Genomic DNA, 72089 nt, shown 5'->3' with positions numbered 1-72089 from the left:
GGGGTCTTCCCTGCTTCCATTTTTGTAGATTGGAACTATGTTAGCCTTTTTCCACATATCAGCTACAACTCCTGTAAACAGGGATGCCTGAAAAATCAGTTGAAGTGGAATGCTGAGCTCAGGTGCACATTCTCTCAGAACCCATGGTGAAACTCCATCTGGACCAACTGCTTTGTTCTTATTTAGCTCCTTGAGCATTTTTTCCACTTCATCTCTAGACACCTCTATGTGCTCTATGTTGTGCTCTGGAATTCTTATTGTATCTGGTTCCCTGAAGATTTAATTTTGTACAAACACACTTTGGAACTTTTCGTTTAATGTTTCACACATTTCCTTTTCATTTTCTGTGAATCTATTTCCCATTTTCAACCTTTGTATATCATCCTTTACCTGCAATTTCTTGTTTATGAATTTATTGAATAGACCTGGTTCTGTTTTGCATTTGTCTGCAATCCCTTTTTCAAAATTTCTTTCTGCCTCTCTCCTCACTGCCGTGTAGTTGTTTCTCGCATCTTTGTATCGCTGGTATGTTTGGGGTTTGGCCTCTTTCTGTATTGATTCCATTTTTGTGTCTTTTTGTCTCTGGCCCTCTCACACTTTCTGCTGAACCAATCCTGTTTCCTAGTTCTGCTTCTCTGTTTTGGTATAATTTTTTTTGTTCCTTTATCATATATTTCACAAAACTTGACATACATCTCGTTCACTTCCTTACCTAGCAACAAGTCTGTCCAATTATACCCACTAAAAAAATTTCTAAGGTTGCCATAATGTCCTCTCCTAAAGTCAGGTTTTTCAATTTCACCAACCTTCATATTTTCTTCCAGATTATAACGCATTGCATACTTTATTCCCAAAAAGACATGGTCACTTTTACCCAAGGGAGGAAGGTATTGAATGTCAAATATTTCTTCCTCCTTCCTGGTAAATATCAAATCTTGCATGGAGGGAACGTCCCCTTCCCTCATCCTCGTAGCTTGTTTAACATGTTGATACAAGAATGTTTCCAGGATGAGGTCTACAAATTTACAGGTCCAGAAATCTTCTGTTTTAGCTTCATATGCTTCCCAGTCTATGGCTTTCAAGTTGAAGTCGCCGACTATCAACAGTCGTGAACTATCGTTATCCGCTCTCGCTATGATCTCTCTCATTATTGTTATAAGACCTTCTCGTTTACTATCTAGCTCCTCCTTTGACTATGTGCTGCTTGGTGGTGGACTATATGCATTTATGATCATTAGTTTATCATCCTCATGGCAGATCTCTAGTGCTCTTATATCAACTTCTTGTGGATTGGCAGTTATTATTTCCTTCACCTTTAGGTGTTCTTTCACCAGCACAGCAACGCCACCGCCTTTCCTAATTTTTCTGTCCCGTCTCCAAATTGAGTAGCCCCTTGGGAATATGACCTCATTTAAAATAACATCTTCAAGTTTTGTCTCCGTGAGTGCAACAATGTCTGGTGTCTGGAGCTGTATTACATCACTTAACTCCAGTATCTTCGATCTTACTCCATCTATGTTGGGTTATGCAATCTTCAGGAACTTGTTCTCCCTATTCTTATTTATTCTTATTAGTGTGTGTGTGTGTGTGTGTGTGTGTGTGTGTGTGTGTGTGTGTGTGTACTCACCTATTTGTACTCACCTATTTGTGCTTGCGGGGGTTTAGCTTTGGCTCTTTGGTCCCGCCTCTCAACTGTCAATCAACTGGTGTATAGATTCCTGAGCCTACTGGGCTCTATCATATCTACATTTGAAACACTGTATGAAGTCAGCCTCCACTACATCACTCTGTGTGTGTGTGTGTGTGTGTGTGTGTGTGTGTGTGTGTGTGTGTGTGTGTGTGTGTGTGTGTGTGTGTGTGTGTGTGTGTGTGTGTGTGTGTGTGTGTGTGTGTGTGTGTGTGTGTGTGTGTGTTTGTGTGTGTGTGTGTGTTTGTGCGTGTGTGTGTATGTGTGTGTGTACTCACCTAGTTGTACGCACCTAGTTGTGCTTGCAGGGGTTGAGCTCTGGCTCTTTGGTCCCGCCTCTCAACCGTCAATCAACTGGTGTACAGATTCCTGAGCCTACTGGGCTCTATCATATGAAACTGTGTATGGAGTCAGCCTCCAGCCTGGAGTCATATCACTGCCTAATGCATTCCTCGGGTTAACTACTCTGACACTGAAAAAGTTCTTTCTAACGTCCCTGTGGCTCATTTGGGTACTCAGTCTCCACCTGTGTCCCCTTGTTCGCGTACCTCACGTGTTAAACAATTTATCCTTTTCTACCCTGTCAATTCCTCTGAGAATTTTGTAGGTTGTGATCATGTCTCCCCTTACTCTTCTGTCTTCTAGTGTCGTGAGATGCATTTCACGCAGCCTTTCCTTACAACTCATGCCTCTTAGTTCAGGGACTAGCCTAGTGGCATACCTCTGAACTTTTTCCAGCTTGTCTTGTGCTTGACGGGCTCCATGCTGGGGCCGCATACTTCAGGATTGGTCTGACATATGTGGTATACAATGTTCTGAATGATTCCTTACTCAGGTTCCTGATGACTTGTTTTGATGCTAGCCAGCCTCGCGTATGCCACAGATGTTATTATTCCTATGTGGGCTTCAGGAGACAGGTTTGGTGTGATATCAACTCCTAGATCTTTCTCTCTGTTCGTTTCATGAAGTGCTTCATCTCCCATTCTGTATCATCTGTCAGGGCTCCTGTTTCCACCGCCTAGTTTTATTTTCTTACATTTACTCTGGTTTAACTTTAGTAGCCATTTGTTGTGCCATTCATTCAGTTTGTCTAGGTCATCTTGTAGCCTCATACTATCTTATTCTGTTGTAATCCTCATATTTTTGGCATCGTCAGCAAACATTGAGATAAATGATTCTGTATCCTCTGGGAGATCATTTACATATATCAAAACAGTATAGGTCCAAGGACTGACCCCTGCAGCACTCCACTGGTGACGCCTCTCCAATCTGAGACCTCACCCCTCACAGTGACTCGCTGTCTTCTGGTGCTTAGGTACTCCCTTATCCAATGGAGTACCTTCCCTTTCACTCCTGTCTACATCTCCAGCTTTTGCACCAGCCTCTTATGTTGCACTGTGTCAAAGGCTTTCTGGCCATCCAAAAATATGCAGTCTGCCCACCCCTCTCTTTCTTGCCTGTTTTTTTTTTTTTTGCCTTTCGTAGGATTCAATTAATCCTGTGAGGCAGGACTTGCCATCCCTGAACCCATGTTGATGCTGTGTTACAAAGTTCTTTATCTTCAGATGATCCACTAGCTTTTTACGCACAAGCTTCTCCAACAGCTTGCATGGTATGCAAGTTAGAGACATTGGCCTGTAATTCAGTTCCTCCTGTCTTTCCCCTCTGTATATCGGGACTACAATATCCGTCTTCCAAATTGTTGGCAATTCCCCTGTTACCAGTGATTTGTTATACATTAGGAAGAGTGGAAGGCACCATACTTCTGCTCCTTCCTTTAGTATCAAAGGGGAGATTCCCTCTGAGCATATAGCCTTTGTCACAACCAACTCTAGTAAAAGCTTCCTTCCATCCCCACTGGTACTCTCACACTCTTCTAGTTGTGCCTGGTTAACTATTTCCTCTCCTATCTCTGGTACTTCTCCTTGCTCTAATGTGATGACCTTTTTGAATTTGAATTTCCTATTCAGTTTCTTGCACACTTCCTTGTCACTTGTAGTGAATCTGTCTGCCCTTATCCTCATTTTCATTACCTGTTCCTTTACTGCTCTTTTCTCCAGATGTGGCTGTGCAGTAATTTAGGTTGAGTCTTTGCCTTGCTTGTGATGTCATTTTCGTATAGCCCTTCTGCCTCTCTTCTCAACCTGACATATTCATTCCTGGCACTCTGGTATCTTTCTCTGCTCTCCAGTGTCCGGTTATTTTCTGTAGTTTCTCTACGCCCTTTTACTTTGCTGCTTAGCTATCCTGCATCTCTGATTAAATCATGGGTTTCTCATCTGTATTTCATTCTTATCCTTTTGAACCGGGACAAACTTGTCTGCTGTCTCCTTACACTTCTGCGTGATGTATTCCATCATGTCTTGGGCCGTGTTTCCCCTGAGCACTGTTTCCCATGTAACATCTGTTTGGAATTTTCTTATCTCCTCACAGTTTCCTTTTCGGAATGCCAGCCATGAATAATTTGTTTCAGTTCCCCTCCTCGAGTTCATTAACCCTTCTTCAACCAGATACTCAATCGTCAGTACACTGTGGTCGCTCATTCCTACTGGGGCCTCAAAACCGATTTCTCTTATGTCGGAGTCGTTCAGAGTGAAGACTAGTTCGAGTCTCGCTTGTTCATCGATTCCTTTCACGCTTGTGGATTCCCTGACATGCTGCCTTAAAAAGTTTGTTGTCGCTACCTGTGTTTCTTGTGTATGTACTTACCTAGTTGTGCTTGCAGGGGTTGAGCTCAGGCTTTTTGGTCCCCGCCTTTCAACTGGTGAACAGGTTCCTTAGCCTAGTCGCTCAATCATATCTACTCTTGGAACTGTGCATGCAGTATGCCTCCACCACATCACTTCTGTCACGGACCTTGGCGCCATCTACGATCCAGTGGCCGAACTACAGCAGTTGACCCTTTGTCGTGACGCTGAACCCCGGTTCATTCCGAACACAGCGATTACACAACACATAACACCTTGCCTCAGCAACCGTTACTACCACCTATACTCCTACACACACCAGACCCTTGAGGCGTACCACTCGGTTTGTACTGGAACACAATGAATGAACATATGGAAGGTATTTAAAGGCCGTCGGGTTTTGTCATTTAATTACAAAGAATAGACTCTGACAAATAATATTATATTAATTAACATGCTCTATTAGGTCAATACACTTCCAATCCCCATAGACCACTTGACCTCCGCGATCACCACCCACACTCGTAACTTCCGCCTAAGTCCCTAATACGGAATGATTACTACAACGCTCCACACCCGGTTAGTCTTTCATTCAATACTCACATACTGCAGACTTAACTTGGTCACTAAGATCACAACAGGTTTTCGCATAGCTGTCTGCTACACTTCGCTGCTGCCGCAAACGGAGATCCAGAGGACTTCTCGGTTCAACTCCCACAATCAGACTGACTCCAGTCAGCCATCTATCTCAACCATTTCACCCCGCCTCTCAAGGAAGGTATAATCCGATTAACCTTATCCCTAGAGAGGTAACCTTGATCCTAGAAGCCTGACGAAGAATAATTCCTCTTTCCAGGAATTAGTAATTTGGCTAAACAGCTTCGGTCTTAATCCATTGACCTTTCTTAGATATGTGATCCATAGTCTGTCTACTTACATGTACTTCCAATCATCATTCGTTAAGTGTTGTAGTAATGGCTAATAATTCCTACTAACTTGTGGATTACAACACCACTCCCCTCCTTAAACACGCATATGTCCCCATATGCATCATTGCAATGGTTTCATTAGTGCAAGGACCTGGAGGATGCACCCACCATATGTGTACAACTAAAAAATCATCCAAATAGTTCATCATACACACGATGAAATAAATTAAAATTTTCCCCGACATGGCTCACAACACTTCTCCAAGATATACATTATATTCACATCATAGCGTAGGTAAAATAGTCTGTAATAATTTTTCCCATCTCCAACAATGCACATATACCTAAACTGCTGACATATAATTACATACAAACATAAACATAAAATTACATTGGCCAGAATGCTGGCACTTTAACAGAAATGACACTAGTCATTAATATATACACAACACATATATATCTAAGGTTCTTCATCCTTAGTAATAAGTTAATTATAATTTAACATCTTGTCCTGTACTGTTGACATAAGGCTTACAATGATCACACAATGTTTCACTGGCCTCCTCCACAATTGGCAGCATCACCTCTCTTGTCTTCGTGTCCCATGGTTGCTAGGTCATTGATCCTCCATGACCCAGACAAAACCCAGGCTGTCCAGCATGGTGAATGTTGTCAATGTCCCATCGTTGCTCTGAGCTAACGTGATCCTGGCCTCCAGAGCAACGGAGATTCCTACCCCAGGGTCATGTTCCCTTGGGTCTGTGCTGACGTCTCGTTCCAGGGCACCACCCCAGAACGCTGTAGATCCCTCACAGCTCTCTGGTCTAGGCCCATCCGCCCAGAGTGTGTCCACCTGTATTCACACCTTCCCGACCGCTGTACCAGCAAAATATTCCCTCGGAGCCCCCTGGCTCGATCCCATTATTACATGACCCCCTCGGCTCCTTACTCTCTCCCCGTATATAGCCTGAGCGCAGCTGCAAAACCATTGCAGCTGGCCCTTATCCCTGCTTTGATGTCAGGGGGCGAATTTCGCCTATAACGTCACGTTGGCTTCACTTCCTCCCGCCTTTTTTTCTAGAAGTACTGAGTGTAGCCTCATAGCTTCTCTTCTACTCTACCTGAAGCTCTGTGACATGGTCCCGGGGGACCTTCTCAAGCCTAACACTCAGTAATGGTGCCGATGAGGTAATATACAATATATACATACACATATATTATCACAATAATTACCTCATTAACATAATTTCCAACTTATGTCACTAAAACATCATACTGCCACTGGCTCGCCTCTAGCGAGATTCCTGTAACAACTTTATAAGAAATTAGTATCTCTACTTCGCTCGCCCACTGCAACCACCCACACCTGAAATTTTGAAATTCTACCTTGTAATCTTATCCATATGTCTTACCCACTCAGACATAATTAATGAAAATTTTAATGAGAATAATGAATTTTTATTAGTCTTTTATGAGTTTTGCTAGATATATCGACTTGGCTCGCCTACTGCAGCCAGCAACTCCTGCAATTATCCACATTTCATCTTATCCATAAGACTTACCCATTCCGACACACCATTACCTCTGGTCATCCCAACCACTGATGACCTCAACATAACGCACACATCCCTACAACCACTTCCTGCGTCCTAACGCACCGATCTTGCTACGCCAATACTCACCTTACCGACCACTACCTGGCGCCCCTGCGCCACCATATACTCCACAACACCACACTCCATACCAGGCGTCCAAACGCCACTACACTATACCACCCAATGGCGTCCCCAACGCCCTCAACACAACACCCGGCGTCCCCAACGTCCTGAACACAACACACGGCGTCCCCAACGCCCTCAACACAACACACGGCGTCCCCAACGCCCTCAACACAACACACGGCGTCCCCAACGCTCTCAACACAACACACGGCGTCCCCAACGCCCTCAACACAACACACGGCGTCCCCAACGCCATCAACACAACACCCGGCGTCCCCAACGCCCTCAACACAACACACGGCGTCCCCAACGCCCTCAACACAACACACGGCGTCCCCAACGCCCTCAACACAACACACGGCGTCCCCAACGCCCTCAACACAACACACAGCGTCCCCAACGCCATCAACACAACACCCAGCGTCCCCAACGCCATCAACACAACACACGGCGTCCCCAACGCCATCAACACAACACCCGGCGTCCCCAACGCCATCAACACAACACCCGGCGTCCCCAACGCCATCAACACAACACACGGCGTCCCCAACGCCATCAACACAACACACGGCGTCCCCAACGCCATCAACACAACACACGGCGTCCCCAACGCCATCAACACAACACACGGCGTCCCCAACGCCATCAACACAACACACGGCGTTAAAATTACCAGTAATGCTACACATGCTACACCTAATCGCTACAATGCCAACAATGTCATGCACTATACTACATCCATAATATCAACAGTCAAAACATGCACAATTCACTACAGTAAATACTATGCAATATGCTGATAAGCCACTACACGTGCACTACACTACACAACCCGGCATACAAATGCCAATACACAATCATGCACTTCACTTGGCGTCCAAACGCCAATACACACTGCGTCGCCACCTCTGGACGCCACACACCCCCACCGACGGGACACGCTCCTCGTGTCCCAGGTAACACTCTCCATAATGCTACCTGCACCCACAAAAAATCTCCATGGCCCTCTCCAGGGTACACGAGACATCGAACCCCAGACGTCAAATTACGCGTCGCTCGCTATGCCTAGGAGTTCACAATTCACTTCGCCTATTTTCTGTATCGATGTAACGCCTGAAATCGCTCGAATCTTTACGTAATATTTAATTATCCTTAAAATATTCGATTTACACGTTACATGAAATTTAATTAACTTTAAATCACGTAGTTTTCACACTTAATTTCACCTTAGCAACTGTTTCTCACTATTGCCACCATACCGACGATATAAAACAAGCTCCAAGGTGCGGCTCGCTTGGCCCACCCATCGCTTGGCCCGCGCCGGCCCACATTCACCCACGCTAGTTTACCTCGCCACTCTGTATACTCCGCACTACGAACATTGTATAATCCGCACTACGAACACTGCACTTGTTTTGGATCACGATGCTTCAGTGGTCCAGACTTGCATCTTAGCCGTCTCTCGTTGCAGGAATTTGGAAAGAAAGAAATAAACCCCACATGTGCCCCACAATGGCCTAGTCCCTTTAATTAACTAACACCTCTGACCTGGTCTCACCTGACCCTTCTTTCCTCCGTCTAGTAACCACCATTCTCACCACAACCCGACGTCTACCATTTCCCGAACACTCCCTCACCAACTAAACCAGAACCACACTTCCTTCATCTCGCACCGTGTTCCAAAACCTGTTTGCGCTGCCACCAAATATGTCGTCTACCAATTCCCTAACATTCCCTCACCAACCGAACCAGGAACACTATGAGGGGACAGATGGAAGGTATTTAAAGGCCGTCGGGTTTTGTCATTTAATTACAAAGAATAGACTCTGACAAATAATACTATATTAATTAACATACTCCATTAGGTCAATACACTTCCAATACCCATAGACCACTTGACCTCCGCGATCACCACCCACACTCGTAACTTCCGCCTAAGTCCCTAATACGGAATGATTACTACAACGCTCCACACCCGGTTAGTCTTTCATTCAATACTCACATACTGCAGACTTAACTTGGTCACTAAGATCACAACAGGTTTTCGCATAGCTGTCTGCTACACTTCGCTGCTGCCGCAAACGGAGATCCAGAGGACTTCTCGGTTCAACTCCCACAATCAGACTGACTCCAGTCAGCCATCTATCTCAACCATTTCACCCCGCCTCTCAAGGAAGGTATAATCCGATTAACCTTATCCCTAGAGAGGTAACCTTGATCCTAGAAGCCTGACGAAGAATAATTCCTCTTTCCAGGAATTAGTAATTTGGCTAAACAGCTTCGGTCTTAATCCATTGACCTTTCTTAGACATGTGATCCATAGTCTGTCTACTTACATGTACTTCCAATCATCATTCGTTAAGTGTTGTAGTAATGATCCTCTAGCTAATAATTCCTACTAACTTGTGGATTACAACACCTTCCATTAATCAGTTTCCCATCTTGTAGTCGGCCAGGCTGAAAGATGACGAGTAACACGGACGAGGGATGGGAGTCAGTGAAGTCGGGACAGTGGAAGACTTGGGTCGACCTGAAGGTGCTAGCTAAGTGGGCTAGTTGAGCGTTGCTGTTGAGTGTTATAGACTTCTCTCCTGGAGGTGCTAGCCAGTGAGGCTAGGTGAGCACTGTGGTTGGGCGCTGTAGACTTCGATTCTGGAAGGTACTAGCCAGTGGGGCTAGGTGAGCACTGTGGATGGGCGCCGTAGACTTCGATTCTGGAAGGTACTAGGCAAGTGGGCTAGTTGAGCACTGTGGTTGGGCGCTGTAGACTTCGATTCTGGAAGGTACTAGCCAAGTGGGCTAGTTGAGCACTGTGGTTGGGCGCTGTAGACTTCGATTCTGGAAGGTACTAGCCAAGTGGGCTAGTTGAGCACTGTGGTTGGGCGCTGTAGACTTCGATTCTGGAAGGTACTAGCCAAGTGGGGCTAGTTGAGCGTAACTGATTTTACTGATTGAGCGTCCCAGCGAGTGTGCAACGGACGTGGAGCATCGAAGACTTCATCAGAGACACATTGTGTCCGTCATCCGTGAAGCAGGCGAGCGTAAGGGCTAGCAACGTCGCTCCGGTTGACCTTGCATAGACTTGTATATTATAATGGTGATGGGAAATAATAATGGGTTATTTTAAGTCTAATTCTTTTCATTTTACCTTTAAACATTACACTATTTTTCCCACCAAGATTAGGGTTCTCTGAACTAGAATCGGATCATAGTTTAAAAAGAACCCAGTTACGAAGGGTTCGTAACAACTTCCTAATGCATTCTCTTTGTCTACTACTCTGACACTGACAAAATTCTTTCTAATGTCTCTATTGCTCATCTGGGCACTCAATTTCCAGCTCCCCTAGTGCAAGTGCCCTTTGTGTTAAATAGTCTGTCTTTATCTACCCCTGTCAATTCCATGGAGAATCTTGTATGTGGTGATCATGTCCCCCATAACTCTTCTGTTTCTCAGTAACGTGAGGTTTAATTCCCGTAGTCCATCCTCGTAGCTCATACCCCTCAGTTCGGGTATTAGTCTGGTGGCAAACCTTCGTACCTTTTCCAGTTTAGTGTTTTGCTTGACTAAATATGGACTCCATGCTGGGACCGCATACTCCAGGATTGGTCTGACGCATGTGGTATGCAAAGCTCTGAATGATTCTTTACACGTGTTTCTAATGGCTGTTCTTATGTTAACCAACCTGGCATATGCTACTGATTTTTTCATGAGGTGGGCTTCAGGGGACAGGTCTGGCGTGATATCAACCCCCAGGTCTTCCTCTCTCTCTCTCTCTCTCTCTCTCTCTGACTCTTGAAGTATTTCATCTCCCACATGATACCGTGTATCTGGTCTCCTGCTTCCTTCACCTATCTTCAATACATTATATTTGCTTTGGTTAAACTCTAACAAACATATGTTCGACCATTCCTACAGCTTGTCCAGGTCTTCTTGAAGCCTCAAGCTTTCCTCCTCTGTCTTAATCCTTCTCATAATTTTGGCTTCGTCAGCAAACATTGAGAGGAATGAGTCTATATCCTCTGGGAGATCATTTACGTAAATCAGAAACAAGATAGGTCCAAGTACAGAGCCCTGCGTGACTCCACTGGTGACTTCACGCCACTCTGAGGTCTCGCCCCTCATTAACTCTGCTTCCTATTGCTTAGGTACTCCTTTATCCACTGGAGCACCATACCAGTTACTCTTGCCTAGTTTCACCAGCTTATGCATCAGCCTCATATAGGGTACTGTATCAGGTTTTCCGATAATCCAAGAAAATGCAGTCCGCCAATTCGTCTGTTGCTTAATCTTTGTCACCTGATCGTTGAATTCTATTAAGCCTGTAAGGCAAGATTTACCCTCCTTGAACCGATGTTGATTAGTTGTCACGATGTCCCTTATCTCCAGATGTGTTACTAGGTTTTTTCTCGCGATCTGGTCCATCACCTTGCATGGTATAAAAGTTAAGGACACTGGCCTGTAGTTCAGTGCCTCTTGTCTGTCACCCTTTTTGTATATTGGGACTACTTTAGCCGTCTTCCATATATCTGGTAGGTCTCCCATCTCCAGTGACCTACTATACACTATGGAGAGTGGCAAGCAAAGTGCTTCTGCACACTCTTTCAGTACCTATGGTAAGATTCCGTCTGGGCCAACAGCCTTTCTCACGTTCAGATCCAAAAGATGCCTCTTGACCTCATCTCTTGTGATTTCGAACCCTTCTATGGCCGCCTAGTTTACCTCTCCTAGTGCTGTGATCTCACCTCGTTCTATTGTGAAGACCTCTTGGAGCCTCTTTTTGACTTCTTCACACACATCTTTGTCATTCTCTGTGTACCTGTCCTCGCCTGTTCTAAGTTTCTTCACCTGTTCCTTCACTGTTTTCCTTCTGATATGACTGTGCAGTAGTTTTGGCTCGTTCTTGGGTTTATTAACTATATCATTTTCATACCTTTTCTCAGCTGCTCTTCTCACTTACATACTCCTACCTGGTTCTTTGGTATCTCTCTCTACTTTCTGGTGTTCTATTATTTCAGAAGTTCCTCCTCAACCTTTTGTTCAGTTCCATTGCTTCCATACATGCCCTATTAAACCAACGATTCTTCTTTTGCTATTCGGTTTATTCCTGTCGGGCCGGGATAAACCTGTTTACTACCTCCTGACACTTTTAGGTGACATTGTCCATCATATCTTGTACGAACTTAGTTCTCAGTTCTGTGTCCCAATGTATATCCCATAGAAATTTTCTCATTTCCTCATAATTTACCTTTCGGTACGCCAGCCCTTTGTTTCCCAGTTCTTATTTTGGGGAGATAAATCCTAGCTCTACCAGGTAATCAAAGATCAGTACACTGTGATCAGTGATTCATAAGGGGGCTTCTAACATAAGTTCCCTTATATGCGACTCATTTACAGTAAATATTAGATCAGGTATAGCTGGTTCGTCCTCTCCTCTAATTTTTGTCGGTCCCTTGATGTGTTGGCTTAGAAAGTTTCTTGTTGCCACGTCCAGCTGCTTAGCTCTCCAAGTGTCTGGTCCTCCATGTGGGTCTCTGTTCTCCCACTCTATATTCCCGTGGTTGAAGTCTTCCATGATTAGTAGTCTGGATCCGTTCCTGCTAGCGATAGAAGCTACTCTCTCTCTATTATATTAATGGTGGCAATGTTGTTTCCATCTTCTGTCGTTTGGTGGGGGTTATATTTGACTACTACTATAATCTTGTCCTCCAATTGCTGTGTGTGTGTGTGTGTGTGTGTGTGTGTGTGTGTGTGTGTGTGTGTGTGTGTGTGTGTGTGTGTGTGTGTGTGTGTAAATTTGTTCGGTATCAATAAAATCTAACTCTTACGGACAATAGTATGCTGGAGTTTAATTTCTCCATAAAAATGAAAGTGCAACAAGGACCATAATAACCTACAACTTGAACATCCTTGTTGTTCTAGTTGCAGGTTGGTATAGTCATATAGTGACGTGTGTTGTATAGATAATGTACATGTAGATGTCATGAATAACTGTAAATAGTAAAAACCATCATGCTTTGTCTCAATCCATTATAGTCAGCTAATAATTGTGGGATTCAAGAACTATAATGATGTTTTAATGACATAATTAACACATGTTTGCTTCAGTCTTAAGAAGATTTGTTCAGATAACGACTGGTAGGATGCATAATATCTTTATTAGTAATATTGTTTAACTAACATTGTCAACTCCTTGTTTTCACACAGAAAGTCAGAAACAAAAACACAGCTCGAGACAGACAGAGCGAGGAAGAGACAAAGATAGAGGAAGAGAATGAGGCAGACAGTAGATAAAGGGATGGATGGATAGACAAATGAATAAACAGATAATCCGTAGGAGCTGTGATGCGGGTTTGAACCTATGTGCTGGGTGTTCCCAGGCACACGCTCTCTTTGTATTGAAGGCGGAGCGTCAGAGGTAGAACATTTCGAGATGACAGAGCCAGAGTGCATGGGGGGGGATTGTGCGAAACTCTGGTTCGTGGTTCAGTGGAAGCCTCAGAAGTCCTAGAAGTCCTCATGCAGTAGTACCTCAGCTTGTAATCCTTTTTGACCTTGTCGTCGCTTACTCTTCTAGAGAGTGTGCCTGGGAACACCTAGCGCATAGGTTCGAACCTATGTCACGGCTCCTACGGATTTTCTCATTGATGCATCACGCGAGTGTGATTACTCACTGTGTAATGAATAGGTAGATGCATGTATGGATACATAGGTAGACATTTGAGTGGTTAGATGGAGGGATAAATGGATGAATAGATAGACAGATGAGTAGATGAGTGGACAGGTAAATGGAAGGACAGATAGATGAATATATGGATGGACGTATAGGTAGCAAGATGGATATGGATTGAAGATTAATTACATGGGATAGATAAATAGAGATAATTGAGTGGATGAATGGATAGAACGATCAGTAGGTGCATGGATTGATAGATGGATAGATAGATAGAACAATAGATGAATAGAAAGAACCTGATGGATATGAACGAAGGATAGAAGGCTGTACAGATGGACGGAGAGAAAGAAAGGTGGATATATATATATATATATATATATATATATATATATATATATATATATATATATATATATATATATATATATATATATATATATATATATATATATATATATATATATTATTAAATATGACCGAAAAAGTAAGATTAATAATTCTAACACGAATTTTCTCAATCTTTCGTACATTGCGCTTCACTGTTGGAGGTAAATCAAAAATCACTTCTCCAAAATTCATCTTTATTTCTAGTCTGACGCGACACGGGCGCGTTTCGTAAAACTTATTACATTTTCAAAGACTTCACAAATACACAACTGATTAGAACTTACGTCTCTCTGATATTATATCTACATTTGAGTGAGGTGGGAAGGGTGATGTGGCATTAACACAAGACAGAACAGGAGGGGATATTAATAGGGTATTAAAAGTATCAACACAAGACAGAACAGAAACAATGGGTATTGAATAGAAGTGTTTGTAGAAAGCCTATTGGTCCATATTTCTTGATGCTTCTATATTGGAGCGGAATCTTGAGGTGGGTAGAATATAGTTGTGCAATAATTGGCTGTTGATTGCTGGTGTTGACTTCTTGATGTGTAGTGCCTCGCAAACGTCAAGCCGCCTGCCATCGCTGTATCTATCGATGATTTCTGTGTTGTTTACTAGGATTTCTCTGGCGATGGTTTGGTTATGGGAAGAGATTATATGTTCCTTAATGGAGCCCTGTTGCTTATGCATCGTTAAACGCCTAGAAAGAGATGTTGTTGTCTTGCCTATATACTGGGTTTTTTGGAGCTTACCCCCACACATTATTATTGTTATGCGAATGTTCTTCACACTCGACTAATAAAATTGAGACTAATTTTCTGAGCTTTGGACCAAATATACGGCACCACACAACAATAAATTATTGTTGTGAGAGCCCGTGACCTACTCGTTAGATTCGCTTCGGCGATTGGCTAAGGTCAGCGGCCTAGTGGGGGGGATTTCAATTTTCATTGGGGTCTCGGCGTTTGCTCGCGCCTAGTCAATTGTTCATACATGGTCCCAAAGTGAGGAATGAGCTGGTTACAACACTGGTGTGTTAGCTAAGCAAGTCCTTCCTCAGGCGACCTAGTTGAATATCACGACAGGAATAAAGGTTAAAGAATAAAGAAAGTTCTTAGAAATTTTCCGAGCTAAAATTGCTTATACCAATTTCAATTTATTCCAAAACTTCTCACAAGTTTACAAACTCAAACTCTCACACCTGGCCTACTGTGTTGGTGAGAGGGTCAGTGTTGTCTCCCTGGCCTACTGTGTTGGTGAGAGGGTGAGTGTTGCCTCCCTGGCCTACTGTGTTGGTGAGAGGGTGAGTGTTGCCTCCCTGGTCTACTGTGTTGGTGAGAGGGTGAGTGTTGCCTCCCTGGTCTAATGTGTTGGTGAGAGGGTCAGTGTTGTCTCCCTGGCCTACTGTGTTGGTGAGAGGGTCAGTGTTGTCTCCCTGGCCTACTGTGTTGGTGAGAGGGTCAGTGTTGTCTCCCTGGCCTACTGTGTTGGTGAGAGGGTCAGTGTTGTCTCCCTGGCCTACTGTGTTGGTGAGAAGGTCAGTGTTGTCTCCCTGGCCTACTGTGTTGGTGAGAGGGTCAGTGTTGTCTCCCTGGCCTACTGTGTTGGTGAGAGGGTCAGTGTTGTCTCCCTGGCCTACTGTGTTGGTGAGAGGGTCAGTGTTGCCTCCCTGGCCTACTGTGTTGGTGAGAGGGTCAGTGTTGTCTCCCTGGCCTACTGTGTTGGTGAGAGGGTCAGTGTTGTCTCCCTGGCCTACTGTGTTGGTGAGAGGGTCAGTGTTGTCTCCCTGGCCTACTGTGTTGGTGAGAGGGTCAGTGTTGTCTCCCTGGCCTACTGTGTTGGTGAGAGGGTCAGTGTTGTCTCCCTGGCCTACTGTGTTGGTGAGAGGGTGAGTGTTGTCTCCCTGGCCTACTGTGTTGTCTCCCTGGCCTACTGTGTTGTCTCCCTGGCCTACTGTGTTGTCTCCCTGGCCTACTGTGTTGGTGAGAGGGTGAGTGTTGTCTCCCTGGCCTACTGTGTTGGTGAGAGGGTGAGTGTTGTCTCCCTGGTCTACTGTGTTGGTGAGAGGGTGAGTGTTGCCTCCCTGGTCTAATGTGTTGGTGAGAGGGTCAGTGTTGCCTCCCTGGCCTACTGTGTTGGTGAGAGGGTGAGTGTTGTCTCCCTGGCCTACTGTGTTGGTGAGAGGGTCAGTGTTGCCTCCCTGGCCTACTGTGTTGGTGAGAGGGTCAGTGTTGTCTCCCTGGACTACTGTGTTGGTGAGAGGGTCAGTGTTGTCTCCCTGGCCTACTGTGTTGGTGAGAGGGTGAGTGTTGTCTCCCTGGCCTACTGTGTTGGTGAGAGGGTGAGTGTTGCCTCCCTGGCCTACTGTGTTGGTGAGAGGGTCAGTGTTGTCTCCCTGGCCTACTGTGTTGGTGAGAGGGTGAGTGTTGTCTCCCTGGCCTACTGTGTTGGTGAGAGGGTCAGTGTTGTCTCCCTGGCCTACTGTGTTGGTGAGAGGGTGAGTGTTGTCTCCCTGGCCTACTGTGTTGGTGAGAGGGTGAGTGTTGTCTCCCTGGCCTACTGTATTGGTGAGAGGGTCAGTGTTGTCTCCCTGGTCTACTGTGTTGGTGAGAGGGTCAGTGTTGTCTCCCTGGCCTACTGTGTTGGTGAGAGGGTCAGTGTTGTCTCCCTGGCCTACTGTGTTGGTGAGAGGGTGAGTGTTGCCTCCCTGGTCTACTGTGTTGGTGAGAGGGTGAGTATTTCCTTCCTGGCCTACTGTACTCGCCTATTTGTGCTTGCGGGAGTTGAGCTTTTTCTCTTTGGTCCCGCCTCTCAACTGCCAATCAACTGGTGTACAGGTTCCTGAGCCTACTGGGCTCTATCTTATCTACATTTGAAACTGTGTATGGAGTCAGCCTCCACCACATCACTTATTAGTGCATTCCGTTTACCAACTTCTTTGACCCTGAAAAAGTTCTTTGTAATGTCCCTGCTGCTCATTTGGGTACTCAGCTTCCACCTGTATCCCCTTGTGCGTGTACCACCCGTGTTAAATAATCAATCCATGTCTAATCTGTCAATTTCCCTTAGAATTTTGTATGTGGTGATCATGTCTCCCCCTAGCTCTTCAATCTACCAGCGACGTGAGCTGCAGTTCACTCAACTGTCCTCATACCTCATATCTCTTAGTTCTGGGACTAGCTTAGTGGCATACCTCTGAACATTTTCCAGCTTTGTCTTGTGCTTGACTAGGTATGGGCTCCTTGCTGGGGCCGTATACTACAGGATTGGCCATACATATGTGGTATACAAGGTTCTGAAGGATTCCTTACACAGGTTTCTGAAAGCAGTTCTGATGGTAGCCAGCCTCGCATAGGCCGCTGATGTTATTCTTTTGATGTGGGCTTCAGGAGACAGGTTTAGCGTGATATCAATTCCTAGATCTTTTTCTCTGTCCATTTCGTGAAGAACTTCATCTCCCATTCGGTATCCAGTGACTGGCCTCCTAATTCATCCTCTAGTTTCATTGCCTTACATTTACTTGCGCTGAACTTTAGTAGCCATTTGTCGGACCATTCCTTCAGTTTGTCTAGGTCATATTATCATCCTCGCCTCATATTTTCTTCCTTGGTCTTGATCTTCCTCATAATTTCTGCATCATTAGCAAACATTGAGAGAAACGAGTCAATTCCTTCTGGGAGATCATTTACGTATATCAGAAAGAGTATAGGTCGAAGGACTGATCCCTGTGGGACTCCACTGGTGACTACCCGCCACTCTGAGACCTAATCCCTCACAGTGACTCGCCGTGTCCTGTTGCTTAGGTACTCCCTTATCCAGTGGAGTACTTTACCTTTCACTCATGCCTGCATCTCCAGTTTGTGCACTAGAGTCTTATGTGGTACTGTGTCACAGGCTTTCTGGCAATCCAAAAAAATTGCAGTCTGCCCACCCCTCTCTCTTTCTTACCTGATTTTTGCCTCGTCGAAGAACTCAATTAATCCTGTGAGGCAGGACTTGCCATCCCAGAACCCATGTTGATGCTGTGTTACAAAGTTCTTTCGCTCCAGATGTTCTTCTAGTTTTTTTCGCACAATCTTCTCCGTCATCTTTCATGATATGCAAGTTAGGGATACTGACCTGTAGTTAAGTGCCTCCTGCCTATAACCCTTCTTGTATATTGGAACTACATTGGCTGTCTTCCAAATTTTTGGCAGTTCACCTGTTACCAGTGATTTCTTGCACACCATGGAGAGTGGCAGGCACAGATCTTCTGCTCCTTCCTTTAGACTCCATGGTGATATTCCATCCGGGCCAAAAGCCTTTGTCACATACAAATCTAGCAGATGCTTCCTCATCTCCCCACTGGTAATCACAAACTCCTCTATTGGTGTCTGGTTTGATGTTCCCTCTCTTATCTCTGGGACTTCTCCTTGCTCTGTGGTGAAGACCTCCTGGAATTTCTTATTAAATTCTTTGCACACTTCTTTCTGGTTTGCAGTGAATCTTTCTTCCCCTATCCTCAGTTTCATTATCTGTTCCTTCACTGATTTTTTCCTCCTGATGTGGCTATGCAGCAGTTTGGGTTGTCTTTGCCTTGCTCGCTAAGTCATTTTATATTACCTCTCTACCTCTCTTCTGACCCTGGCATATTCATTCCTGGCGCTCTGGTATCATTCTCTGCACACTAGTGTTCTGTTGATTTTATAGTTTCTCCATGCCATTTTACTCAGTTGTTTTGCAAGCTTACATCTCTGATTAAACCATGTGTTTCTCATCTGCATATATATTTTTTCCTTTTGGACTGGGACGAACTTGTCTGCTGCCTCCTTACACTTCTGTGAGATGTAGTCCATCATGTCATGAACTGTGTTGAAATTGAAATTGAAATTGAAATTGAAATAAGTTTATTGAGGTAAAATACACACAAAGGGATGAGGTAGCTCAAGCTATTCTCACCCCATTCAGTACAACGTGTTAATACATACATAGACACACATCACAAATAAACATATTACCAAACATTCTGAGAGGTAAACATATACATTTCCTCCTTCACAAGTAGTATGTTATCAGACGTACACACAAATACTTTTATGACCTAGGTATACTGTATAGACAATTTGCAAGAGACATGCAGATAATTCAACAAAATATTACAGTCTTGGTGCAAAATTCTTATATCTCTCAAGAATATCATCAACCTTTCCGTTGTGACACATCCAGGCTATTTGTTCAGGAACAGTCCTTATCTCAGTGTTTCTATATACATTAATCAACGGACAATCAAGAACATAATGGGCCAGGGTGTGAGACCTTAACATACCACATAGTTTACACCTCGTGTCATTATCATGAACACCTATCCCATATTTCCAGTAATATTTGTACCCAAGCCTGAGTCGTGTGTTTGTGAGGGGGTGAGTGTTGTCACCCTGGCCTACTGTGTTGGTGAGAGGGTGAGTGTTGCCTCCCTGGCCTACTGTGTTGGTGAGAGGGTGAGTGTTGCCTCCCTGGCCTACTGTGTTGGTGAGAGGGTGAGTGTTGCCTCCCTGGCCTACTGTGTTGGTGAGAGGGTGAGTGTTGCCTCCCTGGCCTACTGTGTTGGTGAAAGGGTCAGTGTTGCTTCCTTGGTCTATCCTACTTGTCCACCACAACACTACCCTCCTCTTCCTTCTCCAAAACACTCCCCTCCTCATCCTCCTAGAACACAGTACCCTCCTCTTCCTTCCACAACACTACCCTCCTCTTCCTTCTCCACCACACTTCCCTCCTCTTGCTTCTCCACAACACTACCCTCCTCCTCATTAACAACACTACCCTCCACTTCCTCCACAACACTCCCCTCCTCCTCTTCCTCATCCACATCACTACCCTCCTCTTCCTTCTCCACAACACTACCCTCCTCATCCTTCTCCACAGCACTACTCTCTTCTTCCTCCTCCACAACACTACCCTCCTCTTCCGCCTCCCCAACATCCAACTACCCTCCTCCTCCCCCGAGAGTGTGAACCTAACTGACATCCGAGGAGATGCGTCAGGAGTCCGCCAAGCCATTGAGTACCCTGTCTCGGTAGTGATGAAGGCAGAGGTGGCCGACAAGGAAGACGCTGGAGAAGATGAGACAGTGTCGATTAAACCGGTAGAAGATATCGATGTAGATATAGCATGGCTGTTTGATGAAGGTCCAGCCCAGGAGTCTCGGAGAGGTCAAAAGTGAAGATGGCCCAGCCGAAGAAGAGTCATGTGAAGAGAGCGATCCTGAGTAGAACCTAGACTGTTGAAATTAAGAGTCGGAAGGTGAATGCAACTGTGCTGAGTAGGAATAAGGAAAGATGTGGACAGACTGAGGACGGGAGTAGAGCGTCAAGTTGTCCACGAGCACAGAGGCATTCGGATAGTAGAGTTAAGTTGTGGGAGATGTCAGGCGTTGACATGTTTCACAGAAAACGTAGAGGAGAGATAGTGAAGAAAAGTAATAGCCAAGGAAATGAAAGAAGAAGAGACAGTATGTGTGGAGAGATGCTTACGAGCACCTTAGGAGAGGTAAAGCTACATGTACGGTCGAGTGCTGTTGGCTGTAAGACAGTGCTCGAAGAAACTTTTAGGGAACGAAGAAGAGTTGAAGGAGAAAAAAGGGAGTTGTATAGAGGTGAGAGGTGTGGGAAGAGGATGATGATACAAGCATGGAGGAATAGAAGAAAGCCGAGGACTCGATGGAAGTCAAACAGGATGAGGTCTCGGATAAATGAGGAGACGAAAGGGAGGATCGTCAGTGAAGACGAGGGAGTGAAGTATGATGACAGGAGACGGAAGTATAATGGCCGTAGATGGAAGTGTGAAGACGACAGAGGAGGTACAGGCAGTAGATATCTGACTCTGGACGTGAAGAGAAGAAGACGAGGAAACGGAGGGTGGAGACAGTAAGTAGAGTGGACTGATGGAGTGCAGGCGTCCAAGGAGGACAGCCTAGCCAAGAGGTGCCAGAGAGGTCAGATCGTTTGTGAGAAGATCCTGTTTCTGGCGAGTTGTGAGCCAGATGTTGCAAGGAGCAACGAACTAATTGTAGACTCCTAAGGGAGTACGTAAGCAGATCAACCGGTCGAACAAATCGGTTGAAGAACGAGACAGTGTGGTGGCGGATGTATTATCCCGAGCTTTACCAATGGAATAACTCTCAAAAATAAGGGGAGGGGAGTGTTATGATCTCAGCCTACAGGAGAAACGAGTCTCCCCCCTTGAGAGTTTTTCAACAAGCCTGACCTAACTAGAAAGTATAGGAAATATAGAGGCGATAACACAGATGTAAAATAGTTTGTTGGATTTAATGAACAATTTGAGATTATGGGCAGTACATAAGGAAATAGATAAATGACTGGTTAGGAGATGTGGATAATTTGCTGGAGGCGTGAGGCTCGCTTCTTTAGGGCTTTGACCTCACTTGAGGCCAGACATCGCAGGGGGAAAGCCGCGCTCCGTTTGAGCTCCCGTCAGGAAGGAACCCCTAGTGATATATCTCCAAGAGAAGAGAAGTGTGCAGACGTGCCAGCTGTGGAATTGAGCTGAGAACGTTGTGGTCTCAAGTTCTGGACGGCGAGGAGAGTATTAAGCCGCCCAGAGGCATTATTGTGGGCTGTGGAATCGCCCTGACCAGGCTCCGTCAGAGGGAGGGGCGCCCTCGACGAGATAATCTGTCGTAAGCACGATTTAAGCCAGTTCATAGTGATTGCTTGTAATTGGTCGTGTGCCCAGCGACAGTAGCAATGTTTATTGATGAGTTAGAAATGTTTTGGTAAGGCAGGAAGCCTAAATAAGAGGAGAATGAGAGACAGCTGGAAGGACGAGCAGCGCGTCCTCTACCGTCGTCCGCTTGAAGCCAACTGGCTGAGTGGCTGAGGAGGAGAGTGTGGAGGCCCACCGGGCGAGGTGGAGCATGGACCCGCCCAACGGGGGAGTCCACTCTCACAGTACGTAGAGGACAGAGAGAAGTTGGAGGCAAACATTGTGTGATTATTTTTGTTTATGTGTTAAAGGGGAATCATTTTTATTGGAGTGTCGATGGGTTGCAGGTTTGTCTTTGGGGAAAAAGTTGCAGAGAACTCCGAAGCCAGCACAGAGAGAGTAGTTGATGAGACTCTAAGGTAGTGGAGGAGAGGACCTCGAGCTGTGAGGACCAGTGAAGAGGAGTATCACGTGCTTCTCTAGAGGTGGTGAAGCACCACAGTTGTTCTAGGGAACTTCATGGTGTAGCAGCCAGAAGAGCTGTGGAGGACCCTAGCAGAAGGGTGAAGCACCGTAGTTGCTCAAGGAAAACTTCTTCTTCCTCTTCTTCTTCCACAACACTACCCTCCTCCTCCTTCTCCTCCTCCTCCACAACACGACCCTCCTCTTCCTTCTCCACAACACAACCTTCCTCCTCCTCCACAACAAGACCCTCTTCTTCCTTCTCCACAACACTTCCCTCCTCTTCCTCCTCCACAACACTACCCACCCCCTCCTCCTCCTCCTATACAACACTACCCTCCTCTTCTTCTTCCACAACACTCCCCTCTTCATCCTCCTCCACAACACTCCCCTCTTCTTCCTCCTCCACAACACTACCCACCCCCTCCTCCTGTACAGCACTATCCTCCTCTTACTCTTCCACAACACTTCCCTCCTTTCCTTCTCCACAACACTCCTCTCCTCTATCTTCTCCACAACACTCCTCTCCTCTTCCTCCTCCACAACACTACCCTCCTACTCCTCCTCCACAACACTACCCTCCTCCTCCTCCTCAACACTCTCCTCCTCTTCCTCCTAATCCCCCACAACACTACCCTCCTCTTCCTCCTCCACAACACTACCCTAATCTTCATACTCCTTAACACTACCCTACTCTTCCTCCTCCGCAAGACTGCTCTCCTCTTCCTTCACCACAACACTACCCTCCTCTTCCTCCTCCACAACACTACCCTCCTCATCCTTTTCCACAACACTTCCCTCCTCATCCTTCTCCACAACACTTCCCTCCTCTTCCTCCTCCACAACACTACCCTCCTCTTCCTTCTCCACAACACTTCCCTCCTCTTCCTTCTCCACAATAATTCCTTCCTTTTCATCCTCCACGACACTACCCTCCTCCTCCTCCTCCACAACAGTACCCTCCTCCTCCTCCTCTACAACACTACCCTCCTCCTCCACAACACTACCCTCCTCCTCCTCCTCCTCTACAACACTACCCTCCTCCTCCTCCTCCACAACACTTCTCTCATCTTTCTCCTCCACAACACTACCCTCCTCTTCCTTCTCCACAACACTACCCTCCTCCTCCTCCTCTTCCTCCACAACATGACCCTCCCCTTCCTTCTCCACAACACTACCCTCCTCCTCCTCCTCTTCCTCCGCAACACGACCCTCCTCTCCCTTCTCCACAACACTACCCTCCTCTTCCTTCTCCACAACACGACCCTCCTCTTCCTTATCCACAACACTACCCTCCTCCTCTTCCTCCACAACACGACCCTCCCCTTCCTTCTCCAAAACACGACCCTCCTCTTACTCCTCCACAACACTACCCTCCTCCTCCTCCTCCTCTTCCTCCACAACACGACCCTCCTCTTCCTTCTCCACAACACTACCCTCCTCCTCCTCCTCTTCCTCCACAACACGACCCTCCCCTTCCTTCTCCAAAACACGGCCCTCCTCTTACTCCTCCACAACACTACCCTCCTCCTCCTCCTTTTCCTCCACATCACGACCCTCTTCTTCCTTCTCCACAACACTACCCTCCTCCTCCTCCTCTTCCTCCACAACACGACCCTCCTCTTCCTTCTCCACAACACTACCCTCCTCCTCCTCCTCTTCCTCCACAACACGACCCTCCTCCTCCTCCTGTACAACACTACCCCCTACTTCCTCCTCCACAACACTACCCTCCTCTTCCTTATCTACAACACTTCCCTCCTCTTACTCCTCAACAACACTACCCTCCTCCTCCACAACACTATCCTCCTCTTCTTCTTCCACAACACTCCCCTTCTCTTCCTCCTCCACAACACTCCTCTCCTCTTCTTCCTCCACAACACTACCCTCCTCCTCCTCCTCCTTCACAACACTTCCCTCCTCTTCATTCTCCACAACACTACCCTCCTCCTCTACAATATTACCCTCCTCCTCCTCCTCCACAACACTACCTTCCTCCTCCTCCTCCTCCTCCACGACACTACCCTCCTCCTCCTCCTCCTCCACAACACTACCCTCCTCCTACTCCTCCTCCTCCACGACACTACCTTCCTCCTCCTCCTCCTCCTCCACAAAACTACCCTCCTCCTCCTCCTCCTCCTCCACGACACTACCCTCCTCCTCCTCCTACTCCTGCACAACACTACCCTCCTCCTCCTCTTCCTCCACAACACTACCCTCCTCCTCCTCCTCCTCCACAACACTTCCCTCCTCCTCCTCCTCCTCCTCCTCCACAACACTACCCTCCTCCTCCTCCTCCATAACACTACCCTCGTCCTCCTCCTCCAAAACACTACCCTCCTCCTCCTCTTCCACAACACTACACTCCTCCTCCTCCTCCTTCAAAACACTACCCTCTTCTTCCTTCTCCACAACACTACGCCCCTCTTCCTCTTACACAACACTACCCTCCTCTTCCTCCTCCTCCTACACAACACTACCCTCCTCTTCCTCCTCTACAGCACTACCCTCCTCTTCCTCCTCTACAACACTACCCTCCTCTTCCTCCTCCACAACACTATCCTCCTCTTCCTCTTCCACAACACTACCCTCCTCCTTCTCCTCCTCCTCCTCCACCACAACACTATCCTTCTCTTCATCCTCCACAACACTACCCTCCTCCTCCTCCTTCTCCTCCACAACACTACCCTCCTCCTCCTCTTCCCCCTCCTCCACAACACTACCCTCCTCCTCCTCCTCCTCCTCCTCCTCCTCCTCCTCCACAACACAACCCTCCTCCTCCTCCACAACACTACCCTCCTACTCCTCCTCCAAAACCCTACCCTCCTCCTCCTCCTCCACAACACTACCCCCCTCTTCCTCTTACACAACAATACCCTCCTCTTCCTCCTCCTCCTCCACAACACTACCCTCCTCTTCCTCCTCCACAACACTACCCTCCTCTTCCTGCTCCACAACACTACCCGCCTCTTCCTCTTCCACAACACAACCCTCCTCCTCCTCCTCAACCACAGCACTATCCTTCTCCTCTTCCTCCACAACACTACCCTCCTAATCCTCCTCCTTCTCCTCCACCACAACACTACCCTCCTCTTCCTTCTCCATAACACTTCCCTCCTCTTCATCCACCACAACACTTCCCTCCTCTTCCTCTTCCACAACACTATCCTCTTCTTCCTTCTCCACAACACTACCCTCCTGTTCTTCCTCCACAACACTACCCTCCTTCTCCTCCTCAACAACACTACCCTCCTCTTCCTCTTTCACAACACAACCCTCCTCTTCCTCTACAACACTACCCTCCTCTTCGTCCTCCACAGCAATACCCTCCTCCTACTCCTCCTCCTCCTCCTCCACAACACTACCCTCCTCCTCTTCCTCCTCCTCCACAACACTACCTTCCTCTTCCTCCTCCACAACACTTCTCTCCTCCTCTTCCTCCACAACACTACCCTCCTCTTCCTTCTCCACAACACTACCCTCCTCTTCCTTCTCCACAAAACTACCCTCCTCTTCCTCCTCAACAACACTACCCTCCTCTTCCTTCTCCACAAAACTACCCTCCTCTTCCTCTTCCATAGCACTACCCTCCTCTTCCCCCTACAAAACGCTACCCTCCTCTTCCTCCTCCACAACACTACCCTCCTCTTCCTCCTCCACAACACTACCCTCCTCTTCCTCCTCCACAACACTACCCCCTCCTCTTCCTCCTCCACAAAACTGCCCTCCTCTTCCTCCTCCACAACACTACCCTCCTCTTCCTCCTCCACATCACTTCCCTCCTCTTCCACCTCCACAACACTTCCCTCCTCCTCTTCCTCCACAAAACTGCCCTCATCTTCCTCCTCCACAACACTACCCTGCTCTTCCTCCTCCACAAAACTACCCTCCTCTTCCTCTTCCACAAAACTACCCTCCTCCTCCTCCTCCTTTTCCACAACACTACCCTCCTCCTCCTCCTCCTCCTCCACAACACTACCCTCCTCTTCCTCCACTACAACACTACCCTCCTCTTCCTCCTCCACAACACTACCCTCCTCTTGATCTTCCAAAACACTACCCTCCTACTTCTCCTCCTCCACCACAACACTATCCTCCTATTCTTCCTCAACAACACTACTCTCCCCTTCCTCCTCCTCCTCCTCAACAGCACTAACCCCTACTTCCTTCTCCACAACACGACCCTCATCTTACTCCTCCACAACACAACCCACCCCCTCTTCCTCCTCCTGTACAACACTACCCTCCTCTTCCTCCTCTACATTACTACCCTCCTCTTCCTCCTCCACAACACTACCCTCCTCCTCCACAACACTACCCTCTTCTTCCTCCTCCACAACACTACCCTCCTCTTCCTCTACAACACAACCCTACTCCTCCTCCTCCACAACACTATCCTACTCTTCCTCCTCGACAACACTACCCTCCGCTTTCTCCTTCACAACACTACTCTCCTCTTCCTCCTCTACAACACTACTCTCCTCTTCCTCCTCTACATTACTACCCTCCTCTTCCTCCTCTACATTACTTCCCTCCTCTTCCTCCTCCACAACACAACCCTCCTCTTCCTCTACAACACTACCCTCCTCCTCCTAATCCTCCACAACACTACCCTCCTCCTCCTCCTCCACAACACTACCCTCCTCTTCCTCCTCCACAACACTACCCTCTTCTTCCTCCTCCACAGCACTACCCTCCTCTTCCTCCTCCACAGCACTACCCTCCTCTTCCTCCTCCACAGCACTACCCTCCTCTTCCTCCTCCACAGCACTACCCTCCTCTTCCTCCTCCACAGCACTATTCTCCTCTTCCTCCTCCACAGCACTACCCTCCTTCCTCCTCTACAACACTACCCTCCGCTTTCTCCTTTACAACACTACTCTCTCTTCCTCCTCTACAACACTACTCTCCTCTTCGTCCTCTACATTACTACCCTCCTCTTCCTCCTCCACAACACTACTCTCCTCTTCCTCCTCCACAGCACTACCCTCCTCTTCCTCCTCCACAGCACTACCCTCCTCTTCCTCCTCCACGACACTACCCTCCTTCCTCCTCCACGACACTACCCTCCTCTTCCTCATCCACAACTCTACCCTCCTCTTCCTCCTCCACAGCACTACCCTCCTCTTCCTCTTCAAAAAAACTATCCTCCTCTTACTCCTCCACAAGGCTACCCTCCTCTTCCTCCTCCACAAGACTACCCTCCTCTTCCTCCTCCACAACACTACCCTCCTCTTCCTCCTCCACAACACTACCCTCCTCTTCCTCCTCCACAAAACTACCCTTCTCTTCCTCCTCCACAACACTACCCTCCTCTTCCTCCTCCACAACACTTCCCTCCTCCTCCTCCTCCACAACACTACCCTCCTCCTCCTCCTATACAACACTACCTTCCTCTTCCACATCAACAACACTTCCCTCCTCCTCTTCCTCCACAACACTACGCTCCTCTTCCTCCTCCACAACACTACCCTCCTCTTTAACTTCCACAACACTACCCTCCTCTTCCTCTTCCACAACACTTCCCTCCACCTCCTCCACAACACTTCCCTTTTCCTCCTCCTCCACAACACTACCCTCCTCTTCCTCCTCCACAACACCACCCTCCGCTTCCTCCTCCACAACACTACCCTCCTCTTCCTCTTCCACAACACTTCCCTCCACCTCCTCCACAACACTTCCCTTTTCCTCCTCCTCCACAACACTACCCTCTTCTTCCTCCTGCACAAAACTTCCCTCCTCCTCCTCCTCCTCCATAACACGACCTTCCTCTTCTTCCTCCACAACTCTTCCCTCTTCCTCTTCCTCCACAACACTACCCACCTCTTCCTCCTCGACAACACTACCCTCCTCTTCCTCCTCCACAACACTACCCTCCTCTTCCTCCTTCACAGCACTACCCTCCTCTTCCTCCTCCAGAACACTACCCTCCTCTTCCCCCTCCACAACACTACCCTCCTCTTGCTCCTCTACAACACTACTCTCCTCTTCCTCCTCTACATTACTACCCTCCTCCTCCTCATCTACATTACTACCCTCCTCTTCCTCCTCTACAACACTATCCTCCTCTTACTCCTCCACAACACTACCCTCCTCTTCCTCCTCCACAACACTACCCTCCTCTTCCTCCTCCACAACACTACCCTCCTCTTCCTCCTCCACAACACTACCCTCCTCTTCCTCCTCCACAGCACTACCCTCCTCTTCCTCCTCCACAGCACTACCCTCCTCTTCCTCCTCCACAGCACTACCCTCCTTCCTCCTCCACAACACTACCCTTCTCTTCCTCCTTCACAACACTACCCTCCTCCTCCTCCTCCTCCACGACACTACCCTCCTCTTCCTTCTCCATAACACTTCCCTCCTCTTCATCCTCCAGAACACTTTCCTCCTCTTCCTCCTCCACAACACTACCCTCTTCTTCCTTCTTCACAACACTACCCCTCCTCTTCCTCCTCCACAATTCTTCCCTCCTCTTCCTCTTTCACGACACTACCCTCCTCCTCCTCCTCCACCACAACACTATCCTCCTCTTCTTCCTCCACAACACTACCCTCTTCCTCCTCCTCCTCCTCCTCCTCCACCACAACACTATCCTCCTCTTCTTCCTCCACAACACTACCCTCCTCCTCCTCCTCCTCCACAACACTACCCTCCTCTTCCTCTTTCACAACACTACCCTCCTCTTTCTCCTCCACATCACTACCCTCCTCTTCCTCCTCTTCAAAACATCCCTACTCTTCCTCCTCCACAACACTACCCTCCTACTCCTCCTCCTCCTCCACAACACTACTCTCCTCCTCCTCCTCCTCCTCCTCCACAACACTACCCTCCTCCTAATCCTCCTCCTCCACAACATTACCTTCCTCTTCCTCCTCCACAACACTTCCCTTCTCCTCTTCCTCCACAAAACTACCCTCTTCTTCCTGCTCCACAACACTACCCTCCTCTTCCTTCTCCTCAAAACTACCCTCCTCTTCCTCCTCAACAACACTACCCTGCTCTTCCTTCTCCACAAAACTACCCTCCTCTTCCTCCTCAACAACACTACCCTCCTCTTCCTCCTCCACAACACTACCCTCCTCCTCCTCCTCCACAACACTACCCTCTTCTTCTTCCTCCACATCACTACACTCTTCTTCCTCCACAACACTTCCCTTCTCTTCCTCCTCCACAACACAACCCTACTCTTCCTCCTTTACAACACTACCCTCCGCTTTCTCCTTTAAAACACTACTCTCCTCTTCCTCCTCTACAACACTACTCTCCTCTTCCTCCTCTACATTACTACCCTCCTCTTCCTCCTCTACAACACTACTCTCCTCTGTCTCCTCCACAACACTACTCTCCTCTTTGTCCTCCACAACACTACCCTCCTCCTCCTCCTCCTCCACAACACTACCCTCCTCTTCCTCCTCCACAAAACTACCCTCCTCCTCTTCCTCCACAACACTACCCTCCTCTTCCTCCTCTACAACACTACTCTCCTCTTCCTCCTATGCATTACTACCCTCCTCTTCCTCCTCTACAACACTACCCTCCTCCTCCTCCTCCACAACACTTCCCTCCTCCTCCTCCTCCTCCACAACACTACCCTCCTCCTCCTCCTCCACAACACTACCCACCTCCTCCTCCTCCACAACACTTCCCTCCTCCTCCTCCTCCTCGACACTACCCTCCTCCTCCACAACACTACCCTCCTCTTCCTCCTCCACAACAAAACCCTCCTCTTCCTCTACAACACTACCCATCTCCTCCTCTTCCACAACACTACCCTTCTCTTCGTCCTCCTCAACACAACCCTCCTCCTTCTCCTCCACGACACTACCCACCTCCTCCACAACACTACCCTCCTCTTCCACCTTCACAACACAACCCTCCTCTTCCTCCTCCACAACAATACCCTCTTCTTCCTCCTCTTCAACACAACCCTCCTCTTCCTCCTCCACAACAGTACCCTTCTCCTACTCCTCCTCCTCCTCCTCCTCCTCCTCCTCCTCCGCCAAACTTCCCTCTTCTTCCTCCCCCACAACACTACTCTCCTCCTCCTTCTCCTCCTTCACAACACTACCTTCCTCTTCCACCTCAACAACACTTCCCTCCTCCTCTTCCTCCACAACACTACGCTCCTCTTCCTCCTCTACAACACTACTCTCATCTTCCTCTTCTACATTACTACCCTCCTCCTCCACCTCTACATTACTATCCTCCTCCTCCTCCTCCACAACACTACCCTCCTCTTCCTACTCCACATCACTACCCTCCTCCTCCTCCTCCGCAACACTACCCTCCTCTTCATCCTCTACAACACTACTCTCGTTTTCCTCCTCTACATTACTACCCTCCTCTTCCTCCACCACAACACTACCCTCCTCTTCCTCCTCCACAACACTACGTCCTCCTCCTCCTCCACAACACTACCCTCCTCTTCCTCCTCCAGAACACTACGTCCTCCTCCTCCTCCACAACACTACCCTCCTCTTCCTCCTCCACAACACTACCCTCCTCTTCCTCCTCTACCCTACCCTCCTCTTCCTCCTCCACAGCGCTACCCTCCTCTTCCTCCTCAACAAAACTATCCTCCTCTTCCTCCTCCACAAGGCTACCCTCCTCCTCCTCGTCCACAACACTACCCTCCTCTTCTTCCTTCACAACACAACCATCCTCGTTCTCCTCCACAACACTACCCTCCTCTTCCTCCTCCACAACACTACCCTCCTCTTCCTACTCCACAGTACTACTCTCCTCTTCCTCCTCCAAAGCACTACCCTCCTCTTCTTCCTCCACAGCACTACCCTCCTCTTCCTTCTCCACAGCACTACCCTCCTCTTCCTTCTCCACAACTCTACCCTCCTCTTACTCCTCCAAAACACTACCCTCCTCTTCCTCCTCAACAAAACTATCCTCCTCTTCCTCCTCCACAACACTTCCCTCCTCCTCCTCCTCCACCACAACACTATCCTCCTGTTCTTCCTCCACAACACTACCCTCCTCTTCCTCCTCCACAAAACTACCCTACTCTTCCTCCTCCACAACACTACCCTCCTCTTCCTCCTCCACAACACTTCCCTCCTCCTCCTCCTCCTCCATAACACGACCTTCTTCTTCCTCCTCCACAACACTTCCCTCTTCCTCTTCCTCCACAACACTACCCACCTCTTCCTCCTCCACAACACTTCCCTTCTCCTCTTCCTCCACATCACTACCCTCCTCTTCCTCCTCTACAACACTACCCTCCTCTTCCTCCTTCAGAGCACTACCCTCCACTTCCTCCTCCACAACACTACCTTCCTTTTTCTCCTCCACAACACTACCCTACTCTTCCTCGTAACAAATCTACCCTCCTCTTCCTCCTTTACATTACTACTCTCCTCTTCCTCCTCTACAACACTACCGTTCTCTTCCTCCTCCACAACACTACCCTCCTCCTCCTCCTCCACAACACTGCCCTCCTCCTCCTCCTCCACAACACCACCCTCCTCCTCCACAACACTACCCTCCTCTTCTTCCTCCACAACACAACCCTCCTCTTCCTCTACAACACTACCCTCATCTTCCTCCTCCACAACACAACCCTCCTCTTCCTCTACAACACTACCCTCATCTTCCTCTTCCACAACACTTCCCTTTTCTTCGTCCTCCTCAACACAACCCTCCTTCTCCTCCTTCACGACACTACCCTTCTCTTCCTCCTCTTCAACACAACCCTCCTCTTCCTCCTCCACAACACTACCCTCCTCCTCCTCCTCCACAACACTACCCTCCTCCTCCTCCGCAACACTACCCTGTTCTTCTTCCCCCACAACACTACCCTCCTCCTCCTCCACAACACTACCTTCCTCTTCCACCTCAACAACACTTCCCTCCTCCTCTTCCTCCACAACACTACGCTCCTCTTCCTCCTCTTCAACACTACTCTCCTCTTCCTCCTCTACATTTCTACCCTGCTCTTCCTCCTCTACATTTTTACCCTCCTCTTCCTCCTCTACAACACTACCCTCCTCTTCCTCCTCTACAACACTACACTCCTCTTCCTCCTCCACAACACTACCCTCCTCCTCCACAACACTACCCTCTTCTTCCTCCTCCACAACACTACCCTCCTCTTCCTCCACAACACTATCCTACTCTTCCTCCTCTACAACACTACTCTCCGCTTTCTCCTTTACAACACTACTCTCCTCTTCCTCCTCTACAACACTACGCTCCTCTTCCTCCTCTACAACACTACTCTCCTCTTCCTCCTCTACATTTCTACCCTGCTCTTCCTCCTCTACATTTTTACCCTCCTCTTCCTCCTTTACAACACTACCCTCCTCTTCCTCCTCCACAACACAACCCTCCTCTTCCTCTACAACACTACCCTCCTCTTCCTCCTGCACAACACAACCCTCCTCTTCCTCTACAACACTACCCTCCTCTTCCTCCTCCACAACACAACCCTCCTCTTCCTCTACAACACTACCCTCCTCTTCGTCCTCCTCAACACAACCCTCCTCCTCCTCCTCCACGACACTACCCTCCTCCTCCACAACACTACCCTCCTCTTCCACCTTCACAACACAACTCTCCTCTTCCTCCTCTACATTACTACCCTCCTCTTCCTCCTCTACATTACTTCCCTCCTCTTCCTCCTCCACAACACTTCTCTCCTTTTCCTCCTCCACAACACTACCCTCCTCCTCCTAATCCTCCACAACACTACCCTCCTCCTCCTCCTCCACAACACTACCCTCCTCGTCCTCCTCCACAACACTACCCTCTTCTTCCTCCTCCACAGCACTACCCTCCTCTTCCTCCTCCACAGCACTACCCTCCTCTTCCTCCTCCACAGCACAACCCTCCTCTTCCTCCTCCACAGCACTACCCTCCTTCCTCCTCTACAACACTACCCTCCGCTTTCTCCTTTACAACACTACTCTCTCTTCCTCCTCTACAACACTACTCTCCTCTTCGTCCTCTACATTACTACTCTCCTCCACAACACTTCTCTCCTCTTCCTCCTCCACAGCACTACCCTCCTCTTCCTCCTCCACAGCACTACCCTCCTTCCTCCTCCACAGCACTACCCTCCTCTTCCTCCTCCACAACTCTACCCTCCTCTTCCTCCTCCACAGCACTACCCTCCTCTTCCTCCTCAAAAAAACTATTCTCCTCTTACTCCCCCACAAGGCTACCCTCCTCTTCCTCCTCCACAAGACTACCCTCCTTTTCCTCCTCCACAACACTACCCTCCTCTTCCTCCTCCACAGCACTACCCTCCTCTTCCTCCTCCAAAACTCTACCCTCCTCTTCCTCCTCCACAGCACTACCCTCCTCTTCCTCCTCAAAAAAACTATCCTCCTCTTACTCCTCCACAAGGCTACCCTCCTCTTCCTCCTCCACAAGACTACCCTCCTCTTCCTCCTCCACAACACTACCCTCCTCTTCCTCCTCCACAACACTACCCTCCTCTTCCTCCTCCACAAGACTCCCCTCCTCTTCCTCCTCCACAACACTACCCTCCGCTTCCTCCTCCACAACACTACCCTCCTCTTCCTCTTCCACAACACTTCCCTCCACCTCCTCCACAACACTTCCCTCCACCTCCTCCACAACACTTCCCTTTTCCTCCTCCTCCACAACACTACCCTCTTCTTCCTCCTACACAAAACTTCCCTCCTCCTCAACAGCACTACCCTCCTCCACAAAACTGCACTCCTCTTCCTTCTCCACAACACTACCCTCCTCTTCCTCCTCCACAACACTTTCCTCCTCCTTCTCCTCCACAGCACTACCCTCCTCTTCCTCCTCCACAACACTTTCCTCCTCCTCCTCCTCCACAACACTACCCTCCTCCTCCTCCTCCACAACACTACCTTCCTCTTCCACCTCAACAACACTTCCCTCCTTCTCTTCCTCCACAACACTACCTTCCTCGTCCTCCTCCACAACACTACCCTCTTCTTCCTCCTGCACAAAACTTCCCTCCATCTCCTCCTCCTCCATAACACGACCTTCCTCTTCCTCCTCCACAATTCTTCCCTCTTCCTCTTCCTCCACAACACTACGCACCTCTTCCTCCTCCACAACACTACCCTCCTCTTCCTCCTCCACAACACTACCCTCTTCTTCCTCCTGCACAAAACTTCCCTTCTCCTCCTCCTCCTCCTCCACAACACGACCTTCCTCTTCCATCTCCACATCACTACCCTCCTCTTCCTCCTCCACAACACTACCCTCCTCTTACTCCTCTACAACACTACCCTCCTCTTCCTCCTCCATAACACTACCCTCCTTTTCCTCCTCCACAACACTACCCCTCGTCTTCTTCCTCCACAAAACTACCCTCCTCTTCCTCCTCCTCAACACTACCCCTCCTCTTCCTCCTTCACAAAACTACCCACCTCTTCCTCCTCCACAACACTACCCTCCTCTTCCTTTTCCACAACACTTCCCTCCTCCTCTTCCTCCACAACACTACCCTCCTCTTCCTCCTCCACAACACTACCCTCCTCTTCCTCCTCCACAACACTACCCTCTTCTTCCTCCTGCACAAAACTTCCCTTCTCCTCCTCCTCCTCCTCCACAACACGACCTTCCTCTTCCTCCTCCACAATTCTTCCCTCTTCTTCTTCCTCCACAACACTACCCACCTCTTCCTCCTCCACAACACTACCCTCCTCTTCCTCCTCCACACCACTACCCTCCTCTTCCTCCTTCACAGCACTACCCTCCTCTTCCTCCTCCAGAACACTACCCTCCTCTTCCCCCTCCACAAAACTACCCTCCTCTTGCTCCTCTACAACACTACCCTTCTCCTCCTCCTCTACATTACTACCCTCCTCTTCCTCCTCTACAACACTACCCTCCTCTTACTCCTCCACAACACTACCCTCCTCTTCCTCCTCCACAACACTACCCTCCTCTTCCTCCTCCACAACACTACCCTCCTCTTCCTCCTCCACAAGACTACCCTCCTCTTCCTCCTCCACAGCACTACCCTCCTCTTCCTCCTCCACAGCACTACCCTCCTCTTCCTCCTCCACAGCACTACCCTCCTTCCTCCTCCACAACACTACCCTCCTCTTCCTCCTCCACAACACTACCCTCTTCTTCCACCTCCACAACACTACCCTCCTCTTCCTCCTCAACAACACTACCCTCCTCTTCCTCCTCCTCAACACTACCCTCCTCTTCCTCCTCCACAACACTACTCTCCTCTTCCTCCTCCACAACACTACTCTCCTATTCCTCCTCCACAACATTACCCTCCTCTTCCTCCTCCACAACACTACCCTCGTCCTCCTCCTCCTCTACACTACCCTCCTCCTCCTCCTCCGCAACACTACCCTCTTCTTCCTCCCCCACAACACTACCCTCCTCCTCCTCCTCCTCCTCCACAACACTACCTTCCTCTTCCACCTCAACAACACTTCCCTCCTCTTCCTCCTCCACAAAACTACTCTCCTCTTCCTCCTCCACAAGACTACCCTCCTCTTCCTCCTCCACAACACTACCCTCCACTTCCTCCTCAACAGCACTACCCTCCTCCACAAAACTGCACTCCTCTTCCTTCTCCACAACACTACCCTCCTCTTCCTCCTCCTCAACACTTTCCTCCTCCTTTTCCTCCACAGCACTACCCTCCTCTTCCTCCTCCACAAAATTTCCTCCTCCTCCTCCTCCACAACACTACCCTCCTCCTCCTCCTCCACAACACTACCTTCCTCTTCCACCTCAACAACACTTCCCTCCTCTTGCTCCTCTACAACACTACCCTTCTCCTCCTCCTCTACATTACTACCCTCCTTTTCCTCCTCTACAACACTACCCTCCTCTTACTCCTCCACAACACTACCCTCCTCTTCCTCCTCCACAACACTACCCTCCTCTTCCTCCTCCACAACACTACCCTCCTCTTCCTCCTCCACAAGACTACCCTCCTCTTCCTCCTCCACAGCACTACCCTCCTCTTCCTCCTCCACAGCACTACCCTCCTCTTCCTCCTCCACAGCACTACCCTCCTTCCTCCTCCACAACACTACCCTCCTCTTCCTCCTCCACAACACTACCCTCTTCTTCCACCTCCACAACACTACCCTCCTCTTCCTCCTCAACAACACTACCCTCCTCTTCCTCCTCCTCAACACTACCCTCCTCTTCCTCCTCCACAACACTACTCTCCACTTCCTCCTCCACAACACTACTCTCCTCTTCCTCCTCCACAACATTACCCTCCTCTTCCTCCTCCACAACACTACCCTCGTCCTCCTCCTCCTCTACACTACCCTCCTCCTCCTCCTCCGCAACACTACCCTCTTCTTCTTCCCCCACAACACTACCCTCCTCTTCCTCCTCCTCAACACTACCCTCCTCTTCCTCCTCCAGAACACTACTCTCCTCTTCCTCCTCCACAAGACTACCCTCCTCTTCCTCCTCCACAACACTACCCTCCTCTTCCTCCTCAACAGCACTACCCTCCTCCACAAAACTGCACTCCTCTTCCTTCTCCACAACACTACCCTCCTCTTCCTCCTCCTCAACACTTTCCTCCTCCTCAACACTTTCCTCCTCCTTCTCCTCCACAGCACTACCCTCCTCTTCCTCCTCCACAAAATTTCCTCCTCCTCCTCCTCCACAACACTACCCTCCTCCTCCTCCTCCTCCTCCTCCTCCACAACACTACCTTCCTCTTCCACCTCAACAACACTTCCCTCCTCCTTTTCCTCCACAACACTACGCTCCTCTTCCTCCTCCACAACACTACCCTCCTCTTTCACTTCCACAACACTACCTTCCTCGTCCTCCTCCACAACACTACCCTCTTCTTCCTCCTGCACAAAACTTCCTTCCTCCTCCTCCTCCTCCATAACACGACCTTCCTCTTCCTCCTCCACAATTCTTCCCTCTTCCTCTTCCTCCACAACACTACGCACCTCTTCCTCCTCCACAACTCTACCCTCCTCTTCCTCCTCCACAACACTACCCTCCTCTTCCTCCTCCACAGCACTACCCTCCTCTTTCCCCTCTACAACACTACCCTCCTCTTCCTCCTCTACATTACTACCCTCCTCCTCCTCCTCTACATTACTACCCTCCTCTTACTCCTCCACAACACTACCCTCCTCTTCCTCCTCCACAACACTACCCTCCTCTTCCTCCTCCACAACACTACCCTCCTCTTCCTCCTCCACAACACTTCCCTCCTCCTCCTCCTCCACGACACTACCCTCCTCTTCCTTCTCCATAACACTTCCCTCCTCTTCATCCTCCAGAACACTTTCCTCCTCTTCCTCCTCCACAACACTACCCTCTTCTTCCTTCTCCACAACACTACCCTCCTCTTCCTCCTCCAAAATACTTCCCTCCTCTTCCTCTTCCACGACACTACCCTCCTCCTCCTCCTCCACCACAACACTATCCTCCTCTTCTTCCTCCACAACACTACCCTCTTCCTCCTCCTCCTCCTCCTCCTCCACCACAACACTATCCTCCTCTTCTTCCTCCACAACACTACCCTCCTCCTCCTCCTCCTCCACAACACTACCCTCCTCTTCCTCTTTCACAACACTACCCTCCTCTTTCTCCTCCACATCACTACCCTCCTCTTCCTCCTCTTCAAAACATCCCTACTCTTCCTCCTCCACAACACTACCCTCCTACTCCTCCTCCTCCACAACACTACTCTCCTCCTCCTCCTCCTCCTCCACAACACTACCCTCCTCCTAATCCTCCTCCTCCACAACATTACCTTCCTCTTCCTCCTCCACAACACTTCCCTTCTCCTCTTCCTCCACAACACTACCCTCTTCTTCCTGCTCCACAGCACTACCCTCCTCTTCCTCCTCAAAAAAACTATCCTCCTCTTCCTCCTCAACAACACTACCCTCCTCTTCCTCCTCCACAACACTACCCTCCTCCTCCTCCTCCACAACACTACCCTCTTCTTCTTCCTCCACATCACTACACTCCTCTTCCTCCACAACACTACCCTTCTCTTCCTCCTCCACAACACAACCCTACTCTTCCTCCTTTACAACACTACCCTCCGCTTTCTCCTTTAAAACACTACTCTCCTCTTCTTCCTCTACAACACTACTCTCCTCTTCCTCCTCTACATTACTACCCTCCTCTTCCTCCTCTACAACACTACTCTCCTCTGTCTCCTCCACAACACTACTCTCCTCTTTCTCCTCCACAACACTACCCTCCTCCTCCTCCTCCTCCTCCACAACACTACCCTCCTCTTCCTCCTCCACAAAACTACCCTCCTCCTCTTCCTCCACAACACTACCCTCCTCTTCCTCCTCTACAACACTACTCTCCTCTTCCTCCTTTGCATTACTACCCCTCCTCTTCCTCCTCTACAACACTACCCTTCTCTTTCTCCTCCACAACACTACCCTCCTCTTCCTCCTCCACAACACTTCCCTCCTCCTCCTCCTCCTCCACAACACTACTCTCCTCCTCCTTCTCCTCCTCCACAACACTACCTTCCTCTTCCACCTCAACAACACTTCCCTCCTCCTCTTCCTCCACAACACTACGCTCCTCTTCATCCTCTACAACACTACTCTCATCTTCCTCTTCTACATTACTACCCTCCTCCTCCACCTCTACATTACTATCCTCCTCTTCCTCCTCTACAACACTACCCTCCTCTTCCTCCTCCACAAAACTACCCTTCTCTTCCTCCTCCACAACACTACCCTCCTCTTCCTCCTCCACAACACTTCCCTCCTCCTCCTCCTCCACAACACTACCCTCCTCCTCCTCCTATACAACACTACCTTCCTCTTCCACATCAACAACACTTCCATCCTCCTCTTCCTCCACAACACTACGCTCCTCTTCCTCCTCCACAACACTACCCTCCTCTTTAACTTCCACAACACTACCCTCCTCTTCCTCTTCCACAACACTTCCCTCCACCTCCTCCACAACACTTCCCTTTTCCTCCTCCTCCACAACACTACCCTCCTCTTCCTCCTCCACAACACCACCCTCCGCTTCCTCCTCCACAACACTACCCTCCTCTTCCTCTTCCACAACACTTCCCTCCACCTCCTCCACAACACTTCCCTTTTCCTCCTCCTCCACAACACTACCCTCTTCTTCCTCCTGCACAAAACTTCCCTCCTCCTCCTCCTCCTCCATAACACGACCTTCCTCTTCCTCCTCCACAACTCATCCCTCTTCCTCTTCCTCCACAACACTACCCACCTCTTCCTCCTCCACAACACTACCCTCCTCTTCCTCCTCCACAACACTACCCTCCTCTTCCTCCTTCACAGCACTACCCTCCTCTTCCTCCTCCAGAACACTACCCTCCTCTTCCCCCTCCACAACACTACCCTCCTCTTGCTCCTCTACAACACTACTCTCCTCTTCCTCCTCTACATTACTACCCTCCTCCTCCTCCTCTACATTACTACCCTCCTCTTCCTCCTCTACATCACTACCCTCCTCTTACTCCTCCACAACACTACCCTCCTCTTCCTCCTCCACAACACTACCCTCCTCTTCCTCCTCCACAACACTACCCTCCTCTTCCTCCTCCACAACACTACCCTCCTCTTCGTCCTCCACAGCACTACCCTCCTCTTCCTCCTCCACAGCACTACCCTCCTCTTCCTCCTCCACAGCACTACCCTCCTTCCTCCTCCACAACACTACCCTCCTCTTCCTCCTTCACAACACTACCCTCCTCCTCCTCCTCCTCCTCCTCCACGACACTACCCTCCTCTTCCTTCTCCATAACACTTCCCTCCTCTTCATCCTCCAGAACACTTTCTTCCTCTTCCTCCTCCACAACACTACCCTTTTCTTCCTTCTCCACAACACTACCCTCCTCTTCCTCCTCCACAATACTTCCCTCCTCTTCCACTTCCACGACACTACCCTCCTCCTCCTCCTCCACCACAACACTATCCTCCTCTTCTTCCTCCACAACACTACCCTATTCCTCCTCCTCCTCCTCCTCCTCCTCCTCCACCACAACACTATCCTCCTCTTCTTCCTCCACAACACTACCCTCCTCCTCCTCCTCCTCCACAACACTACCCTCCTCTTCCTCTTTCACAACACTACCCTCCTCTTTCTCCTCCACATCACTACCCTCCTCTTCCTCCTCTTCAAAACATCCCTACTCTTCCTCCTCCACAACACTACCCTCCTACTCCTTCTCCTCCTCCACAACATTACTCTCCTCCTCCTCCTCCTCCTCCTCCACAACACTACCCTCCTCCTAATCCTCCTCCTCCACAACATTACCTTCCTCTTCCTCCTCCACAACACTTCCCTTCTCCTCTTCCTCCACAACACTACCCTCTTCTTCCTGCTCCACAACACTACCCTCCTCTTCCTTCTCCTCAAAACTACCCTCCTCTTCCTCCTCAACAACACTACCCTCCTCTTCCTTCTCCACAAAACTACCCTCCTCTTCCTCCTCAACAACACTACCCTCCTCTTCCTCCTCCACAACACTACCCTCCTCCTCCTCCTCCACAACACTACCCTCTTCTTCTTCCTCCACATCACTACACTCCTCTTCCTCCACAACACTACCCTTCTCTTCCTCCTCCACAACACAACCCTACTCTTCCTCCTTTACAACACTACCCTCCGCTTTCTCCTTTAAAACACTACTCTCCTCTTCCTCCTCTACAACACTACTCTCCTCTTCCTCCTCTACATTACTTCCCTCCTCTTCCTCCTCTACAACACTACTCTCCTCTGTCTCCTCCACAACACTACTCTCCTCTTTCTCCTCCACAACACTACCCTCCTCCTCCTCCTCCTCCACAACACTACCCTCCTCTTCCTCCTCCACAAAACTACCCTCCTCCTCTTCCTCCACAACACTACCCTCCTCTTCCTCCTCTACAACACTACTCTCCTCTTCCTCCTTTGCATTACTACCCTCCTCTTCCTCCTCTACAACACTACCCTCCTCTTCCTCCTCCACAACACTTCCCTCCTCCTCCTCCTCCACAACACTACCCTCCTCCTCCTCCACCACAACACTATCCTCCTCTTCTTCCTCCACAACACTACCCTCCTCCTCCTCCTCCTCCACAACACTACCCTCCTCTTCCTCTTTCACAACACTACCCTCCTCTTTCTCCTCCACATCACTACCCTCCTCTTCCTCCTCTTCAAAACATCCCTACTCTTCCTCCTCCACAACACTACCCTCCTACTCCTCCTCCTCCACAACACTACTCTCCTCCTCCTCCTCCTCCTCCACAACACTACCCTCCTCCTAATCCTCCTCCTCCACAACATTACCTTCCTCTTCCTCCTCCACAACACTTCCCTTCTCCTCTTCCTCCACAACACTACCCTCTTCTTCCTGCTCCACAGCACTACCCTCCTCTTCCTCCTCAAAAAAACTATCCTCCTCTTCCTCCTCAACAACACTACCCTCCTCTTCCTCCTCCACAACACTACCCTCCTCCTCCTCCTCCACAACACTACCCTCTTCTTCTTCCTCCACATCACTACACTCCTCTTCCTCCACAACACTACCCTTCTCTTCCTCCTCCACAACACAACCCTACTCTTCCTCCTTTACAACACTACCCTCCGCTTTCTCCTTTAAAACACTACTCTCCTCTTCTTCCTCTACAACACTACTCTCCTCTTCCTCCTCTACATTACTACCCTCCTCTTCCTCCTCTACAACACTACTCTCCTCTGTCTCCTCCACAACACTACTCTCCTCTTTCTCCTCCACAACACTACCCTCCTCCTCCTCCTCCTCCTCCACAACACTACCCTCCTCTTCCTCCTCCACAAAACTACCCTCCTCCTCTTCCTCCACAACACTACCCTCCTCTTCCTCCTCTACAACACTACTCTCCTCTTCCTCCTTTGCATTACTACCCCTCCTCTTCCTCCTCTACAACACTACCCTTCTCTTTCTCCTCCACAACACTACCCTCCTCTTCCTCCTCCACAACACTTCCCTCCTCCTCCTCCTCCTCCACAACACTACTCTCCTCCTCCTTCTCCTCCTCCACAACACTACCTTCCTCTTCCACCTCAACAACACTTCCCTCCTCCTCTTCCTCCACAACACTACGCTCCTCTTCATCCTCTACAACACTACTCTCATCTTCCTCTTCTACATTACTACCCTCCTCCTCCACCTCTACATTACTATCCTCCTCTTCCTCCTCTACAACACTACCCTCCTCTTCCTCCTCCACAAAACTACCCTTCTCTTCCTCCTCCACAACACTACCCTCCTCTTCCTCCTCCACAACACTTCCCTCCTCCTCCTCCTCCACAACACTACCCTCCTCCTCCTCCTATACAACACTACCTTCCTCTTCCACATCAACAACACTTCCATCCTCCTCTTCCTCCACAACACTACGCTCCTCTTCCTCCTCCACAACACTACCCTCCTCTTTAACTTCCACAACACTACCCTCCTCTTCCTCTTCCACAACACTTCCCTCCACCTCCTCCACAACACTTCCCTTTTCCTCCTCCTCCACAACACTACCCTCCTCTTCCTCCTCCACAACACCACCCTCCGCTTCCTCCTCCACAACACTACCCTCCTCTTCCTCTTCCACAACACTTCCCTCCACCTCCTCCACAACACTTCCCTTTTCCTCCTCCTCCACAACACTACCCTCTTCTTCCTCCTGCACAAAACTTCCCTCCTCCTCCTCCTCCTCCATAACACGACCTTCCTCTTCCTCCTCCACAACTCATCCCTCTTCCTCTTCCTCCACAACACTACCCACCTCTTCCTCCTCCACAACACTACCCTCCTCTTCCTCCTCCACAACACTACCCTCCTCTTCCTCCTTCACAGCACTACCCTCCTCTTCCTCCTCCAGAACACTACCCTCCTCTTCCCCCTCCACAACACTACCCTCCTCTTGCTCCTCTACAACACTACTCTCCTCTTCCTCCTCTACATTACTACCCTCCTCCTCCTCCTCTACATTACTACCCTCCTCTTCCTCCTCTACATCACTACCCTCCTCTTACTCCTCCACAACACTACCCTCCTCTTCCTCCTCCACAACACTACCCTCCTCTTCCTCCTCCACAACACTACCCTCCTCTTCCTCCTCCACAACACTACCCTCCTCTTCGTCCTCCACAGCACTACCCTCCTCTTCCTCCTCCACAGCACTACCCTCCTCTTCCTCCTCCACAGCACTACCCTCCTTCCTCCTCCACAACACTACCCTCCTCTTCCTCCTTCACAACACTACCCTCCTCCTCCTCCTCCTCCTCCTCCACGACACTACCCTCCTCTTCCTTCTCCATAACACTTCCCTCCTCTTCATCCTCCAGAACACTTTCTTCCTCTTCCTCCTCCACAACACTACCCTTTTCTTCCTTCTCCACAACACTACCCTCCTCTTCCTCCTCCACAATACTTCCCTCCTCTTCCACTTCCACGACACTACCCTCCTCCTCCTCCTCCACCACAACACTATCCTCCTCTTCTTCCTCCACAACACTACCCTATTCCTCCTCCTCCTCCTCCTCCTCCTCCTCCACCACAACACTATCCTCCTCTTCTTCCTCCACAACACTACCCTCCTCCTCCTCCTCCTCCACAACACTACCCTCCTCTTCCTCTTTCACAACACTACCCTCCTCTTTCTCCTCCACATCACTACCCTCCTCTTCCTCCTCTTCAAAACATCCCTACTCTTCCTCCTCCACAACACTACCCTCCTACTCCTTCTCCTCCTCCACAACATTACTCTCCTCCTCCTCCTCCTCCTCCTCCACAACACTACCCTCCTCCTAATCCTCCTCCTCCACAACATTACCTTCCTCTTCCTCCTCCACAACACTTCCCTTCTCCTCTTCCTCCACAACACTACCCTCTTCTTCCTGCTCCACAACACTACCCTCCTCTTCCTTCTCCTCAAAACTACCCTCCTCTTCCTCCTCAACAACACTACCCTCCTCTTCCTTCTCCACAAAACTACCCTCCTCTTCCTCCTCAACAACACTACCCTCCTCTTCCTCCTCCACAACACTACCCTCCTCCTCCTCCTCCACAACACTACCCTCTTCTTCTTCCTCCACATCACTACACTCCTCTTCCTCCACAACACTACCCTTCTCTTCCTCCTCCACAACACAACCCTACTCTTCCTCCTTTACAACACTACCCTCCGCTTTCTCCTTTAAAACACTACTCTCCTCTTCCTCCTCTACAACACTACTCTCCTCTTCCTCCTCTACATTACTTCCCTCCTCTTCCTCCTCTACAACACTACTCTCCTCTGTCTCCTCCACAACACTACTCTCCTCTTTCTCCTCCACAACACTACCCTCCTCCTCCTCCTCCTCCACAACACTACCCTCCTCTTCCTCCTCCACAAAACTACCCTCCTCCTCTTCCTCCACAACACTACCCTCCTCTTCCTCCTCTACAACACTACTCTCCTCTTCCTCCTTTGCATTACTACCCTCCTCTTCCTCCTCTACAACACTACCCTCCTCTTCCTCCTCCACAACACTTCCCTCCTCCTCCTCCTCCACAACACTACCCTCCTCCTCCTCCTCCACAACACTACCCACCTCCTCCTCCTCCACAACACTTCCCTCCTCCTCCTCCTCCTCGACACTACCCTCCTCCTCCACAACACTACCCTCCTCTTCCTCCTCCACAACAAAACCCTCCTCTTCCTCTACAACACTACCCATCTCCTCCTCTTCCACAACACTACCCTTCTCTTCGTCCTCCTCAACACAACCCTCCTCCTTCTCCTCCACGACACTACCCACCTCTTCCACAACAATACCCTCTTCTTCCTCCTCTTCAACACAACCCTCCTCTTCCTCCTCCACAACAGTACCCTTCTCCTACTCCTCCTCCTTCTCCTCCTCCTCCTCCTCCTCCTCCTCCGCCAAACTTCCCTCTTCTTCCTCCCCCACAACTCTACTCTCCTCCTCCTTCTCCTCCTTCACAACACTACCTTCCTCTTCCACCTCAACAACACTTCCCTCCTCCTCTTCCTCCACAACACTACGCTCCTCTTCCTCCTCTACAACACTACTCTCCTCTTCCTCCTCTACATTTCTACCCTGCTCTTCCTCCTCTACATTTTTACCCTCCTCTTCCTCCTCTACAACACTACCCTCCTCTTCCTCCTCTACAACACTACCCTCCTCTTCCTCCTCCACAACACTACCCTCCTCCTCCACAACACTACCCTCTTCTTCCTCCTCCACAACACTACCCTCCTCTTCCTCCACAACACTATCCTACTCTTCCTCCTCTACAACACTACCCTCCGCTTTCTCCTTTACAACACTACTCTCCTCTTCCTCCTCTACAACACTACGCTCCTCTTCCTCCTCTACAACACTACTCTCCTCTTCCTCCTCTACATTTCTACCCTGCTCTTCCTCCTCTACATTTTTACCCTCCTCTTCCTCCTTTACAACACTACCCTCCTCTTCCTCCTCCACAACACAACCCTCCTCTTCCTCTACAACACTACCCTCCTCTTCCTCCTCCACAACACAACCCTCCTCTTCCTCTACAACACTACCCTCCTCTTCGTCCTCCTCAACACAACCCTCCTCCTCCTCCTCCACGACACTACCCTCCTCCTCCACAACACTACCCTCCTCTTCCACCTTCACAACACAACTCTCCTCTTCCTCCTCTACATTACTACCCTCCTCTTCCTCCTCTACATTACTTCCCTCCTCTTCCTCCTCCACAACACTTCTCTCCTTTTCCTCCTCCACAACACTACCCTCCTCCTCCTAATCCTCCACAACACTACCCTCCTCCTCCTAATCCTCCACAACACTACCCTCCTCCTCCTCCTCCACAACACTACCCTCCTCTTCCTCCTCCATAACACTACCATCTTCTTCCTCCTCCACAGCACTACCCTCCTCTTCCTCCTCCACAGCACTACCCTCCTCTTCCTCCTCCACAGCACAACCCTCCTCTTCCTCCTCCACAGCACTACCCTCCTTCCTCCTCTACAACACTACCCTCCGCTTTCTCCTTTACAACACTACTCTCTCTTCCTCCTCTACAACACTACTCTCCTCTTCGTCCTCTACATTACTACTCTCCTCCACAACACTTCTCTCCTCTTCCTCCTCCACAGCACTACCCTCCTCTTCCTCCTCCACAGCACTACCCTCCTTCCTCCTCCACAGCACTACCCTCCTCTTCCTCCTCCACAACTCTACCCTCCTCTTCCTCCTCCACAGCACTACCCTCCTCTTCCTCCTCAAAAAAACTATCCTCCTCTTACTCCCCCACAAGGCTACCCTCCTCTTCCTCCTCCACAAGACTACCCTCCTCTTCCTCCTCCACAACACTACCCTCCTCTTCCTCCTCCACAGCACTACCCTCCTCTTCCTCCTCCACAACTCTACCCTCCTCTTCCTCCTCCACAGCACTACCCTCCTCTTCCTCCTCAAAAAAACTATCCTCCTCTTACTCCTCCACAAGGCTACCCTCCTCTTCCTCCTCCACAAGACTACCCTCCTCTTCCTCCTCCACAACACTACCCTCCTCTTCCTCCTCCACAACACTACCCTCCTCTTCCTCCTCCACAAAACTACCCTACTCTTCCTCCTCCACAACACTACCCTCCTCTTTCTCCTCCACAACACTTCCCTCCTCCTCCTCCTCCACAACACTACCCTCCACCTCCTTCTATACAACACTACCTTCCTTTTCCACATCAACAACACTTCCCTCCTCCTCCTCCTCCACAACACTACGCTCCTCTTCCTCCTCCACAACACTACCCTCCTCTTTCACTTCCACAACACAACCTTCCTCGTCCTCCTCCACAACACTACCCTCCTCTTCCTCCTCCACAACACTACCCTCCTCTTCCTCCTCCACAACACTACCCTCCTCTTCCTCCTCCACAACACTACCCTCCTCTTCCTTCTCCACAAAACTACCCTACTCTTCCTCCTCCGCAACACTACCCTACTCTTCCTCCTCCACAACACTTCCCTCCTCCTCCTCCTCCACAACACTACCCTCCTCCTCCTCCTATACAACACTACCTTCCTCTTCCACATCAACAACACTTCCCTCCTCCTCTTCCTCCACAACACTACGCTCCTCTTCCTCCTCCACAACACTACCCTCCTCTTCCTCCTCCACAACACCACCCTCCGCTTCCTCCTCCACAACACTACCCTCCTCTTCCTCTTCCACAACACTTCCCTCCACCTCCTCCACAACACTTCCCTTTTCCTCCTCCTCTACAACACTACCCTCTTCTTCCTCCTGCACAAAACTTCCCTCCTCCTCAACAGCACTACCCTCCTCCACAAAACTGCACTCCTCTTCCTTCTCCACAACACTACCCTCCTCTTCCTCCTCCACAACACTTTCCTCCTCCTTCTCCTCCACAGCACTACCCTCCTCTTCCTCCTCCACAACACTTTCCTCCTCCTCCTCCTCCACAACACTACCCTCCTCCTCCTCCTCCACAACACTACCTTCCTCTTCCACCTCAACAACACTTCCCTCCTCCTCTTCCTCCACAACACTACCTTCCTCGTCCTCCTCCACAACACTACCCTCTTCTTCCTCCTGCACAAAACTTCCCTCCTTCTCCTCCTCCTCCATAACACGACCTTCCTCTTCCTCCTCCACAATTCTTCCCTCTTCCTCTTCCTCCACAACACTACGCACCTCTTCCTCCTCCACAACTCTACCCTCCTCTTCCTCCTCCACAACACTACCCTCCTCTTCCTCCTTCACAGCACTACCCTCCTCTTCCTCCTCCAGAACACTACCCTCCTCTTTCCCCTCCACAACACTACCCTCCTCTTCCTCCTCTACAACACTACCCTCGTCTTCCTCCTCCACAACACTACCCTCCTCTTACTCCTCTACAACACTACCCTCCTCTTCCTCCTCCATAACACTACCCTCCTTTTCCTCCTCCACAACACTACCCCTCGTCTTCTTCCTCCACAAAACTACCCTCCTCTTCCTCCTCCTCAACACTACCCCTCCTCTTCCTCCTTCACAAAACTACCCACCTCTTCCTCCTCCACAACACTACCCTCCTCTTCTTTTTCCACAACACTTCCCTCCTCCTCTTCCTCCACAACACTACCCTCCTCTTCCTCCTCCACAACACTACCCTCCTCTTCCTCCTCCACAACACTACCCTCTTCTTCCTCCTGCACAAAACTTCCCTTCTCCTCCTCCTCCTCCTCCTCCACAACACGACCTTCCTCTTCCATCTCCACAACACTTCCCTCTTCTTCTTCTTCCACAACACAACCCACCTCTTCATCCTCCACAACACTGCCCTCCTCTTCCTCCTCCACAACACTACCCTCTTCTTCCTCCTGCACAAAACTTCCCTCCTCCTCCTCCTCCTCCATAACACGACCTTCCTCTTCCTCCTCCACAATTCTTCCCTCTTCCTCTTCCTCCACAACACTACCCACCTCTTCCTCCTCCACAACACTACCCTCCTCTTCCTCCTCCACACCACTACCCTCCTCTTCCTCCTTCACAGCACTACCCTCCTCTTCCTCCTCCAGAACACTACCCTCCTCTTCCCCCTCCACAACACTATCCTCCTCTTGCTCCTCTACAACACTACCCTTCTCCTCCTCCTCTACATTACTACCCTCCTCTTCCTCCTCTACAACACTACCCTCCTCTTACTCCTCCACAACACTACCCTACTCTTCCTCCTCCACAACACTACCCTCCTCTTCCTCCTCCACAACACTACCCTCCTCTTCCTCCTCCACAAGACTACCCTCCTCTTCCTCCTCCACAGCACTACCCTCCTCTTCCTCCTCCACAGCACTACCCTCCTCTTCCTCCTCCACAGCACTACCCTCCTTCCTCCTCCACAACACTACCCTCCTCTTCCTCCTCCACAACACTACCCTCTTCTTCCACCTCCACAACACTACCCTCCTCTTCCTCCTCAACAACACTACCCTCCTCTTCCTCCTCCTCAACACTACCCTCCTCTTCCTCCTCCACAACACTACTCTCCTCTTCCTCCTCCACAACACTACTCTCCTCTTCCTCCTCCACAACACTACCCTCCTCTTCCTCCTCCACAACACTACCCTCGTCCTCCTCCTCCTCTACACTACCCTCCTCCTCCTCCTCCGCAACACTACCCTCTTCTTCCTCCCCCACAACACTACCCTCCTCCTCCTCCTCCTCCTCCACAACACTACCTTCCTCTTCCACCTCAACAACACTTCCCTCCTCTTCCTCCTCCACAAAACTACTCTCCTCTTCCTCCTCCACAAGACTACCCTCCTCTTCCTCCTCCACAACACTACCCTCCTCTTCCTCCTCAACAGCACTACCCTCCTCCACAAAACTGCACTCCTCTTCCTTCTCCACAACACTACCCTCCTCTTCCTCCTCCACAACACTTTCCTCCTCCTTCTCCTCCACAGCACTACCCTCCTCTTCCTCCTCCACAACAGTTTCCTCCTCCTCCTCCTCCACAACACTACCCTCCTCCTCCTCCTCCACAACACTACCTTCCTCTTCCACCTCAACAACACTTCCCTCCTCCTCTTCCTCCACAACACTACGCTCCTCTTCCTCCTCCACAACACTACCCTCCTCTTTCACTTCCACAACACTACCTTCCTCGTCCTCCTCCACAACACTACCCTCTTCTTCCTCCTGCACAAAACTTCCCTCCTCCTCCTCCTCCTCCTCCATAACACGACCTTCCTCTTCCTCCTCCACAATTCTTCCCTCTTCCTCTTCCTCCACAACACTACGCACCTCTTCCTCCTCCACAACTCTACCCTCCTCTTCCTCCTCCACAACACTACCCTCCTCTTCCTCCTTCACAGCACTACCCTCCTCTTCCTCCTCCAGAACACTGCCCTCCTCTTTCCCCTCCACAACACTACCCTCCTCTTCCTCCTCTACAACACTACCCTCCTCTTCCTCCTCCACAACACTACCCTCCTCTTACTCCTCTACAACACTACCCTCCTCTTCTTCCTCCATAACACTACCCTCCTTTTCCTCCTCCACAACACTACCCCTCGTCTTCTTCCTCCACAAAACTACCCTCCTCTTCCTCCTCCTCAACACTACCCCTCCTCTTCCTCCTTCACAAAACTACCCACCTCTTCCTCCTCCACAACACTACCCTCCTCTTCCTTTTCCACAACACTTCCCTCCTCCTCTTCCTCCACAACACTACCCTCCTCTTCCTCCTCCACAACACTACCCTCCTCTTCCTCCTCCACAACACTACCCTCTTCTTCCTCCTGCACAAAACTTCCCTTCTCCTCCTCCTCCTCCACAACACGACCTTCCTCTTCCATCTCCACAACACTTCCCTCCTCTTCTTCTTCCACAACACAACCCACCTCTTCTTCCTCCACTGCACTACCCTCCTCTTCTACGCTTGTATTGGACTAGTGGAAGATCCAAGTCTCACTAATACCTTAACTACTTGGTATTCACGAGGTCCACTATTAGTCAAGAAACCAGAAATATTTAACCTCACACTTTTGGCACGTTTTAAATTTAACTGCTCGACTAACTGTTGTGTAATGAAGGTTTTCTGTGATCCTTGATCAAAAAGACCTCTAGTGTTAACTCTAGATCTCCGGTTTATTAGTCTAAGTTGAGCTGTAGGCAGAGTGGTATTATTGCCTGACTCAGTAGCAAGTACATTTATTTCTTGATGCACTTTGCAATATTGCACTGTGGTAGAATTCGTGGAATTCTCCCCAGTGGTCATGGTTGGTGTAGAAGATTTTCTACATAAGGCGTAGTGATGTACACCTTGGTTGCATCTGTTGCAGGAGCGTAGCTGCACTACACATTTTTTGGGATCATGAGAGCCCATGCACTTGGTGCACTTATGTATTTCTTGCAACCTTTTAATCCTAGTATTATAAGTAGTATAAACAGAGCATTGGTAGGTGGCATGTCCTTGATTACAAAACAGACACCTTCTCTCCTTGTTTGACTTGGTCTCTTTAGTAGACAAGTCATTGGTTATCTCAGAAGGAGACACCGAATAAGTACCTACATTTCCACTTCTTTTCCCAGTGGATGGAGTAGTCTTGGATTTATATTTACTAGACTTATTCAAAGTCGGCTTGGGTTTGACTGAAGTGTCAGTATTAGTTGGTTTAGAGTCAGGTTTAATTTTATCATGAGTCTTCAACCTGTTAACCGTTATTCTCAGTCCCTCGAATATTTGGTCAAGAGTGAGAAACTCGGTATTATAGTGTGAGCAGAGCTCTGTTAAGACATTTCGAGGTAATTTCCTCTGCAAAAGTAACTTGATTGACCATTCTGAAGCTGGTATATCAACTTTAGTACCTAAGGCCTTTACTAGAGACTCTACTTCTAGTCTGAAGCTTTGAAGTGACTCTGGTCTACTATTTGGTGCATTCAGATCTAGCAATTGGTAATAGAGGGCAGCTATACTTAACTCTTTGTTGCAATAGTTCAACTTCAACAGTTTTATAGCTTCCTCATAATTACTCTCATCGAGAGTTAGGTTATGTATGACCTTTATAGCTTATAAATTTATGTACTTAGCAGCTCTCTGGTAGTATTCTGGTGTTACTCCCCAACGATTATCTTGACTTGGTTGGCGAGGTTCCACTAACGTGAATACTACTGATTCACTGATGAGCTTGAAAGAAGAAATTATGGCTTTAAGGTACTTGATCACCTCGGCTGGATGACGAGTAGGATGGATGTCATTACCACCTAAGTATATAATGGTTAGATGGTGAGGCCACTCTAACGCAGGTGTTAGTGTGGAATTGTTATAAAAGTTATGAGCTGTTGCTCCTGGTGACCTAAAGATTCTTACTTCTGTATGAGGTATAGGTCTAAGTGTTGTGGGTATTTGACTGTGTCCCACTAGTGCTACCTTATACATGAGGTGTAAGTTGCAATGAATTGGTGTGACTTAGACTAACTTATGTGTTACGCTGTTGGCAGACACAATTAATTAAATGGTTAGTCTAGATTACATCACACAAGGATTAGTTATTACTAATTAGTATTTATAATTATAATTTATGTTTATTCGGTTCGATAAGGACCATATTGTGGGACATTTGGGGCTTGACTCTATTTATTAAAATATTAATGTAATGAAAATCAATTACGAAGGACCACCTGCTTTTATAGTAAAGAGGGAAACTAATAAAATGTGATCATTAGAAAATTCCTAGATGAACCAGTAACTATGGATAAATACTAGAGAATATAATCACTTGTATAATTAATGGGCTGTATATAATTTAACTGAATCAAAGCCTCAAACACCTACATTGGGGGGTTATTACTAGAACTTCATATATGTCTAGGAACTAGTGTGGTTCGTGCACCAGTTCATTATGCAATAATCTAATCCTATGACCAATTATAGAATCAATAAAATAATCACCAATAAGAACATAGATTATGAACATGAGAAATTAATGATTATAATAAACACGTGTTAATCCAGAAAACAGTGATCCATAGTAATAATACACTACAGATAATGTAATTAAAGGAATACGGAAAAAGGTCTTAGCTTGAAGACGTTTTCCAAGACATCGGTTATGACTCATCCTCGGAATCTCCTGAACTCATCATGGAACACTGGGAGATGATTAACACGGGAAATGACAGCTCGGGGAATTCTTCACACACGCTGCAAATCAAAATATATTCAGTAGCAACATATTAGGCTGCTAAATATCTATGTTCAAGAAATTAAAATGGAGAGTGGAGACAGATAATAACCTGTGGTTTGTTTTAGTTGCTCGGCGTAACGACAAGCTACCCAGCTATAACCTATCCATAATGATGTATCAAAAGGGAATAAAGGTACTTAGCTAATAGGGCACTGTGTAAGTTGAGGCTTGCCGAAGCTCGCGTCCTAGGTTCTGTCGTCGTAATAATGAACACGTGGTGTCGAGCCTAGCCTAGATGCTGACGCGCTTCTCTGGCCGGTCACGTTAGTCTACACGGAACCAATTAACAGGTTCCCGGCGAAACGTCAAGTTAATTCTCGTTGACGATCCACCACGAGGGTGACACTATAAACCAGCTAAGTTGCTATATTCTGCAACAATTCTTCACACCTCACAGTGGCGACTTTCCTCCTCCCCGTTCTCGGTGGCGTCCACTCCAGCAATGGCGTCTCCTCTCCCCCCGCTCCGCGTCCTGCATTTGATACACAAATTATTTACTACGAATAATATCATTTCTCGCAGTTGTGATTGAAATGCTCGGATAAGGACGGGTTTATTATTCAGAGGAGTTAAATATTATTATTTGCCCGTTTTACGATGGTAAACAAGCAATGGAGATGAATTAAAGTCTCTCCAGGGCATTCACGCGTGACGTTAATTTTATTACCAGATAACAGTTGTAACTATAAACGCTCTATTTGGCATTAGTTGGGGATCAGTTTATCTGTAAATAATTATCACACAGAACACCGTTGTTTTATAGAGAATCAAACTCAATTCTCAGACACACTGGATATAGATGTGTTTATTATAATGGAATCTGACGCAATACTGGCGTCTGGTGACGTAAGAATTCTAGCCTTATTGTACAGATACAATTATTAGTACATGTGAACTCTACGGTTGATTAATTTTAATTACTACAGTGATTAGTAGATTTAGTAATAATTAATAATAATACAACAGTGTTGTATTATTGTTGGAAATTTCCAACATGAACAGTGTTGGAAAGATTCCTTTGACTATTTTTTGGTTGATTGGATAATAAGTTTAGTTGAGAAATGAGGAAAGTGACTATGTTTTAGTTGATTGGCAAAAGATTTAGATAAGAAGTTACAAGAAAGGTTTGTCTTTGTAAATTTGGAACTGAATAAAGTGTATATTTGTTTAAGAACGGGGTTGGTAGAAGTATTAAGTTGACTACGAGAATTACTTTGACATAGTTTTGCAAATAAAAACTTGGTGACTAAAATTGTTGAGGGAACTGTATTGCAGTATAATATTATTTGACAAAGAACTAGTTAGTGAATGGAAGAAACAAATTGGTTTAAAGAAACAAAGAACATAACAAAAATTGAGGTTAAGTAGGGGAATGAACACAGTGAACATACGGTGAACACAGAAAACATGTAAGAAAAAGTTGATGAATAGAGTGAACATGCAGGGAATATGAACTTATAGAGAATATGAAGACATGATGAGGAACATAGGGAATACAAAGAATGAACACTGAACATGTGAAGAACAAGCTAAGAACATTGAGAACATGAATATTGAGTATAAAAGTTATACAGAGAACATATGATGTACATGAAAACATGACAAAGAACATAGTGAACATACGGGGAAAATGGTAGAAAAAAATTTGAACTGAGCATGCTGTGAACATTTGCAGAACAGGGAATGAACACAGAAAACATGGAAAAAATGTGAAAAACACAGCTGAATATAGAGAAAATATGCAAATACAGTATGATGATTATTGATGGTTTGGATACGTTGGGAATGAAAGATAATTACACAGGTTGGGGTTTTGTGACTACTCTGATAAAGAGTTAGGCTGGAGAGGGACTTGATCGGATATATTTATGTTCGATGATCTAAGACAGAGGAAATGGAGCTTGGCTAATGTCCAGATTAATTTTACTACGTTAGAAATAAGGTGATCTTAAATCTCAGGGTGATTTAGTTGGAAAATAAAGAACTTGTAAAAAATGAACTAAGCTGGGGGACAAGAGTTGAAACTTGATAACTGAACTGGTTTTTATTTACTATGTCTGAAAATGTAGTTGGGTGTTTAAATCTCAGGGGGATTTGGACTGATAGTAATGAATTTACAGGAATGAACCTGGACAGAGGACAAGAGCTAGAGTTTTATTTTTGTTTACATCATATTTACTATGTCTGAAATACAGAGGGTAAAAATTTCAGGGAAATTGATGGGTTATTAAAAAGATACGAGAGAGAACTAAGGTGGGGACGAGAGCTGGAGCTCGTTAACTGTTTTGATCTTATTTACGGTGCATGAAATACAGAGGGTAAAAATTTCATGGGAATTGATAGGATATTAACAAAGACTTGAGGGTGGAGCAGGGTGGTGGACGAGAGCTGGAGCTCAGTAACTGACTTGATCTTATTTACTACGACTGAAATATGACTGTTTAAAATTTAAGGGAGATTGGACTGCTAGTAGCGAAAATGTGGTCTCTGTCAAATTTGGGTCTTCAATTGGACTCTGATTAATTTCGATCATGAACTGGACTCTAATGAAAATTGGGTAGAAAATGGACTCTGTCAAATTTCTGTCGTTAATTGGACTCTGACGAATTTCTGTTGATAATTGGACTCTGATGAACTATGAGCTTAAAACTGTCTCTGACTAATTTTGCTCACAAATTGGAAATTCATTTTTAGGTATAAAATGGTCTCTGACGAAATTCTGTCTATAACTGGGCTCTGTTCAATTTTGGTCTTTACAGGTGAAATAGTCGTAAATGGATATAAAACTAAATGTTATGGCTAAGTTGTCTATTTTCCTTAATAAAACATCTAAGACAATATTCTCTGAAAATGGTGTTTTTTTTATAAAATTTGGTCATAAACATATAAATAAACTTCTATGATTATTTGAAACTCTGAAATATTTTCTTAAAACTGAACTCTGAAAAAATTTGAGTTTCTCCCATATGAACTTTAACAAACTTGTATGAACTTATTTTCGCCATAAGAACTTTTAACAAACTTTTAAAATCTCAGAAATTATTTTCCTCATAAGAATTCCTTAACTCCAAATCTGTGACTGGCCAAATTCACCTGGAACCCCCGAAGATCCACAGGGGATTTTCGAAATTTACCTGAAAACCTTGACTCACACAGACGATTTTTCCGAAGTTGAAAACAGGCAAAATATGTCCATAGAGTTCACCTGGAAATGATGTGACACAAACACGATATTTTCTAAAAATTTTCTTTAAGATTTTCCTACTTATTTTCATCATAAGAAACCTTAACAAACTTCTAAAATCTCAGAAATTATTTTCCTCGTAAGAATTCCTTAATTCCAAATCTGTGACTCCCCAAATTTGCCTGAAAACCCCGAAGATCCACAGAACATTTTTTCCCCCAGAAAAAAAAATGTTCTGTGGTTCTTACCCCCTACTACTCACACACACACACACACACACACACACACACACACACACACACATACACACACACACACCCACTGAGGGCTCGGTGCGGCGGTCGAGAGAGTCTTGTGAGGCGGCTGAGGGCAGGGAGGAAACCGGAGATGAGGGGAGGTGCAAACCTGGGCTGTTAGGCGAGAGGGGGGGCTTACTCCCGCCGTTTACCCGCTGGACCTCCTCCAGTCGAAACTGGAGAAGGTTCAGAGGTTTGCGACGAGGCTTGTCCCAGAGTTACGAGGGATGGGATATGAAGAGCGTCTGAAGGAACTGAACCTTACGTCACTAGAGAAATGAAGGGAGAGAGGAGATATTATAGGGACATATAAAATACTCAGGGGAATTGACAAAGTGGAAATAGATGAAATGTTCACACGTAATAATAACAAAACGAGGGGACATGGGTGGAAACTGGAAACTCAGTTGAGTCACAGAGATGTTAGGAAGTTTTCTTTTAGCGTGAGAGTAGTGGAAAAATGGAATGCACTTGGGGAACAGGTTGTGGAAGCAAATACTATTCATACTTTTAAAACTAGATATGATAGGGAAATGGGACAGGAGTCATTGCTGTAAACATCCGATAGCTGGAAAGGCGGGATCCAAGAGTCAATGCTCGATCCTGCAAGCACAAATAGGTGAGTACACACACACACACACACACACACAATCACACATACACTCACACACACACACACACAGTCTTGGGTTAGCTTTGATCGTGAGCAGACGTGTAGGGTCAGCGGTCGCGTTAACCGAGGGAACAATAGGGTTTAAGGGAGCGGGTGTACTGTGCAGTGAGAATCGGGACAGTGTGAATTGAACAGTGGCATTGTAATGCAACACATTGATCACATCTCATGGTAAATTATCTTATTGAATTTAGAGAAGATAGCTAGTGAAGATCGACTTCTTGAGGAAGCATCAATCGCATCAGCCGGGACCCACGTAGAGACCTGAAGTCCTCACAGGATTACCGACGACACGCCGTGTATTCACCTGGAGTGCTTGTGGGGGGCTGGCTGGTAAGTGTCTCTCATAAGTCTCCAACAGTGTACAAGGTTAATATAATATCATATCATAGACACTATTGCATTCCATTCAATAATACAATCGTAATAATACAATCGTGGTAGACAGGTAACAGGGACAGCAACTGTGAGCTCACTGGGAACCCAGATAAGCCGCTAATCCTCCCCCACCCACCGTAATCTGAAGACTACACGTCACCCATCTCTTAACCCCCCATCTCACTCTCCCAACACACTTCCCCCCACCACCACCACTCCCACTCTCCCAAAACACTCCCCCCCCCCCCCCGCACCACACCCACTCACACAAGGACTATTCTTGCTCTCTCTCTCTTGACAAGGGCAAAATGGCAGATGGACACAACAGGGACACAGGGAACAGCCAAATTGATCAAACGAGGGACATGTTAACCCAAGTTCTGGAGGGATTCAGGAAGGAGATGCAGGAAATGTGGATTACAATTAACAACCTGCAAAGTGAGCTGACATCAGCAAGGGAGATCAAATCCCTCACAGAAAAAAATAAAAAGACCGAGCATCAGATTATCATCCAAAGGGAAGGTGGGAATGTTACATTGGAAGGAAATGCGTCTGTACCTGAAACATTTGCAGACATACTGAAAAAGAGCTCAAAAGCAATGAACACAGTGAGGGAGGTAGCGATGCAAGCAGCTACATCACAGGAAGCAGCAAGCTGCACCACTCACCTGCTGGAGAGAAAAAGATCAGTGGTAGTTGTAGGCATCAAAGAACAGGAAGGATCCAACAGGCAAGAATGGAACAGCAAGGATAGAGAGGCAGTACAGGGGCTACTGAAGGAGTTACAGATGGAAGGGGCTGAACGAAACATTGAGAAGGATTTCAGGTTGGGCTGGTACAACAAGGACAGAAACCGACTTGTAAAGGTGGTGTTTACAAACGAAACCACGAAGGAGGATATTCTCGAAAGAAACAGTCGACTGCAGCATGTGGAGGGATACAAGAAAGTATTCCTGCAGAGGGAAAGGACGAAGGAGGAGAGAGCCAGAGCAGCAGAGGCAAGGAGGAAGCGCAGGGAGGGAGAAGCACGCCAGGAAATCACAGCCCCCAACACAACAGTCCTAGAGACAAGAGGCGAACCCAAAATGAGCATCCCAGCAACACCAGAGGGGAGGGCAACCCCACCACCCCCCTCTGCATAAAAACCCTCCCTTCCCCTCACCCTACCAGCCCCCACCCAACCCTCCCTCCCCCCCCCACCCCATTCTTACCCTGTCATCCCTTCCCTATTCCCATCATGTCCCCCCTCCCACCTTTCCCCCCTCCCCCTTCATCCCATACCCTCCCTATCCCTCCTCCCCCCTTCACCCCTTATCCTCCATGTCCCCCCTATCTCCTTAACCCACACCCTACCTGTCCCCCCTTCCATGAAACCCTCACCCAAAACTCCCCTGAAACACTGCAAACCACCTCACAGATCATCTCACCCACTGAAAAGCTTCCCACACCAGCAGAATGCTCGCCAAGAAAGGGACAAGAAAATGAACTGAAGAAAGTGAGCTTCAAGGCAATGTACACTAACATAGATGGAATTACTAATAAAACAAGTGAACTCGGAGAATGGGCACTAGAAGAAAACCCAGACATAATAGCACTCACAGAAACAAAGCTAACAAACACCATAACAAACGCAGTGTTTCCACAGGGCTACTATGTAGTGAGGAAAGAGAGAGAAGGGAGAGGAGGAGGTGGTGTAGCTTTGCTACTAAGAGAAAGTTGGAGTTTCGAAGAGATGGTAATTCAGAACTGTGAAGGTTTCAGTGACTACGTATCAGGCACCATAGCAACTGGAGGACAGAAAATTATAGTAGTAGTCATATATAACCCCCTACCGAATGTCAGAAGACCCAGACAGGAATATGATAGAAACAACTTGGCCACCATCAATATAATAGAGAGAGCAGCTTCTGTGGCTAGCAGGAACGGATCCAGGCTCCTAATCATGGGAGACTTCAACCATGGAAAGATAGATTGGGGGTACAGAGACCCACATGGAGACCCAGACACATGGAGAGCTAAGCTGCTGGATGTGGCAACAAGAAACTTTCTAAGTCAACATGTCAAGGGACCGACAAGAACGAGAGGAGGGGATGAACCAGCCTTGCTTGATCTGATATTTACCCTAAATGAGTCGGATATAAGGGAAGTTAAGTTGGAAGCCCCCTTGGGAATGAGTGATCATAGTGTATTGAGCTTTGAGTGCCTGGTTGAGATAGGAATTATTACCCCCAAAAAAGAACTGGGAAACAAAGGTCTGGCGTACCGAAAGGGAAACTATGAGGAGATGAATAAATTCCTATGGGATATACATTGGGACACAGAACTCGGAACCAAGTCCGTACAAGACATGATGGACTATGTCACCCAAAAATGTCAGGAGGCTGTAAGCAGGTTTGTCCCAGCCCGACAGGAAAAAACAGAGAAGCAAAGGAAGAATCCGTGGTTTAATAGGGAATGTATGAAAGCAAAGGAGCTGAACAAAAGGGCATGGAGGAACTTCCGTAATAACAGAACACCAGAAAGTAGAGAGACATACCAGAGAACCAGGAACGAGTATGTTAGTGTGAAAAGAGCAGCTGAGAAAGGGTTTGAAAATGAAATAGCTAATAAAGCCAAGACCGAACCAAAGCTACTACACAGTCACATCAGGAGGAAGACAACAGTGAAGGAACAGGTGATGAAACTTAGGGTGGGCGAGGACAGGTACACAGAGAATGACAAAGAGGTGTGTGAAGAACTCAACAATAGGTTCCAGGAGGTCTTTACAATAGAACAGGGAGAAGTCACGGTGCTAGGAGAGGTGGCAGCAAACCAGGTGACCTTGGAAAGGTTCGAAATTACAAGAGATGAGGTCAAGAAGCATCTATTGGAGCTGGATGTGAGAAATGCTGTTGGGCCGGATGGAATCTCACCATGGGTATTGAAAGAGTGTGCAGGAGCACTTTGCTTGCCACTCTCCATAGTGTATAGTAGGTCACTGGAAACGGGAGACCTACCAGAAGTATGGAAGACTGCTAATGTAGTACCAATATTTAAAAAGGGTGACAGACAAGAGGCACTGAACTACAGGCCAGTGTCCTTAACTTGTTTACCATGCAAGCTGATGGAGAAGATTGTGAGAAAAAACCTAGTAACACATCTGGAGAGAAGAGACTTCGTGACAACCCATCAACATGGGTTCAGGGAGGGTAAATCTTGCCTTACAGGCTTGATAGAATTCTATGATCAGGTGACAAAGATTAAACAAGAAAGAGAAGGATAAGCGGACTGCATTTTTTTGAACTGTCGGAAAGCCTTTGACACTGTACCCCATAAAAGGTTGATGCATAAGCTGGAGAAACAGGCAGGAGTAACTGGTAGGGCGCTCCAGTGGATAAGGGAGTACCTAAGCAATAGGAAGCAGAGAGTTATAGTGAGGGGTGAGACCTCAGAATGGCGGGAAGTCACCAGTGGAGTCCCACAGGGCTCTGTGCTTGGACCTATCCTGTTTCTGATATACGTAAAAGATCTCCCAGAGGGTATAGACTCATTCCTCTCAATGTTTGCTGACGACGCCAAAATTATGAGAAGGATTAAGACAGAGGAGGACAGCTTGAGGCTTCAGGAAGACCTGGACAAGCTGCAGGAATGGTCGAACAAATGAATGTTAGAGTTTAACCCAAGCAAATGTAATGTAATGAAGATAGGAGTAGGAAGCAGGAGACCAGATACAAGGTATCACTTGGGAGATGAAATACTTCAAGAGTCAGAGAGAGAGAGAAAGACCTGGGGGTTGATATCACGCCAGACCTGTCCCCTGAAGCTCATATCAAGAGGATAACATCAGCAGCATATGCCAGGTTGGCTAACATAAGAACGGCCTTTAGAAACTTGTGTAAGGAATCTTTCAGAACATTATATACCACATATGTCAGACCAATCCTGGAGTATGCGGCTCCAGCATGGAGTCCATATCTAGTCAAGCATAAGACTAAACTGGAAAAGGTTCAAAGGTTTGCCACCAGACTAGTACCCGAGCTGAGAGGTATGAGCTACGAGGAGAGACTACGGGAATTGAACCTCACTTCGTTGGAAGACAGAAGAGTTAGGGGGATATGATCACCACATTCAAGATTCTCAAGGGAATCGACAGGGTTGATAAAGACAGGCTATTTAACACAAGGGGCACACGCACTAGGGGACACAGGTGGAAACTGAGTGCCCAAATGAGCCACAGAGATATTAGAAAGAACTTTTTTAGTGTCAGAGTGGTTGACAAGTGGAATGCATTAGGAAGCAATGTGGTGCAGGCTGACTCCATACACAGTTTCAAGTGTAGATATGATTGAGCCCAATAGGCTCAGGAATCTGTACACCTGTTGATTGACGGTTGAGAGGCGGGACCAAAGAGCCAGACCTCAACCCCCGCAAGCACAACTAGGTGAGTACACACACACACACACACACACACACACACACACACACACACACACACACACACACACCTACATGTCGATGTTTGCGGATGATGCAAAGTTGATGAGAAGAGTTGTGACAGATGAGGATTGCAGGATCCTCCAAGAGGACCTGAACAGATTGCAGAGATGGTCAGAGAAATGGCTACTAGAATTCAACACGAGCAAATGTAAAGTTATGGAAATGGGACTAGGAGATAGGAGACCAAAGGGACAGTACACAATGAAGGGGAACAGCCTACCTGTAACGACGCGTGAAAGAGACCTGGGGGTGGACGTAACACCTAATCTATCTCCTGAGGCACATATTAATAGGATAACGACAGCAGCGTACTCTACACTGGCAAAAGTTAGAACATCATTCAGAAACCTAAGTAAGGAGGCATTTAGGGCGCTTTACACTGCCTACGTAAGGCCAGTCTTAGAGTATGCCGCCTCATCATGGAGTCCCCATCTGAAGAAGCATATAATGAAACTGGAAAAGGTCCAGAGGTTTGCAACGAGACTCGTCCCAGAGCTACGAGGGATGGGGTATGAGGAGCGCCTGAGGGAACTGTGCCTTACGACACTAGAAAGAAGAAGGGAGAGGGGGGACATGATAGGAACGTATAAGATACTCAGAGGGATTGACAGAGTGGACATAGACAAAATGTTCACACGGAATAGTAACAGAACGAGAGGACATGGATGGAAGCTTGAAACTCAGATGAGTCACAGAGATGTTAGGAAGTTTTCTTTTAGCGTGAGAGTAGTGGGGAAATGGAATGCACTTCAGGAACAGGTTGTGGAAGCAAATACTATTCATAATTTTAAAACCAGGTATGATAGGGAAATGGGACAGGAGTCATTGCTGTAAACAACCGATGCTCGAAAGGCGGGATCCAAGAGTCAATGCTCGATCCTGCAGACACAACTAGGTGAGTACAACTAGGTGAGTACACACACACACACACACACACACACAAACACACAAACACACACTCACACTCACACACACACACACACACACACACACACACACACACACACACACACACACACACACACACACACACACACACAAGCCCTTCCTCCTCCACCAGTCTCCCCATACCAGATCCTCCCAGCTCCCGCTCACCCCAGACCCCACAGGTATTTCCCAGAGGAGAAGCAGAAGAGAGTTAGTTTCAGGGCAATGTACTCGAACATAGATGGGATCACAAGCAAGGCAAGTGAACTAAGGGAAAGAGCACAAGAAGTGAACCCAGATGTAATTGGACTCACTGAAACAAAACTCTCTGGAATCATAACGAATGCCGTGTTTCCCCAGGAGTACACAATAATAAGGAAAGAGAGGGAAGGTAGGGGAGGAGGAGGAGTGGCCCTACTCATGAGAAAGGAATGGAGTTTTAAGGAGATGGCTATCCCGGGCTGTGAGGGTTTCAGAGACTACATAGCAGGCACCATGACAATGGGAGGACCAAGGATAGTAGTAGCAGTAATATATAATCCTCCACCAAATGAAAAAAGACCCAGTCAAGAGTACGAAAGCAACAACATGGCAGTTAACACTATAATTGAGAGGGCAGCCTCTTCTGCCTGTAGAAATAGATCCCACCTGCTCATCATGGGGGACTTCAATCACGGCAGGATTGATTGGGAGAACAAGGAACCGCATGGAGGCGAGGATACGTGGAGAGCCAAACTACTGGAGGTGGCGACTAGAAACTTCTTAACCCAGCATGTCAGTGAACCCACAAGGATGAGAGGAAACGACGAACCAGCGAGACTCGACCTGGTTTTCACCCTGAACGACTCTGACATAAGAGAAATCAGTTTTGAGGACCCAGTAGGAATGAGCGACCACAGTGTATTGGTGTTTGAGTACCTGATTGAAGAAGGGTTATTGAACTCGAGAAGGGATACCGAAACCAAAAGGTTAGCATACCGAAAGGGAAACTATGAGGAGATAAGAAAATGCCTAGCAGATATAGCATGGGAAACAGAGCTCAGGGAAAAGACGGCCCAAGATATGATGGAATACATCACGCAAAAATGCAAGGATGCAGCAAACAAGTTTGTCCCAGTCCAAAAGGAAAACAGTGAAATGAAGATGAGAAACCCATGGTTTAATCAGAGATGTAGGCTAGCTAAGCAGCAAAGTAAAAGGGCATGGAGAAACTATAGGAATAACAGGACACTGGAGAGCAGAGAAAGATACCAGAATGCCAGGAATGAATATGTTAGGATGAGAAGAGAGGCAGAAAGACAATACGAAAATGACATCGCAAGCAAGGCAAAGACTCAGCCTAAATTGCTGCATAGCCACATCAGGAGAAAAACAACAGTAAAGGAACAGGTTATGAAATTAAGGTTAGGGGCAGAAGGATTCACTACAAACGACAAGGAAGTGTGTGAGGAACTGAATAAGAAATTCCAGGAGGTCTTCACCTTGGAGCAAGGAGAAATCCCAGAGATAAGAGAGGGAATAGCTAACCAGGAACCACTGGAAGAGTTTGAGATTACCAGCGTGGAAGTAAGGAAGTGTTTACTAGAATTGGATGTGACAAAGGCTATAGGTCCAGATGGAATCTCCCCTTGGATACTAAAGGAAGGAGCAGAAGAACTGTGCCTCCCGCTCTCCATGGTGTATAACAAATCACTGGCAACAGGGGAACTGCCAGAAATTTGGAAAGCAGCTAACGTAGTCCCGATATACAAGAAAGGGGATAGACAGGAGGCACTGAATTACAGACCAGTGTCCCTAACCTGCATACCATGCAAGTTGATGGAGAAGATTGTGCGAAGAAAGCTAGTGGAACATCTGGAGCGAAAGAACTTTGTAACACAGCATCAACATGGATTCAGGGATGGCAGGTCCTGCCTCACAGGGTTACTTGAATTCTACGACCAGGCAACAAAAATAAGGCAAGAAAGAGAAGGGTGGGCAGACTGCATATTTTTGGATTGTCAGAAAGCCTTTGACACAGTGCCACACAAGAGGCTAGTGAAAAAACTGGAGATGCAGGCTGGAGTGAAAGGGAAGGTACTCCGTTGGATACAGGAGTACCTAAGTAACAGGAGACAACGAGTCAGTGTGAGGGGTGAGGTCTCAGATTGGCGAGACGTTACGAGTGGAGTACCGCAGGGGTCAGTCCTTGGACCTATACTGTTTCTGATATATGTAAATGATCTTCCAGAGGGTATAGAATCGTTTCTCTCAATGTTTGCCGATGATGCAAAAATTATGAGGAGGATTGAAACTGAGGACGATAGTAGGAGGCTACAAGAAGACCTAGACAGACTGAGTGAATGGTCCAACAAATGGCTGTTGAAGTTCAACCCGAGTAAATGCAAAGTAATGAAACTAGGTGGTGGAAATAGGAGGCCAAACACAGGATACAGAATAGGAGATGAAGTACTTAATGAAACGAACAGAGAGAAAGATCTAGGAGTTGATATCACACCAAACCTGTCTCCTGAAGCCCACATAAAAAGAATAACGTCTGCAGCATATGCGAGGCTGGCTAACATCAGAACAGCGTTCAGGAACCTGTGTAAGGAATCATTCAGAATCTTGTACACCACATATGTAAGACCAATCCTGGAGTATGCGGCCCCAGCATAGAGCCCGTACCTTGTCAAGCACATGACGAAGCTGGAAAAAGTCCAAAGGTATGCCACTAGACTAGTCCCAGAACTAAGAGGCATGAGTTACGAGGAAAGGCTGCGGGAAATGCACCTTACGACACTGGAAGACAGAAGAGTAAGGGGAGACATGATCACAACCTACAAAATCCTCAGAGGAATCGACCGGGTAAACAAGGATAAACTATTCAACACTGGTGGGACGCGAACAAGGGGACACAGGTGGAAACTGAGTACTCACATGAGCCACAGAGACGTTAGAAGGAAATTTTTTAGTGTCAGAGTAGTTAACGGATGGAATGCATTAGGCAGTGATGTGGTGGAGGCTGACTCCATACACAATTTTAAATGTAGATATGATAGAGCCCAGTAGGCTCAAGAATCTGTACACCAGTTGATTGACAGTTGAGAGGCGGGACCAAAGAGCCAAAGCTCAACCCCCGCAAGCACAAATAGGTGAGTACAAATAGGTGAGTACACACACACACACACACACACACACACACACACACACACACACAAACACAATCACACACACACACACACTCACACTCACACACACACACACACACACACACACACACACACACACACACACACACACACACACACACACACACACACACACACACACACACACACACACACACACACACACACACACACACACACACAGAAGGAGAGAAGGGACTTCGTGACAAATCGACAACATGGGTTCAGGGAGGGTAAATCTTGCCTGACTGGCTTAGTAGAGTTCTACGACCAGGTGAAAAAGATTAAGCAAGAAAGAGAGGGCTGGGCGGACTGCATTTTCTTGGATTGTCGGAAAGCCTTTGACACAGTACCGCATAAGAGGCTGGTACATAAGCTGGAGAGACAGGCAGGTGTAGCTGGTAAGGTGCTCCAATGGATAAGTACCTAAGCAATAGGAAGCAGAGAGTTACGGTGAGGGGTGAGACCTCTGATTGGCGTGAAGTCACCAGTGGAGTCTCACAGGGCTCTGTACTCGGTCCTCTCTTGTTTCTGATATATGTAAATGATCTCCCGGAGGGTATCGATTCATTTCTCTCAATGTTTGCGGATGATGCCAAAATTATGAGAAGGATTAAGACAGAAGAGGACTGTTTGAGGCTTCAAGAAGACCTAGACAAACTGAAGGAATGGTCGAACAAGTGGTTGTTAGAGTTCAACCCAACCAAATGTAATGTAATGAAGATAGGTGTAGGGAGCAGGAGGCCAAATACAAGGTATCATCTGGGAGAGGAAATCCTTCAGGAGTCAGAGAAAGAAAAAGACTTGGGAGTTGATATCACGCCAGACTTGTCTCCTGCAGCACATATCAAGAGGATAACATCAGCGGCATATGCCAGGCTGGCCAACATACGAACGGCATTCAGAAATTTGTGTAAAGAATCATTCAGAACTTTGTATACCACATATGTCAGGCCAATTCTGGAGTATGGAGCCCCATCATGGTGTCCATATCTAGTCAAGGATAAGACTAAACTGGAAAAGGTTCAAAGATTTGCCCCCAGACTAGTACCCGAGCTGAGAGATATGAGCTACGAGGAGAGACTGCGGGAATTGAACCTCACTTCGCTGGAAGACAGAAGAGTTAGGGGGGGACATGATCACTACATTCAAGATTCTCAAGGGAATTGATAGGGTAGATAAAGACAGGCTATTTAACACAAGGGGCACACGCACAAGGGGACACAGGTGGAAACTGAGCGTCCAAATGAGCCACAGAGATATTAGAAAGAACTTTTTTAGTGTCAGAGTGGTTGACAAATGGAATGCATTAGGAAGTGATGTGGTGGAGGCTGACTCCATACACAGTTTCAAGTGTAGATATGATAGAGCCCAATAGGCTCAGGAATCTGTACACCTGTTGATTGACGGTTGAGAGGCGGGACCAAAGAGCCAGAGCTCAACCCCCGCAAACACAACTAGGTGAGTACACACACACACACACACACACACACACACAATAATATTCATTTGGTGTTGGATGTAAAGGACTAGACACGCTTTGCATGTTGACCAATCCACACACTAGAAAATGAAGGTACGACGATGTTTCGGTCTATCCTGGACCATTCCCAAGTCGATTGTGCTTTATATTTCAAAACTGATATTTATTTTGGATAGTAGATAGCTGATTTTCCACGTTACGTTGCATTGTGAGTAACAAGGTCTAAAAATCTGTCACACAGTAATAATTATTTGGTGATGAATGAAGTTGAGATGGAGATTGACTAGACAAGCTTTACATTTAAAAAATATATATATTTTGGACATCAGAAAGCTGATTTTCCGCAAGGCGTTTTTGATGCTTTTTTGGTTTTGAAAATAATTGACAGTTTAGACCAAGTTTAGTGAGGTCTTTTTGGTCCTTAGTAAGATCGTAAGTTGCGAGGTTTATGTAGCCACTCTTTGGACGAGGGATCTTTGACTGTCCATCGTTTAGGGCGGTCAATTTTCGGAGGGTCTTAGTTTCTAAATAGGTTTTGTGTTGTTGTTTTAGTTTGAGTAGTTCACTGTTGATGGTGTGCTTGAGTTGGTTGGGGATATTGTACTGGATCCATTTATTTAACTGCTATTCAGACTGCTCTGTAAGGGTTTGGAGGGCTTCCTTCTTCGCGTTAAGTTGATGCCGTATGAGATCTTCTTATCTTGAGGTTATCTTGAGTGTATTTCGGGGCTTTAGTGTCCCCGCGGCCAGGTCCTCGACTAGGCTTCCACCCCCAGGAAGCAGCCCGTGACAGCTGACTAACTCCCAGGTACATATGTACTGCTAGGTAACAGGGGCATAGGGTGAAAGAAACCCATCGTTTCTCGCCGGCGCCCGGGATCGAACCCGGGACCACAGTATCACATGTCTAGCGTACTGTCCTCTCGGCCCCCAACATCTTGCCTACATATATCTGTAAACTCTGTGTTGCAGACTGCTGGGTCATGTGGAGTTATATTGGTGAATACTGGCAGCAGGTATTCATTTATACATGTTGCACTGAATATGATTGCTCATTCTGTATTGATTATTTTCTTGTTTAGGGTTTCTATCCCTCTGACCAGTGCTCTTACATCTTGGTTTAATTGGAAGAGAAGTTCTTCAAAAGTCATCTTCGTTTAGTGATCAGTACACAGATTATAGCCCTCCCCTTCCCCCTTCCACTTCTCCTTCCCCTTACCTCCTCTCGTTCGCCTTTCTTTCTCCTGTTCTCCCTTCCCTTCCTTCGAGCCGACATCGGTCATAAACACGTCAAGGGCAGGCAAGGGACACTGTCCAGGCGTCTCAGGCCATATCTAGGGGAAGAGGAGGGTTATGAGCGGTGTACAGATCACTACATTTGTTCGAGGTAAAGAAAAATCAATAAATAATTGTAGACTGTATTACACTTGTTATAAAATTACTCACCGTTTCGAACCTACATGGTTCATTCTCAAGTGATTTTAAAGTACAAAGGATATTGGATTTATACCATTAGGGGGGAGGGTGTCAGGTGTAGACCAAGTAGACCAATACAAATGGGACAAGAATAAGGCATAAAGGGGAGAAAAGTAAGGCGTTAAAGTTTGAAGAAAAAGGCGAAAATAGGGCCCAAAGCACGTCAGGCCCATGATTCACGTGAATTGTTCATAGCATGTTGAGCAATGTCTTCTATGTTGGCATCTTCATGTTCCGGTCTTGTTCTTACTCTCATGGTGGGTAGGTGAATAGTTCCATAATTTGGGTATTCTTGGTAGATTTTTCCGTTTTTATGTGGATTGCTCCAAAAATTTATAATCTTCTTACATCTTGGGTTATGTCTATTATACAAGTATTTTTATGCAATCTATATAAATAAAAATGGAAATGTTCGTTTGTTTATAATCGCTAATCTCCGGAATTTCTTCACTGATTGCTTTGAAATTTTCACACCACATTCCATTCTCATCCGAGCAGGTTTTTATATACATATTATATAGATGTCACGTCTGTGACGGTAAAAAAAAACATGCTTTTTCTGAAAAACAATGTTTCATGTGAGGGAAATCTTTAAAACCTCTTTACCGATTGCGTTGAAATTTTGACACAACGTTGCATTCGAATAGGTGCATCTTTTTATATACCTGTTATATACATGCCTCACCTGTGACAAGAAAAAACATGCTTATTTTGAAAAACAACGCCATCTGTTGGTCGTATGAGCAACACACGCTGTAATCTCTGCAAGTTCTTCAATGATTGTTTTGAAATTTTCACACAACGTTGCATTCGAATAGGCACGTTTTTTCACATGCCTACTATATAGATGCTCCCCCATGTGACAGGTAAAAACATGCATTTTTGAAAAACAGCGCCATCTGTTGCACATAAGATCAACACATGCTATGCTAAATATGTTACAATTCCATTTCAATGTTTCTGATTTCATTGATAAATGGAATTTTCTTAAATTTCGATTTATATTACTTTTGATTCAATTATTTTGTGTGACACTGCGTTGGAATTGAGCTGTGTTGTTAACCATACCGTTCATTTCTTGAGTATAGTTTATTTTTCTATTTTTTCGTTATTTTCATTTCGTTTTTTGAACTTTTTTTCTTATATTTCTGTGATGGGGACATCTGGCGCCAGATTCACGAAGCAGTTATGCAAGTACTTACGAAAGTGTCCATCGTTCCTCAATCTTTGATGGCTTTAGTTGCATTTATTAAACAGTTTACAAGCATGAAAACTTGTCAATCAACTGTTGTTATTGTTATAAACAGCCTCCTGGTTATTCGGACCTCATTAACTGTTTAATAATTGTAAACAAAGCTGCCAAAGATTGAGAAGATATGTACAGTTTCGTAAGTGTTTGCCTAACTTCTTTGTGAATCTAGCCCCAGATCATTTGATGTTCCCAATTTTCTGATGGGAACATCAGATCATTTGATCATCAAACTAGGGAGTGGGGAATGGTGGGGAGGACGAGGGGACAGGGGAGTTGGGGATGGTGGGGACGAGGGGAATGGAGAATGGTTGGGATGACAAGGGGGACAGGAAAGTGGCAGATAGTGGGGAGGATGAGGAGACGGGGGAGGAGAGGGAATGGTTGGGAGGACAAGGGGATGGGGGGAGGGTGGGGGAATGGTAGGGAGGACGAGGGGACAGGGGAAAGGGTAATGGTGGGGGAGGACGAGGGGACAGGGGAGTTGGGGATGGTGGGGGCGAGGGGAATGGAGAATGGTTTGGAGGAAAAGGGGACAGGAGAGTGGCGGATAGTGGGGAGGATGAGGGGACGGGGGATGAGAGGGAATGGTAGGGAGGACGGGGGAGGGGGGGTGGTAGGGAGGACGAGGGGACGGGGAGTAGGAGATTGTGGGGAGGACGAGGGGTTTGTGGAGTAGGGAATGGTTAAGTGGACGAGGGGATGCTGGAGTGGAGTATGAAGGGGAGGAAAAAGGAACGAGGGGGTGAGGAATGGTTGGGAGGACGAAGGAACGGGGGAGGGGGGGGGGAATGTTTGGGAGGACTGTGAGACAGGGGAAGGTTACTGTGACTCAGCAACACATATGCGTTGCTGAACCACAGCAACGCGTGGCCGGGTACAGCTAGTAGAAAATAAAGTAATTGTTACATACATAGTGATGGGTGTGCATTCTCTTTCAACAGTAAATACTTCTCAAAAATTTTAGGTTCCCCTCTTTCCCCTGTTCATGCTCATCTCTTATCGGAATACTTTGAAACTGTTCTTTTTCCCTCTACTGATACTCGTCCCTCTCTCTGGCTTCGCTATGTTGATGATATTTTTGCTTAATGGCCCCATGACCTTAGTCTTTTCCAGCTTTTCTTCTCCTCTCCTCTCTTAACAATCTGGCACCTTCAATACATTTCAAAGTTGAATGGAAATCTAATTCCCTCCTTCCTTTTCTTGACGTTCACGTTCACAGCTCTGTGCCCGGGTTCATTTTCTCTGTCTACCGCAGACCCATGCATAGCGGCATGTACAATTATTTCTTTTCCTACCATCCTCCTTCTGTTAAGAAAAGTTAACTCCTTCGTCCTTCGTCTCTCTCTCTTCCTCTACGCTCTACACATCTGCGACCCTCAGTTTCTTGATTCTAAAATTTCCTTTATTTATAAATCTTTTTCTCCCCTTGGTTACCCTTTACATTTTATGAACTGTGCCTATTCTCAAGCAAAACGAAATTTCTTTCATCCTAAACTTTCCTGCCTCTACTCTACACAGACGCCATCTTGTAGAATCAGTTCTGATACACACCCTGCCCAACATGAACCTGAGTCCTGGCTGTTGTTGTTGCTGTTGACTCTTCCCTTTCACGGCATATACTCAAATGCTCTAAACTTTCTAACATACGTGACCTAACATAAGCCTGCCCTTCATTTTTCTCTTTTCTCTTTCTTTCTCTTTTTCTTTTTTCTCTCACGTTCCCATTATTATACCTATTATTACTCCCTTTATTACACCTTACCAACCGTACCTTTTCCCTTGCTCTTTTCTTCCTCTTAGATTTCCGTCTCCTCATCT

The sequence above is a fragment of the Procambarus clarkii genome, chromosome 57, assembly GCF_040958095.1.
Source record: "Procambarus clarkii isolate CNS0578487 chromosome 57, FALCON_Pclarkii_2.0, whole genome shotgun sequence".
In the NCBI taxonomy this organism is placed as follows: Eukaryota; Metazoa; Arthropoda; class Malacostraca; order Decapoda; family Cambaridae; genus Procambarus; species Procambarus clarkii.
This window is presented reverse-complemented; position numbering follows the sequence as displayed.